The sequence below is a fragment of the Malurus melanocephalus genome, unplaced genomic scaffold (genome assembly GCF_030028575.1).
Source record: "Malurus melanocephalus ecotype Western Australia unplaced genomic scaffold, MMel_1.1 scaffold_48, whole genome shotgun sequence".
Taxonomy (NCBI): Eukaryota; Metazoa; Chordata; class Aves; order Passeriformes; family Maluridae; genus Malurus; species Malurus melanocephalus.
In genome coordinates this window covers 832,238-898,464 of record NW_026623280.1, presented here as the reverse complement: position 1 = coordinate 898,464, position 66,227 = coordinate 832,238, and the positions used below count along the sequence as shown (strand labels likewise).

Genomic DNA, 66,227 nt, shown 5'->3' with positions numbered 1-66,227 from the left:
AATCAACCAAAAGAAACTTTAAGACAGTAATAACTTTCTGTGATTGTTCCTTCCTAGCTGTGGGGATGTTTAAATTAACAGTGCTAAATGGGGATATTGCCTGCAGCTTTGATAGAGGTACCATAAGGGGTGCATGAGCCTGTAGTCCTGGCTGTAAAACAAAGAACCCACCTCCCCAGTGTTGAACTACGTGTTAGTGTTGCATTATGACAAAAGGCTTGAGTTTGCTGTGCTGTGCAGCACCTGCAACCTCCTTTTCTGAAGCATCTCCTATACCAAAATAGCTGAGAGAGAATCCCAGCTTTGAGGATAAGTGACAAAAAAGCTAAAACATTTTCTTGCCATGACTCTACTCTCTTTGAAGCAGGCTCCTCAAATTTGCCTGGCTCCCAGCTGGGCTAAATGCTTGAGGGTAGGTGACAGAACCCTTGGTTCACAAGGGTTCTGCTGTGCTCCCACTGAAGACAACTCTGATTTTAGCCATAACTGAATGTAATGTCACAYTCTTATCCTCTCTAAGAAGCTATCCTACCCTTTCTCCCCTGATAATCCTCTGCAACCAAGTGTTTTATTGAAATAATATTTGCACTACATTCAAGAATTTGCCTTTGGATCACTTGCACTTCCTTTTCCTCACAGACCTTTTCCAAACCAAAGGGGAAATCTCTGTGCTAGAGCAGTGCAACTTGGTTACCAATRCTAGTACTTTAATTCCATGCCCTGAGAAAATGTCTCTGAATGCCAATACTCTTGTGTAAATTTCTACACCCTGCATACATGCACTCTGCATGTACATGTGCATGCATGTTTATTAATGATACAGTAAGTCATACACTTGCACATTTTCCTACATTAAAAGGCAGTTTCTAAGGAAAAAAAATCACTTTTAGATTAGCAGCTGTATCAGCAAGTGTCAAAAATGTTAATCTTGGCCCCAATCAATTTAGGCATTATAGACTTTATTAGTAACACATAATGGTAAGGAATGATGCCATCCATGTAACACATACATACAATATTGCAATCAGAGAATATGCATTAAGAACTTTTAATTTTCTCTTGAAATAAAGAAYTGGACACTAACAAAACCAAAATATTATCACAAAACATATTTGTTATCTTCATAAGTAGAACAAAGACATGAGCAGTAAATAACATGGGTCTTACACAGAAATACATTTTTCTTAGGAAATTTTTTTGCTTAATTCATTCTAGTTCCTGCATTAACATCCATTCTCCCTCTTCATAGACTTCAGACCAAATGGTGGGGCTKGGGGCAATCACATGTTACTGTGTACAATGACAGCTTGAGCTCCATGAAACATTAGTAGCCTGTAACACTTGAGAAGGCGGTACATACACATTGAAAGACAACAACTGTAAAGGTCACACATTCCCATTCACATTGTGAGYTCACAAAATGGAATAGGAAAACAAATGTTTACAGCTTAACCCAATTACACCTGGTTGTAGATGCACAAGATAGCCCAAATATTTCTCAAAAGCCRTTTTTTCATCAGGCAACATGGTCTGGCAGCTCCAATTACACACTCCACTGATTGTCTCTGAAACAACCAGACTGCCTTGAGGTGACCAAGAGGCTGAAGTTAGAAAAGCTCTATTAATGTGGAATGATTCATATGTATTCTTCCTACTTCCTTCCTTGTTCTTTCTTCCTTGTGAAACATGGGCATTTAGCAAAAGAGAGAGTTGTTACTAAAGACAAGCACCCTTCTATAAAATACTTGTTCTGAGGGTTTATCTATGAGCAATTCCAGACTATGCCTTACAGGTCTGTTATTTTCAGACCCAGCCAGCAGAAATGAGGGATTTAAGGCCATGCTAAGAATCCTAAATAAAAATGGGTCAATGTTCTCCGAGTCTCTTCCACAGAAATTACCAAAAGTTTAACATGGCTTGGAAGAAATGAAAAATTAATTTTAAAGCAAGCCTTTGAATCTTGTAGCTGAAAGTTATCGATTGCACACCCTGCTGGGCTCCTGGGAACTTGGGGGCAGCCCCTATGTTAAGTTTCCCATTGCATGAGTTCTCTTGCATCCTCTAGAGTTCTCTTAAAACACTTAAAAAAAGAAGCAAATTGAAAAGCAAAAGTTGATTCATGGGATCGGGAAGCCTCCCCTCATTTGGTTTTCCACACCATCCTCTCCAAGATGATATGTAATTCCATTCATGATACGATTATCTCTTTAAACAGTTCAGATTTCTAGCCCCCAGTTCTATTCATTCTGGAGGGCTGGCCAGGATCTCAACACTAAGAGTTAGAAACCTTATTTCCAATTCCAAATGCATGTGGAATTTCTAGGCTGAGGAGATTGCATGGAGAACTCATAGTAACCTTCCAGTATCTGAAGAGACACCACAGGGAAGACAGGGATGCTTTGTCAAGAACTGTGGTGACAGAACAAGAGGGAAGTGGTATAAACTGGAAGAGGGGAAATTTAATTTAGATATTAGGAAGAATTTTTTTACTGTGAGGATGATACGACATTGAAACAGGTTGCCCAGGCAGGTTGTGGACACCCCAATCCTGGCAATGTTCATGGCTAGGCTGGATACAGTTTGAACAACCTGATCTAGTGGGAAATGTCCCTGGCAGGAACCATGGCTGGTGGGTTGTGACTAGATGATCTTTAAGGTTCCAGCTTCTTAACATTCTATGATTCTTTATTTGTGTTCGATTGAGTATATGTTGTCTGCTATACCCAAAAATTAAAATCACAAAGCCTCAACTACTCCAAATTTATTTCTGCCATGTGCTAGAACCTCAGTTTCTTGACAGGCAGATGGTAAGGTTATCACTTAGAACACTGATGTGCTCTTTATTTGCTCTTTATTCTGCTGCTGAGCCTTCCATTTAAATACTTTATCATTGCCTGAAAATAGCTCGCAGGTGTCCAGCTTTAAAGCTCCTTTTAGAAGCAGAATATTAAGTCCAGGATGTAATTAAGTCTTCATTATTAGGAATATTTTCTTTTCAGTGACCCAGCAGGATTTCCAGCATGCCAAAATCATGTTTGGACCTTTTCAGAAGGTAGCCAAGTAATTTGGCAGAAGACAAAAAAAACAAGGAGCCAGAAATAGAATATTTTTTCAATAATCAGCTGACCATAATTGAAGAAACTGGAAACTAGTAGTGAAGGAAAGAATTAAAAAGTAGATTTGAAGAAAGAAAAAAAGAACTTAATCTCTGAATTTGAACAATGTGTACTGAACAGGTCAGCAAACATTCTGGGTGCTGCCAAAGACTTTCTACTGGACATTTGAAAACAATTCCCCAAAACTGCAAAAATATTATCATGTTAAGATTTTGCAACACCAAAAATCAAAGCAAACACGGGCCATGAACATAAATATTTTCTGAATCTGTATCTTGCTGAAAAACATATATATATTTTGGCACATATTATTAGCATTTTTCCAAAGAGAAAAGCCACCCACATAAGAAACAAAGCAGAGTCTTCCACATTTATCACTCAGGCTGAAAACATGTATATCCCTTGATGGGGCAGCTTCTATCACAGCAAGTCATGAAATGTAAAGGACTGACACAATGAAAGCATGTCTACTTCAACTCCTACACCCTTGCTTGCTGTTTGAATATCCAAGAATACTTTTCCTATATTCAGCTACTTCAGCAGTGGAGCTCACCAGGCAGCAAGGTCTGTCCATTTTCTCTAGCACTAGACCTGGCAAAGAGACGTGAACCCTTTTTGGCAAGGCAAATATTCCAAGTGGGTTTAGTTTATTCTGATACCCTGTCTAAAACATTTATCATACAAAATATTTAAACCAAGATCATCACATTTAGAGGCTAAACTTAGAAATCAAGTTTTCAGGGCCCTTTTTATACCAAAAGATTCTCTAAGTCTATAGTGAAATAAGAAAAGCACTTAATGATATTTATTGTACTTAAGGACTACCTTGGAGTTTGCTGTTGTTTAACCACAGCCATCAACAAAGTCCCAAACAGCTGCTCACTCACTCCCTTCCCCACCAATGGGATTGGGAAGGGAATCAGAAGGGTAAAAGCTGGAAAACTCATGGGTTGAGATAAAGACAGTTTAATAGGGAAAGCAGAAGCCACACACAGAAGCAAAGCAAGACAAGGAATTAATTTACTGCTTCCCATGGGCAGACAGATGTTCAGCCATCCCCAGAAGAGCCCAGGGCCCCATCAAGTGCAATGGCTACTTGGGAAGAAAACACCATCACTACAAATATCTCTCTCTTCCTCCTTCTGCCTCCCACTGTAAATACTGAATATGATGTCATATGGTCTCAAATATCCTCTTGGTCAGTTTGGGTCACTTGTCCTGCCTGTGTCTCCTCCCAACCTCCCATGCACTCCCAACCTCCTTGCCTTTTCTGACGTATGAAAAGCAGAAAAGGCCTTGGCTCTGCATAAGCCCTGCTCAGCAACAACAAAAACATCTCTRTATTATCAACCCTGTGTTCAGCACAAATCCAAAAGACAGCCCCATACCAGCCACTGTGAAGAAAATGAACTCTAGCCCAGCTGAAACCAGCTCAGAGTTAAATAGTCCCCCACACCCAACTGTAACAATTGGTGGAAAACTTTGAGGAGAATTCACCTTCTGGATGGCACTGCATCTGAGGGAACTTGAAGACACAGCATCATTGATGACACTGAATTTTCAGACTCAGCTTACTGAGCTGAAAGTTAAATGTTGGCAAAAAGTCCAGGTCTGACTTTCCCAGCAATAGTATTATTGTGATGCTATCAGTTCTGTGGGTGTGTATACAGAGCACAAGGTGAAGGAGAACATTTTCAGAAGCATTGCAGTGAGAAATCCTCCTCCCAAATACACATAAATGAAGTAACAAAAACTGAAGGTTAATGAAGACTGGTCATTTTGCAGGTAAGATGGTATAAAAGCAAATATTTGATCAGAGAAAGTGAAAATATCACTATTTTCCTTTCAGTCATCCTTATAGCTTTTAACAAACTGCAAAAGACATGATTTAAGTTACAAAAGCACAAGAATTTCACAAGACAAGTGATACAATTCATAAAAAGGACAGAACACATTTTCTGATACTCCACAAATATTCAGAGAAGGTTTAACACACAAAATGGAATTTCTTCAGCAGCACTGATTAAACTCAAGATGAGGCAGGGATCTTCTTTACAAAGTAAAGGCACCGGCTCTTTGTAAACACGTACTCCTCTCTCTTTAACTGAGAAAGCACTCAAAATATTCCATGGAGGAAACTTGTATGGTAGTGTTCCGTTCCTTATAAATACTTCACAACAGAGATAGCAAAGGCCTTTCTCCTCCTTTTCACTGTATTTAATAAGAAATGTTTTTTCTCCAGTTTATCTAGTGAGAAACTTTTAAAATTTCCCCAGAAATGCTACAATGAAGCTATGGAACAGTGTTTTCTCTTATCTGCCTTCTGATACTATAAAGAAGTTTCAAGGCAAAAGAAGTATCAGATGCCAATATGAAACACACACATCATCTCTTGTTTTCAGTATTGTGCTATAACTTTCCCAGAAGGAATCATTGGTTTATATTAAAATACAGATACATTTAGAATAAAAAAGGAACTCATGAACATCTTCTTGCTGTGCACCTCCCTACTTTTTGATTTTCCAAATGCACCAGCAAGACTGAACAAGAAAAGAAGATTAGATATTTCTGATCATGACAACTGTAGTTCAGGATTCCTGATTTTTTTCAAGTATGCATCCTGAATACACCTCTCCCTGCTGTGGAGATTGTTCATACAGTTCCTTTACTAATGAAACTGCAAAACTTGCAAACTGTTAAAATAAATATTCCATATCAAGGTGAATTGTTCACATCTTGGGCAAAATGAACTGAGCATCTTCATAGCTTCCAACAGACAACTACCACCAATATCAACAAACACATTTTACTATTTGTACATACAAATCCAGTGATTACACTAATTCATATTGTTCCATATCTAACCAAACTTGTGTGTTCCTAAGCCACCTTTCTTCAGCTTTATAAAGTTGACTGAATCTTTAATGTAGTGCTTTCAGGTTCTACAGGACTGTCAACTGGTACCTGAAGAGAGAGATAAAAAAATAAAAGCACAACAGGAATTAAGCTGTAAAGCAACAGAACTATTCTCAAATTCAGTATTCTTAGGTAATTATTAGGTTAGACTCCAAAAGTACATGTAGTTAATTAGCCAGATTAAGCAGTTATAGAAAGCTCTATTTTCCCTTCTTTTTGTAATAAAAAAGAGAGCTCAAACATAGGATTTAGTTTCTTAGTATAACTCTAAAGTATATATTTACTGTATGTAAATATTTGTCACATGAAGATTAACTTCACWTTTTTTTCTCCATTACATTTAGCCACAGCAGAGTCTCGATGACCACTTCTGTATTAAAGTGATATTGAACATTATTAACATAGGTATGTCTCAATTATTTATGGCAATATCAGGACAAGGACTCCAGATTCTCTTACACCCTGGCCAAAATAAATGAAGCTGTGTGTCAGTCTAGGCTAATTAACGAGGTAATAATGGAAAGCAGACAAGTCATGTACAACCCCGAGACAGCCCCAACCCTGGCTGGGAAACCACAGTATGCCACACTGAGCACACACAGCTGCACAGGTTTCAGGCTCAAGTTAGCTCAGACAGCCCCAGCTTGGAAGTTTCTGAACATCATACAGACACAGTGTGCAGTTGGTAACAGATGATCAAAAGCTGCTGTGCATGCAAAACACCTACACAAAAAGAAGCATGGCAGAAGATCTTGCAATGTCTGACTCCAAAAACCCGTCTTGTATCTTGATCCAAAAAACCCACAACACTGAAAAAATTTTCCACTGAGAGTTTTATTTCTACTAGTAACAGTGGAAATTTGGAAAAGCTGCTGAAACATGGAACCCTATGATCATCAGAAAGTATTATGCTCACTCTTCATTTAAATTGAGAGGGTGCTTGGCAGAAGAGCAAACCCAGCTCTTTATGCAGCACAGTATAGAAACTCCAGTATGGCTTCTGTTTATGAGACACTGACTTCATTTGAAGGGACTGCAAGTATTTTCAATAAAATATGTAGTCTATAGGATGGCCTCATAACCCAATACACAAAAAGGTTTCATAATTTACAATGCTACCAGCTAATATGAAAAAGCAAGTGTCAAGCAATAAAATCATATTATTAGCCATTTAAAATACAAATATTAAAAAAAAAATTTTTTATTAAGTCTGAGAGCAGTTTTTTTTTTAGTTTTTACATGACAGTTAAGGAGAAAAGCAGATATCTGCCCAGAACGCAGCATCCCATGTGGCTCTGTTGTTCAAAAACAACATGGAAACAGTCATAAGATTTTGTCAGCTCTCTTTTGCAGTTAATACTGTTATGCCAGTAGAAGCCAAGCATTCAAGCAGACAATATAATCATGGTAAAAGAGTCACTACTTACAGGTTTAATGTCCAAGTTCATAATCCCTGAATTCACACTGTGTCTTCGCAAATCTGATTTTATTAAGGCTGAAATAAAAAAAGGAAAAAAGGGAAGCTGGTTCACAACTTTGCAGTGACATGTACTTCAAGGGAAATGTTTGCATGGTGCAAGCACACAGAAGCCGCTTTCAGYACGTTTTCAAAATACCCATATTTGCTCTTTGCAGTTTGAAATCACTGACAATGTGAAGTTGCTCCTTCCAAAGCACACAAAGCAGGAGATGACAATAAGATCTTTTAAACCACAAGGACTTAAAGCAAAGCTTGATATTCTCAACACTTTCAGCACATTTGTAAGTCAACATGTGTAAGGCACTGGTACAGTTGTGGAATGCATCAGCAGTTTCTTGCATTTGGAGAAGTGAAAGCTGCCTCCATTTATGCATTTGTTTCCATTTCCCACCTCACTCTGGAGATGGACATCAGTCTCAAATTCAAGACACATCTCAAGAAATGGGGGCACCATTACCCTAAAAACATACACTTTTTTATAATAAAGAGAAACCATTACTTGCATTTCTAATTACCTGTTAAAATACTGCCCACAAAAATCCAAGCACAAAGAAAGAGGTTTCCTGCACGAGGACTGTAGTCTGTTGTGAGCTTTCCTTGAACGAGTGTAAAGACAATTCCAAATATCTATAAATGAACAAGTAACTTCATCAGGATCACACAGAAGAGAGTCATAATTTTACCTTTAAAAGTTACAGGTCTCATCTTATAGAAACCAAATTTTTTAAAAAATATAGGACTATAGTAACACAACAGAGGCTTAGCTAAGTCTAAGAAAGCCTTCCTAGACTCGAGCACAGTGGCCTTCCTGAACATTACTTCGCTTGAAGAAATAAAATGATGTAACCTGTGCTGATGCATTAAGGAGACCCGAGGAAGTGCCTTCAGGCTCTGGATATGTAATTTCCACAGCAAATTCAAATCCAAGTGGAAGGTAGCCAGTCATGAAGAACCTGTTGAAGAGGAGAGTAAGAGAATGACAGGTGTGGCCTTTAGCTATTACTGCACCTTAGAAAACCTAACATACACACATCGTATTATGAATTAGTTGGTATGCTGAACTGTCATGTTTTCATGACTTAACATAATTCAATAACTCCTAATAATACTGATTGCTTCCTTCCCTCAAAATGATCCAAGAATTTTAGCTACACATTATCTCTTTAGGACAAAGCTGTTAAAAACTGTTTTCTCCTATTTCCCATAAACTCCTGCATTCCACTCCAGACACAWAAAACAACCTTTTCTAAAGAGTCCACAAGCCACTCCATTATTGAAGCCAAAGATATACACAAATATCATCATTTGATCAGCCCCAATATCCATGCTGGAGGACAAAAAGAGACTATGAGTAGGCAGTGAGGCTGTACACTGGAACAACCAGCATGTTGCTTGGGCTGCCAAAGTATAGATGAATCAAAATCCAGAGAAGCCAGTCTTCCTAGATTTGCTCAGCTAAACTGTAATCACCTACACACTGGTCAAAAGAAAGATTCAGCTTCACTGCAGACAGCTTTTTGAATTGGAACCAAACGAACTGACCACATAGAGACCTCTCTTAGGTCCATAAAAATGTCAATTGAAGTTTACTGAAAAGTGAGTTACTTCAGATTTATTCTGATGTAACAGAAGGTGAAATCCTAGTAAACACTACATGTACTGTGAGCTATAGGCACAGGATGAGATCATGGTGACAGAATACACAGCAGAATCATCTAGTTAAAACATTTAGRTATGTTTCCGAACAGAACTGTAGTAAGTCTTGTAGTGCTTTTTAATTGCTCACCCAAGTACTCCTCCAGTCACGAACACTACTATAAGGTATCCGAGGTCCAGGGTGAAGGTAAACACCAGCAACCCAATGAAAGAGAGAATGTAAACAATAAAAGTAGTTTCCCTGCAACCCAACAACAACAACAAATTAACATTGTTAGCAGAAGGCCATAGCACACTGCTGAAGCATGGAAGAATAACACGAACATTACATACTCTCTAACAACTGACATTCTAAAGGTGTAAAATTTGCCTCATRTAATTCTCACTCAAACAAAGCATGCAGTGAGAACACATCCTTCTCAAACTCTCAATTGTCTTGGTTATCTGGCTGCTTCACTCAAGACTAAGGACACTTACTCAGACCTGCAAAGAGTGGATAATCACAGCACACAGTGCTACCTTAAGACTATTTTAATTCCCCACTATGTTGTACCTCTTGGTCATTCTGCAGCGCTGCCCTTTACACAATAYGTCAACACAGGAGCAGCTGAGTCCAACACTATTAGTGATAAAAGTCAGCCTACCAAGAGGCAAGCCAAACAAACCTTATTACAGTGTTCTATTTACTTTGAATCTGGAATAAGGGATGTCTTCCAGATTCTTAAAGCATGTATTTATAAGCCAAAACACATGCAGAAACAAAGCCGATCTACAGCATTAACATCCATTAYGCTTGCAGAGGCCCATAATCTACTGAATCCCAGGGAAATCTACTCCATCACAGTGATCCAGGGCAGTGCTCACACCATGGATGATGCACCCAGGAGCTCCTACCTGCTGCTCCATGGTCATCCCCTGAATTAATACAAATGTTACACTTACTAATAGGATCAGGARTAGCGTAAAAACAGTGATAATCCATCAACTGGCCGTTTTACAAAATGCAGGGTAGGCTTTGAAACTTCATGCTTTCCTAGGAGAAGAAGCCCACTGGGCCACCTGGCCAATGTATGCAGGCCCTACAGTGCTTTCCTTGTTAGTCTTACACTCCTGAAGAGACAGGAGTAGATGGAAAAACCCTTTGCATCTTTGCATTCTGCTCCATCATTTCTTTTGCCCCATAACTAGTAAGAGTCTCAGGCTTTTGCTGTAGCCTCAGAMACTTGTCTCCATCAAGGCCATTAAAAGATCAGGAATGAACTGCATTTCATCAGCAGCTCATTTCAGCCCTTACATTGGAGTATTTTCCTAATGCAATGGCACCACTCTCCTACCCCTAGCCCACACATGCCTACCCACACTTACTTGTATGTTTTAGTGTAATCCAGCCACAAACCACAAATAATCGAACCCACCATTCCTGCCACCACCAGTGTCAAGCCAATTCTCCCAGCGTTCACTTCTTCTCCCTTTCAACAAATATTTATATGGTGCTCATTAATAACTTGCTTCCACTCAGAGTCAAGTTCAGACCACTTGGCAGTCACAAGTGCAAACAAATATTCCTATGACTCCCACAGCTGTGCGGTACAAGAAACTGTACAGAGGTATAGAAGACACCAAATGTCTGAGCATAGATAGCATCTACAAGATAAATATCACCTCTGCAAATGTACAGTGAAAAAGATAAAGATAAGATACAAGAAACTTACCTCATAATGAGTTACTATCATCTGGTTTAATAAAGTGGACACAGAATAAAATGCCCCAGTCATAATACCTGCAGTACCAAGAAAAAAGCTTCAGTCATTCCAAGTGCAGCCATGCAGATCTGCTACCCTAAAGAATTAATCTGATGTTCGAGACTCACAACACAAAACCTTTTATGTGCCTGGTAAAATCTCTTCACTGTAACTATAAGTGGTATTTAGTATTCTGACAAATTTGCTGGCACTGGCACCTGAGTAAATAGAAGTTGGATACTTCCTCCCCCATAAAAAAACCCCCACAATTTGAATTCTGTGTGCTTCTAGCCCACATTTGAACTGTCCCACCAGACAAGAGCACTACTTACCATAACTGATCAGCAAAAGTATAAATGGAATATTTTTTAACAAGTTAATAATGGACTGCTTGTAGGAGTAATCCTCAGGAGGTTTAGTTTGCAGGACTGCTTGAGAATGACTAGGAGGGTATTTGGGTTTTTCTTCAAACACTGCAGAAAAAGAAGGAACAATTTTTGATTCGTCTCTACCAAACTAATGTGCTTTTTTTTCTTTTGTTTTGGAACTGTTTCAGCTTGATGAATTTCAGAAGACCGATTTGTGGTTTTAACACCTCCACGAAAAAATATTCCAGATTTTCTTATGGAAGAATTATGTCACATCCACAAAGGATGTGTTATTTGGTCACATCTGATTGCTACCAAAATATGGTTAAAGACAGACTTCATCTGCAAAGTGTCGAGACCTTCGTATCTGAATTGTAATAYTAACAGAGTGAATTCACATTATGTCATAATGTCCTTGTAGCAAAGAAAAGAACTACATATTCTGATGAGATCACCCCATGTGAAGCACGACACAGTGTGAAATTGTTGTTTCTTAACCCTGGCACCACAGGCAAGTGAACACAAACTGGAACAATTGTAACCTCAACCACTCTGAGTAGTCAGCTTCTTTAAGTGAGATGTTGTAAACACTCCCAATAGTCAGCATGGAAATTCCAGTAATTTAAACACTTACCAACTCCTGTTAAGAAGAACAGAAGTGTGGACACTATTGCCGTTCCATAGAACATGATGCTGATGTTATGTGCCATAAGATCAATATCATTCGGGGTATTTGGAACCAAAACAGGTGGCAACAAAAAGCCAATTGCAGTACCAAGCTGTGAAGCAAGAAAAGAAATAAAAAATCATTTCCCTATGAACACAAAAATCATCAGAAGTGAAAAGTCTTACCAGGTGGAATTCAGAATTGTTATCATAATAAGCATTAATAAAACTATAGTTTTATTACACTTCAGTGCCATTTACTCTCGAGGGTACTTTACAATCAGATCTCCCATAACTCAGGTTTTAATATTTTCATTTCTCAATTAAACTACTACACTCAGTAGTATATRTAAATACTGCACTTAGTGTATATAGTTACACTACACCTAGTACTTACACAAGAACCTTTCACAGAAAGTGTCATGCATGAACATAAATTTGTCAGTCATCCTGCAACTGAAGGGCTAGAGATAACACAAGACTCCAGCWACTCTTGTAGAAATGCTCTTCTCCATTTTATGTCACACTCCTCCAACTACAGTAACAGAGTCTGACTGCAAGATTTATTGCAAAACAGAGCAGAGCAACGCAAGAGAAAATTAATAACCTCATAAAGAAACACAAAACCAAACCAAATAATTACTGCTAAGGAAATAAAGAAAAAAACAGAGAATGAAGTAGTAGCGGGTTTGTGTCTGGAGTAAATTCCAACATAACAACAGATTTTGTATTAAAGAGACAAAAAAAAAAAAAAAAAAAAAAAACAAGGACTGAAATTTTGGGTATGTATATATATAGCACTTTAAAACATGAAGGAGCAAGTCCTGGACTACTCCCCAATTACTCTCTTTTGCTGCTCGAAAAGTAATGGCATTTTAAAGTGTTAAAACGTTTATTTAAGGTAAAATTAAACGGAAAAGAGAGCAGCAAAGACTGTTAGAGTAGCGAGTCCCGCAGTCAGAAAGCACACACATTAGAGGTGTGGCACTGTACTTACAAACCATCCTTTGTGCATACCCTGATGAGGGGTTTGCTACTTTTTTTTCCCCACAGACCATCAGGTTTACACAGTATCCAGTGGTCACATGAAGAATTTGTCTCCTTTTGTCTTCACCCTTCAGTATATGAACCCTACAAACATGAACTGAGTACACAGTTACTTTTTCTTTAGGTATCGTTTTTTCCTCCCCCGGAGGAAATACAGTACCCACAATATTCCAACCAAGTCGAGTGATACCATTTTCCATCAGCCAGAACGAAGTGTTCCAATGAATCTGGGGCGCCTCATTTAACATGCTAAATACTTGTGGAGATCTGGCACTCCTAACGACCCTTGACAGGTACATCGCTGCATTCCCAGCGATTTGTGTTCCAACTGCAAATGACTGGCACCTCAAGAGGTGAGATGTAATTTTTGATAGCTGCTCTGTTCCTCCCCTGCCTGTAGTGCCGGCTCTGTTTGCTGTGGCTCTGAAGTTATACACAGTATCTGATAAGCAATCAGAYGGCCAATAGCCCAGTCGGTTAAAGGAACCTGTTCTGTTACATAGTTCACCTTGTGCAATTATCCTGTACAGTGAGACCCATCGGGAATGCGTGTGCACAAGGGAACTGCAATGCGAGGCACAGACAACATTACTTCTAACTTCCAAGTGCCTAACTGGCCATCTCACTACTCTTTCAATCTAGCCTTTGAGAGTTTTGGGGATCTTTTTAAGAAAGCGAAACCTGAGAATASAGAAATTCTGTTGTTCTGTTGGCAGAGGACCAGGAAGCACTTGRGCAGGCACACTGAGATCAGTCCTAGCTTCTGGAGGGGAGTACACTCCAGAAATAACTACGGCTTACTCTGGTCACATTCTGATCCTGTTTCCCTTGCCCATCTTTCTCGTGCTTCCTATCCACACAATCCCTGTTCTCCTGCTCCTGTCCTGTGCCACTTCAACCCCCACGTCTCAGCATCCAAGAGAAACATCAGTMTCAGGCTCCAGGCTGGATACTTGACACTCTATTGCAGAACTGAAAATCTAGTAACTCCTTGCTACTGGGAGGACTAGTGCACGTCAGGAAGAGTGGAAATTTATCTGATGAAGAAACTTTAACCTGATTCCAGGGTGCAGATCCAAAATTTTTGCCTAACTGCCAAATTTCYGAAGTCTTCAGTCCAAAAGGAACAGTTGACTCATCCCCTGGAAAACTTCAGTGCAAAAAAATTGTTTTGGAAAACCGACAAGCAGCGAGGTACCAACTAATGAGGAATCAGCTAGGTTACACCCTAACTGTAAATATATAACATGAATRTCTGTAGTAATCCAAAGTGCACATACATAAAATCATTAGACTCATGTGAGAAAAAACACATTCCCCGTTACCTTAACCAAACTCTACCTATGACCTCAGCCTGCACCGGTGATGCTGAATTGAATCATAGCAATTTCTTGCCACAGGAGAAAAACCCCCAAACCTAGGACAGTGGCAGGAAGTGAGAACAAGGCTGTAGGAGGAAAAACCCAAGTATCATATCTGCACCTGTGCTTTCAGGTGCACCTATTCCAACTGTCTGAAACTGGCCAGGACCAGGGAGCTTGAAGAAATCTGAGAATCAGTTATCACTCCCCACAGTGATGTGAACTATCACAGCATTACACAAAACTTCATGAGTCACCAGGATATTATTGACCACTAGCACCAGGCAATTAGAGGCCGTATTTTAAAAAGCAGAAACTAATATATGATGGCAGTGGGGCTCTTCATGAAAGTTCACGTACTTCGCACCCCTCCAACTRGGGGTGGATTCAGTCAAATGAATCCAAAAGCCAAAATGCAAGAAGAAGTGGAGCAGGACCACTTCTGAAAAAGGTCTCGGCTGATGCGCTGTCGGCAGCCGATGGAAGCTGTGTGRGCTGCCACACGCTGCCACATGGCCAGGCTCCTGCACAGCCAGGCTGGCCGGGCAGCGCGGGACGCAGCATCACCCTGCACTTGGCCCGCTTCCTTACCTGTCCACTGTCCCAAAACCATCTCCTGGAGAAAGCCATTTACCACTTAACCACCTTATTTTTAACTCGATGCCGAACTCCAAGGAAGCCCACTCCTCCAAAACCCCATTCGCTCCCCTCCAGCCCTACCTGGTTGCCCAGCACAGCCACGGCGCAGGCGGTGGAGACCTCTGTGGGGCCGAACCAGACGGAGGCGATGCGGGAGGGCAGCCCGAGGATGAAGACCTGGGCCACGGCGCACACGGCCTGGGCGGTGAGGGTCAGGGGGTACCGCTCGGGGGCCAGGCTGCCGCACTTGAGCCAGGCGCCCAGCGCGTTGAGCCCCGAGCCCAGCAGCGCCGTGAGSCGCAGACCGCGGGCGTCCAGCAGCCAGGTGGCCGGCAGGATGAGCGGCACGTAGGCCACCATGTACACCATGGAGAGCCAGTCGATTTCCGTGAAGGACACGCCGTAGAAGCCAGCGAACACGTTGCTAAGGATGCTGTACTGGATCCACTGGAAGGCGTTCACAAGCGAGTAGCAGCTGAAAACGGCCAGCACCGCCAGCCGCCGTCGCGACAGCCGCGTCTCAAGGCGCGTCTCCGACCGCTCGCAAGGTGCTGCCAGCATCGCCTSGGCCTCCGGGGCCGCCGGGGCCGGCTGTTCCCCGCCGCCCGCGGGGGCCGCCGCCTCCTTGCCGGGAAGGAAGCCATTGCAGCGCTGCAGCGGGGCCCCGGCCGCCGGCATCTCGCCGCTTTCCCCCTCTGCCTCCTCCTCGCCGCCGTCCTCCACCATCTCGGCGGTCTCTCCACCCAGCTTCCCCGCTAGCGGCAGCGGGAGCAGCCCGGCTCTGCCTTCCAAGGTCACCTGGCTGTGGCTCCGCTCGGCGCCGCCCCGCCCCGGAGCCGGGCCCTGCAGCAGCGCTTGGCGGGAGGCGGCCCTGAGGGCGGGCGGGTCCGGCCTCACGGGGCAGCGCGGGCATGGCGGGGTGGGCTCGGTCAGCGGGGTGCGGCCCGGGCTGCCCGCGGTGCTGCGAGGGTGTGGATGTACAGAGATGGAGAGCCCGGCCTCACGGGGCAGCGCGGGCATGGCGGGGTGGGCTCGGTGAGCGGGGTGCGGCCCGGGCTGCCCGCGGTGCTGCGAGGGTGTGCCTGTGAATGTACAGGGATAGAGATGGTTGTTTTGTTCACGCTTCTGCTCCTGTTTTCTTTGTCTTTCTCATGGTTCCTTACCTGCACTCTTGTGCCTGTCCTGCTCCGCTTCAATCCCCACATCTCAACATGTGAGTGATATATCTGTGCATACACGCACACACACACACACACACACACACACACACTCACTCACACACTTCTTTCAGTCTTTTAAACTGAACTTACAAAGGCTCTGTGACTTTGTCTGCATGAGAAACATATAGAGATGGTCATGATGTAAATAATGCCCATGACATCCCCAAGGAAGGGGCAACGTTGCCTCCTYACTGTAATTATTTTGGTGGCTGCTGTGCCTGGCCCAGGCAAGGCTGGATGGGCACGGAATGGTGCTTTGTGTCTCATCCCTCAACCCTCTTCCTGAGCACAGGGCAGGGCACCTTGGAACACAGGCCACACCACTCCCAGCACATTCTGGGGAAATCCCTGGCCTTCCCTTGCCATAGTAAGATTTGTCTCTTTGCAGTGGCGATGCAGAGAAATGTGCTGAAGTGATAAGAGGTGGATGGGCAGAGACAGAGGCCCATCTTACAGAAGAGGGTGGCCAGTATGGTGCATTATCAGGGTGTGTRCATCCACCCCTGTCCTTCATTGCCTCCAGAGCCGCAGGCAAAACATTCTTTGTTTCCACTCAACCTCTGAAATTTGATTTGACACATATCCCAGAAAACTGGCTGTCTGGCTCATGTGCACAGKCGGGTAGATATCACTTCAGTAAGCAATCTTCCCTTAAACCCTGCTCAGTGCATGTTGGCTCAGGAGCAGTGTCTGGCAGGCCTTGTCACAGTTTAKAATTCTGCTGCTGCAAACAGTGTCCCCCAATAAAAAGACAGATTGTTCTCCAAAGCATAAATATGTAAGTTTGTTAATGATGTTAATAGTATTTTACTGGTTTCTGTGGGAAATTGTTTGGAATGTGTTTGGCAAATAACACACTGTACATTGTTCATGGATATGTCGGAGCCTAATCAGATCTGTCTGGGTGGTAGATACACTTAGCCACTAGTCTTAAGTACCCTCACTAATTAGGAGTTGGTATTTTAYTCAAGACCAGTTGACTKATGTAAGCCACAGCTCCTGATCTTATTYACAGTATGGATAATAATATGGACAYGTGCTTCAGACCCTTAATTTGGCTGTTTGGTTTCCCTGAGCGCTTAACTGAGCAATGATAGCAATGATTGCAGGCATTGTGGAATTTTAGACTGCAGGAAGTAGTCCTGAATTTGCAGATAGCAGGTGTTTACAAGAAATCTGCTCTTTAATAATAAATTTACCTATGTCAGAATTCAGSCTCTTCTTGCCTCTATCACTCATGCAAAGAAAAGCCTGATTTATTTTTACTTTTCATCTGTAGGATCAGATGCTTGGTAAATTTCTCCCAGTTTCTCTGCCTGACTTAAAGTTCTACACACTGTAGCAACAGAGCTTTTTAAAAATAGGACTTCCAGAGGAAGRAGTGCAGCGGAAACTGTAACAAACATTATCAAAGCAACAGCAGAGCTGGCTTTGACTTTAGGAATGCATGTCCATACTATATGTTGTATGCTGAAAATACACCTGAGATTCTCTGTGCCAGTGCTTGCAGCAGTGGCCCTTCATGATCACTGGCACAGGCTGTGGGGTGGCCTTGGTGTCAGGGAAGGGGTTGTGACACTTTGTCTGGCTGCAATAGGTGTAGTATYAGCATCCTAAGTGTCTTTTGGAAGAAGGTATAAACATTGATCTACACCTGATTTCATTTAACATTTGTCCCCCTCAAATTTTGGATTACCTCAAAGGCCATCCAAAGATAMCAGTTATTCCTTAAAAACAGAGGCTTTGTTCTCCCCTTCTTCCTTTCCCTACTGTTGCACCCTAGGCTGCATACAGCAGGCAGAGCTGCTGCCAGCAAATAACCTCAGGAAAAGGTTTGAGTTCATCCTGTGCTGAGAAATGCTGGCTCATCATGGGTTTCACTGCTGCTGTGCCCACAGAGCGTCATCCAATGGCTCTGCACACACAGCATTGTGTGCTTCCTGCACGGAAGTAGTAACTAGACACCAAGGAACTGCAGAGAAAAGGAGGGGAAGCCTGGCARTGGAAAGAAGATCTGGATGAAAGCMWRYTCCCATAARGAGAGGAAGCTTTTTCCAGAAAGATGCAAGTTTATTCCAACAGATCAAAACAAAGGCAAATCCTCCTTTGCTACAGCTGCACTGGTCTCAGTGAAATCAAACCAGTTTGATTCTGATACAACCAATTCCTTTGCATCCTGGGGACATTTATCTCCAGAAGTACCTTCCTAAAAAAAGAAAGGGAAAAGCATACCAAACTGACAGTATGAAGGCAAAGCTTTGATATTTATCTCCTGCTGTATTTCATAGGCTTCATGCGTGTTACTTCTGATTTATAGCCATTTGTGTGAAAAGCARGGCCAAGGACAAAGCTGCCCAGCAAGAGAATGTTACACCAGGAGAAACATCTGTTGCAGGAGTTCACTTAAGATGTGAGTCCCTGGCTTTCCACATTTCATGGACAACATATAAAGATAAAAACAGAACACTGGTATCAAGGTTTACAGTGTAGCTTAGCTTAAGATTGATGCTATCCCTTTAAAATTTACCCTCTAAATTGAAAATTTAGGGTCTCCTGAATGTTCCTATTAGTGATAGAGCCAGAAACTTCTTATTTATACCTAAGCATTAACAAAGCTGTTTTCCTGAATGCTGTGAAAAGGCCAAAATACTCTTATAAATCAGTCACTGGGAAGAAGGTGATACTAATTCACTCCACAAAAATTTTTTTTTGTATCCAAATTCCAGAAGCAAGGCAGGGATCTAATACTTAAATTTTCAGGCTGGAGAAGGTTAAAAAGCAATTAGAAATGCAGTATCCTTACTTGCAGTGGTGTTATTGTTTCTTCTGACGCATAAGTTCCATTGAAAGAATAGTGTGTTTTCACAACTGTTTCAAAAGTTAAAATTCATCTTGCAGGTACTACATCTTTGTACAAAAAAAATGGCTCAGAAGGAGCCTTTTTGTTTCAGTCCAGGGCATTTCACCAAATACAGGAAACTCAGCTGTAGAGTGTTATTTTCAGGGTGTTATTAGCTTTTGGACACTCCTAGCTGCATTATCTCCGTGATACCAATTCCTAGTTATGTCCCTCTTCCAAACCTCATAATGGGACCTAAGCCCCCCCTTTAAAACCCCACAAGTCAATCCATCTTTGGAAAACCTGAGGCCAAGGTCWAGAGTCTGAAATGGAGAATGTGGAATCTTGCCAAAATTTCAGCAATTCCAAAACAATCCTAGAATTTTCAGGTACATCAGACACAGAGTTAAGACTTCCAGATCTCCCAATTTTAATGTTTCAAACCTTGTACATCAGTCTGTAAAGGAAAAAATAATAAATTTCATTTTATAATGAAACATTTAAYTCTTGGTTGTGATTTTTAATGCAAAAGTTGACCTCTCCATGAAGAGAAAACCTATAAGACAGTAGTGCACCAGGTCTTTTTCTCCTAGGGATGTATAAAAAAGAAAACCACAGCAGCTTAARAAAGGGATTTCAGAACAAAAGACCTGAAGTTCCATCTGAGCTAGAAGTGAACTATTTTAGATGGATATTAAACAAAYSTCAATRAGCTGGACTTGAAAGAAAGTAGTTCAAGAGTCACATGCCTAAATATCTTGATGGAGCGCTGTGAGAGAACACAAGGGAAAATGTAAACATCCTCTTCCTCCTATGCAGTCCTCATTCAAGCTACATTTGCCCAGTCTCCCCACAAGATAAAGCCAGCTGAAGGAAAAGCATTTGCAACACGAGGCACTTGCCCAAAATTTGTTTGCAGCTCCAGGGGTTTACCTGGCCACCCCCATTTGGGAATATGACTGCCCACAGTAGGCATGTTTGTAAATGACCTGGGTTCAATTTTTTGATGTACTGAGAGGAATATGTAAGCGCTCATAAGTATCAGAAAAAAAGTTCCGAATTTTAAAATACAGGTAATGAACTTCTCTACTGTGAACAATAGAAATTTATGTTCCTGGGTGTCTCAACCCATACAAAAGATGAAGAAATGTACATCTGGTACTTCTTCTTAGCTGCCATCTGCTTTTCTTTTTGCAGCTAGCTATCGATTTCATATATGTAAAGAAATTTACCCCYGAGTTTCCTACCAAAGCAAGCAATAGAAAAATTACAGGCACAAAATAAATTAATATAAAAACCAATAATAATGTCAGCAAATACAGTAGGCAAAATTTATTGRGCTTTTATTCTCCATGATTAACAGGCTCTTCATAAGGGTTGTCTTAGATGAACATTCTCATTTTTGATCAGCAGTCATTCACTGGAAGTTTATTAAATTTGAGGAAAGGCTTGGAGGCATATTCCTTGTTACATCACAGATTCCTTCCACCGATACACCAGCACAGCAGTGTGCTGTCAGGCAATCCTGATTTCTKGGGTTCATTTCTTACTAAAAGATAACCAACAAAGCTCTTTAATGAGAAAGATTAAGTGACATCAACCTGGACCATCAGAGGGCTATGGAACAGAGGGATTGGAGAAGCTTGCAGATGCAGCCAGATGCATTTGTGTGCGTCCCCCACAGCCCAAGGAACTGCAGCTCATCCCATCCCAARTAGCACATCTGGGAGATATTGCAGGATTCCACTAATACCCTCCAGTTAGCAACTCAGCTTATAAGAATTCGGTTATGTGGCAATTTTCTCTGSTAGCAATACCACAAGTGACTAAGTCAGAGTTAGCTTTCTGTGGATGCAGAATGTCCACTGAGAGCTCCTGCTCCCTGCCCATCTGCATAGGAATGAYGAAGCAATCAGATGGTGAAACCATTTTCAGAGCAACAACAATAAAATCTTCACTTCTAGGATGTCTCAAAGTTATAACAAAAGCACTCCACTCTTGAAGAAACACCACAGTGTAGCCCTCTTTCACCATCTGATTCATTACACCTCACTTGCCTGGTCCATGCACATGGATCCTTTGAAGATTAAGTGGAAGGGACATGTGATTTTGGAGCCACTGAGAGCCTAGTGCGGAAATGTGCTCTAGACACAGATTACTCACCCAAGCTTGAAAAATGTGGCTACTTTTACTATTGAGGAAAACCAAATATTTAGTAACAGCTTGAAGTTCCCAATTTCTCTCTGAAGAGGTTATCAGCAGGAAGAGAGCCTTTAAAGGTCTACATGCATTTGATGGGGTAGATGCTGGCTGACCTCAATTTAACTAAAAAYCAACAGGAACTTTTTTGTTTAGACTGAATAACAATAAAAGATGCCTGCCCAGGACCCTGGCTGCGAGAGTACATTATGGAAAATGCATTGACATTCCAGTAGCATTAATCATTTTAACAGGAAGTCAGTCAGACAGACAGACACCAGGGACTCTCCTTGTTGGAGCTCCTGCATTGGGAAAGCACTCCAAGTGTTCTCCAAAGACCCTTTTGAAGTTATCTTTGGCATCACAGCTACATGATAGAAACTATTTCAGATCAGCTGCAATCCCAGAATCTCTCACAGAAAATTCCCTCTCTTTTATTGTCAGGGGAGACAAACTTAGTGCCCCATCAACCTCCAGACAGTGGGGACCTCCTCTGCCAGGACAAGACCAGAGCATGTAGAACTTTTTGCATGTGAGTGACAACATCTGCTTCATCCAGATGTTTAGAAAGCAGGGGAGAGCCCRGCCTCCTGCTCCCACCTCCAGCCTGCACACTGACCAGCTCAGCATCACATCCAGCTTCTGATGGCACCACAGGGAATGGAGGGCACCTCCAACACTCACCCAGCCCCTGACTTCCCTGAGCTGTCCACAAATACATTCCTCATTCTCCAGTGTGTTATACTGGAGMAGCAGACATATGATATCAGCCCAACAGCTGTCGTGTTGACTTAAAAATCTCATCTCTGTCGTGTGAGTACCCTGTGGCTCTTAAGTATAGGATGATAGAATTTATTTTGGAAAAAACCTTTAAGATCATCAAGTCCAASKGTTAACCCAGCACTGCCAAGTACACCAATAAACCATGTTCCTTAGTGCCACATTTTAAACACTTCCAGAGAYGGTGACTCCACCATTTCTCTAAGCTGCCTGTTCCAACCCTCAAAWATCCTTTCAGTGAAGAATTTTTTCCTAATATCCAATCTAAAYCTCCCCTGGYGCARCTTGAGGCCATTTATTCTTATCTGCACCAGTGCAGCCAGGAAAATACACATGAGAGAATGGCCCATGAGAATCAGTCCATACAGCAACACACAAAATACATACCAGCTCTGTCAGAATGGAATTCAGACTGTTTAAGCCTTTGAAGATAATCCTATATTTCCAACGAACTGCAAAMGCAGGCTGAACAGGGTATTTGTGTCCCTTAAGACCTCAGACAGTACCAACAGTTCATAGCTTTTAGAAACCTTAGGAGGGGAATGAAGTGGAAATAACTTGGGCCCTGGGAATAACTCTGCTTTGAGTGCTAACTCCTGTCTGCTGGCTGTACAACAACCTCGGGAGCTGTGCACAGGACAAAGGTGATGTTGGATSCCAGAAGGCAGACTCACAAAGCTGCTGAAAGACACAGGGCAGTTTCACATGCTGGTGAAAGACCATCACAGCCATGACCTGGCTGGCAGCTTCAGAGCACCGTGCTCAGAAACATCCCTGCACCCCTCCTCCCCACCTAAGTGAAGGGATAGGGAGAGCTCAGTATTGCCTCCTTTTACCTAGGCATTTTGGGCAGTCTTGGTGACTCTCCTGTCAGCTCAGCTACTACCAGCATAAATGCCAGTGCTGGAAGCAAAAGGCCTTGTTCKCCTTCCTCAGACCAGAAGGAGATGATGGAGCTGCCAGAGCCTGGGGCAAGAACAGAGCTGGGTGATGTTGGGAWGGATGGTGGGGAAAGTGAAGCTCCCACTGCTCCCTGACAAGGGGTTGGCTTGGGGGAGGTGGCATTTTTTGAGGAAATTAAGGTATTCACACATTTGGGAAATTTTCTTTTATTTACAAACACCAAACCATTTCACTGAACATGTCATACTGAGCTTTCCCTTAAGAAGTGTGGAAACGTTTGTTTTTGTCTGGGGAATACTGAAAAGTGAATGTGCCTCTAGTTTCAAAATGGGCAGTGTTGTTTCAAAACAACAGTCTATAGAAGGCTTAGCTTCAAACTGCTGTATGACTTGTCTTTCTCATGGTTTCTTTCCAAAATCAAAAAAATCCCAGTGTCTCATTATCACTCCAAAGGAAAACATGGGCATGTGATATGTTTCATGGCAGCCACAGCTGATTCCTCATCCCTGCTAGTATCCCTTTTCCTTCTACATTGATTCAGACACTGGAAAATGATAGTTGGAAGAGAGGGCAAAAGGCCAAGGCTCATGCAATCCAATTATAACCCTGCTGAAATGACTTCCAGGAACTCTGCAAGGACTAAACTGGTCAAGCCTTGCAATGGCAAGGGGGAAAAAMACAACAGCCAGAGGAAAAGCAAAATAGTAACCAGCTTGTACCTTTTCCATCACAGGATGACAGACTGTGTCCCAGCAAAGCTACAGAGCAGTATGTCCTGGACAACTACCATGTACATATGCAAACCAGAGAGATGGGTCAGGCTGCAGAGTTGAGCAACCCAATCCCTGTGTATCAAATTTCCTTACAGCAGGATGAGAAGGCTCCAAGATTTTAAGCAGTACTACAGTCATTGCAAAATGCAGAGTCTGGGTTTGTTAACCATGCCTCCATTAACCATTGGTGAAATGGCTGCTGAGATTCCCTCAGCCCACTGGCAGGTAGGCAAGGACTACCAGATTATTTTACCAGCTACCAAAGGACTGATAATGGGCACATTTTCCTCTTAGCACCTTCCTGGTCCACAGTGGGACATGCAAATATGGGAAAAGGCTTTGTTGCAATTGCTCTGCTGCCTCTTTACCACATCCATGGCACTTTTTCCTGTCCTATTGTCTTCTGTCATCTATCATGTTTTATTTTAAGGTTGTTTTTTTTTAATGAGTGGAAATAATGTGGTTTTCCCCATTAGATGAGTAAAATTTGGAATGCATATATCTGCTTAAAATAGTCCACAGGGAGAAAAAATGCCTCATAAAATCATACTTTCTTACCCTAATTAAAAATAATCCCACTGTGCTGGGGAGATTACTGGTCAATGTAAGTGCAGTTGCCCCACTACCTTCACCAGTCCTCCCTCAAAGTTACCGTGCTTTCCTTGGTCTCTTGTTTCACTAATTTTCCATCTGCCACACTCGTTCAGGTCAGGTGTACTTGGGGATTCCTGATGTTGCTAGGGCTGTACTAACTAGCACCCCTGAGTCTCTGAGATGAAGAGCCATGAAGTCTCCTTTGGGAGCATCTTAGGAAAAGGCTAGGAAGTGTCCCTTATCCTCATCAGAAGCACAGCTGGAAAGGAACAGTTTTCTGKTTTGCTTTTGACAAAGACACCATGCTCCTAGATGTAAGTGCTCACAAGTATTGTTATTTTTTCATCTTAAACCACTGAACACTTAGATAAGCTTAAAAACAATCACTAGAGCTCTTTAGGGGATTCCTGTGGAGCTGTGATGCAGGAAACAGGTGTTGAGCCTAGTTAAAATCCTATGTATGAAGGAGACACTCAAAGTTTCTGACTCACACAGGCAAATCCAGGTATTTTGCTGTCCCAGCTGCTGTACCAGGGCTCTCTGCTGCTCCCCATATTGCTGAGGCGTGGACACAATCCACGGAGTGGAGTCCAGCCCAATCCACACAAAAAGTCATCTAAGGCTTCATGAAATGTGATGAACTTCAAACTGTGGGGATCTAATGTATTCCCTGGCTTAAATTTCTCAGGAGACTGGMAGAAGCTCTTATCAGTGAAGAAACAGAAGACAGCACCCTTCAAAAGACAGCAAACCTGGAAACAGAGTAAGATATGAACAACAACAACAAAAAAAAAGTGATAACAGCTACAAAAATACTCCTGGCAAAGATTAAAGTAGCTTCACTAGCTTCCCTACAATGTCTTCACTGCAGGAAACCAGCATTTCAGACAYCTATCAATATGCTCCCCTTGTGGGATTTTGCAATTTTCATTTTACTCCTGCATGGGTGTTTACCCAGGAAAATAAAATTTTTGGGTTGAATCTCAACCCATTTCATATCTATCCATGCAGAGGAATGTAAGCATTTGGAGGTTACAATGAGTTACATGAAGCTTCAGTTTCCACACAGCCAAATCAAGCACACTCTGGTTCTGCAGAAATCAGAACAGATCACCTCGTCAGTGGCCACCAGCTTATCTTTGTGTTTCCTGAAAAACAGGACAGGTTCCATGGCCTGTTAGAAACCAGCTGAGACATGGCAAAGGAAGCCACAACACAAAACTTGAAAAGCAGACCATGAAAATGACAATCCAGGACAATCCAGGTGCCAGTCTCCTGTGCTACTGACAGCTCCTGAATAACCAAACTGCTCAGCCCTTCAAGAGCAAAATCAWAGGAGAGATTCAAAGGGGCTTGGAGGGATGTTAGTCCAGGTAGCTCTCCTAGAGAGCAGAGGAAGAAAGGCCCCATTCTTCAACATTTGGCTGAACTGAGCCCCATCTTCTAAGAGCTGGGAAACCTCTGAGAAACCTTTTAATAGGTCACTGGCAGCCTGGTCCTGAGTGGTGTCCTTTCCAGAGGAAAGGCAGCTGTCAGTGCCAGGGAACAGGTTATTGTTGAACCTTCCAGACAAGTCCCACAAATCACTGCCTTTTCAGCCCAGCCCTTCATCACTTTGGGCTCTTGTGCTGGTTTTAGCTGGGTAGAGTAAACTTTCTTCACAGTGGCTGCTACAGGACTGTGTTTTGGATTTGCTTTCTGCACAGAACTGTAAATAAATCGAATACCTCGACTCTGCGTGTGGAGTGGCCTCTTGCACACCGGCTGAGAGAAAGTGAAAGAACCTATTTTGGGACAACAACAGCAGCCTCCATATGCTGCTCAAGAAATGTCATCTTTGAATAAATGTCACATATGTGGATTGTCAATGGATGTGCTGCACTCACCAGGAGCACAGGAGGGACTATTTTGGACAGTGTTGACGTCTGCTTGTGCACATTTTATACCCTATTGCTTCAACTCAGCATGGAGGCCCTGTGTAGTACAGAGCTGGGTTTATCACCCTGATTTTTCCAGGCAGGAATAATGACCCCTAGAGAAAAGGGAAGTTATCCAGTGATGTTGAGATTGGAACTCCTCACATGGTGCTCCATTCAACTCGTTCCCACAGCACTCCATGTGTYTGCTTCCTCACCCTTTGTTGTGTGTCCAGAAATGATCTGAGCACAAAAATGCTTGCTATATGTTTATAACAACAAGCCAGTGCCAATCTGCACTTCAAAGCTGCCCWCTCCAGGCAGTGCACTTCACAGAGACAGACCTTCCTGCTAGATAAGCCCAGGCCCATTTCACAGGTTCACCWGTGGTCATATACAGAGCAAACCTARGAGGCTCCAAAGAAGYRGGTCCAATTCCACCCAGGAGATGCAGCATCCAGTGTACACACATTTCCATGGAATTCCCTTAACATGGTCGTGCTGTTCCTTAGTCCACATCCAYAACTCTGAGTTTTTGACAGTGGTCATCAAAATTCGACAGAGGCACAGACCTCTTGGAGATACAAAGTCCCTAGAAAGTTTGTGGGACATGCAGATGACACTGACTGTCTCCATTTCCTCTCAAAGTCATCAAGAGGAGTCACACACCCAGCTGCTGAGTCCCAATATTGCCAGCAGCAATCCAAATATGACCCACCCAGAGTAGCTTAAATGACAATCCAACAAGCTTGGGAAGAGAGATGGGGAATTACAGGGAAGTCACAGGGACAGAGAGGAAAGCCAWGGTACTGTGACAAGCAGAGCCCAGAAGGTACACGGAGGAGCTGGTGGTACCATGACAGAGAACAGGGAAACACACAAGGAGCTGGAAATGCAGCACTGGGTGTGCTGGGCTCTAATGGGAGTATCATAGGACATGGGTAGAAGATTGGAATTGCTGTGGTGAGATCATAAATCCCTAGGACAAAAAAGCATCATTGGTTGTGCTGCTTGTGAAACAACAACTATCAGTGTGAGATCATGTCCTTCATCTGAGGTGCAATTGGGCAACGACAAGGAACCAAGCATCCATTTGCACTCTGGTGACAAAGAACAACAGCCCTGGCACAGCCAAGAGAGTGGATGCAAAGTCCATATGGGAATGCTGAACAAGTTCAACCCTGTGTCCACACTGTCACAGAAATACAAAACACACGTGGGCAATCTCACCTGGGCTGTGGCACTGCACTGCCTATCTGCTCTGTTCCCAATRGGATGAACCCCACAACACACAGTGAAGGAGTCAGGATACCTTTGGGGGGGCTGAGGAGGCAGGGACATGTCAGCTGCTATTCCCTGGCAGCCAGGGAGGCTCAGATGCAGGACGTGCAAGCAGCCACGGAGACCTTGCAGCAGATGGAGAGGACAGCGGCCACAGGGAGGGCTCTGCTGCTCCTGAGCAYGATGGGCTTGGTCGGGAGGGACTGAGCAGGATGGGGAGCACAAACAGCTCTCCCTGCACTGCAGGCAGGCTCTAACAGCCAGCCTGGGCACAGCCTGTGTGCTGACCCAGCCCGCCTGCAGGTGACACTTCTGGGGCAGCAGGGACTTAGTCACACTGCTGACACTGCCACTTCTCTGTGTCATGGCCCCTGCATTACCAAAACAGGGGGATGTGGCTCTGTTTCCCCACATGTCAATGCTGCTTCATGGACATTCAGGCAGCTCTGCTTGCCCTCGTACCTGGCAGCTGAAGGTTTGCTCAGCCACAGCACAGCCCGTGCTCTGCCCTGGCAGGCCGGGCTCATCAGCATGCATCACAGCCTCCCCACTGCCCTTGGAGATAGGGCACAGGGTGTATTACCTCACCCAGACACTGCAGACAAAATTAATTTCGATTCTGCCACTTCAGTAGGACATCAGATATGCTCCTGCAGACTCCTTGTCCTCAGAGGCACTCCAGTGCCTCACCATTTCTACCCCCTCCGGCGCATCACACTCCTGTTTCCATCAGCAGACCTGACCACAGCACTGATCTCCAAGCATTTGGGGAGATGGTATCAGCTCCTGCCCCAGGCATGGGTTCATCAGGGCCATGATCCTCACTATGGTTTCTTGTTGTTTTGACATTCACAGKAGCTCAAAAGGGCTGAAAAACTCAGCAGCCCCTGGAGGAGTGACTTGGCACTCACTGCATGGTGGGGCCCCACTTAGTGCACTCAGGGTTATGTCCATGCCCCAAGAGATTCACACTGATAGAAAAGCCAACCCCAGCAGGGAAAATGAACAGATGGATAACCACCTGCTGAAGAGGAAAATGGTGAGACAACTGGRTGCTATGGCAATTCACATCCTTCCTTTGATCTCAGTGGCACTTTGTACTGCATATAGAAAGCAAAGAGAACAATAAAGCTTTATGCTAAGCCAGTGACTTTCTGAAATTCACTTTCCTGCTTTATAATGGGAACAGAGGATCGAACCCCAGCCTGTGTTAATGAAAAAACAAACAAAAGCAGAACTTCCTAAGTGATGGAAGTTGCATTTCCAGGCAGTTATTTATTTGCTTTTGCTTCTAAAGAGCCTATCTATGCATTGCATAGGAGTCTGTTGGAAGCACTTCCAGTAAAAGTCTTTAGTTCATTTGTTTAAACTCTTGTCATGATAAACAGCAGGAATAAACAGCATTTCATCCACTTGGCTTCATCACCATCTCCTCTCTTGTTCCCATGTCAAAGTCTGGAAAAACTCAGAGCACTTTGTCCCAGAGTCCAGGAGATTCAGGCTCTTTTAATCCATGGCTAAAAACAATTTTCAGAGGGAAGGCCCTGCAAGGGTGATTGAGCTGCAGCCCTCCAAAGACTATTTAAGTGAGCACAGATAGAACCCTTTCTTGTTTTTTTTTGTCACTCCATGCACATCCTGCAAGGTAAAGTGACATGGGGAATCAAAGTACGACCAGATCTGCTGTTTGTAGCATCCCAAGCAAAGCTGATGGCTGAAGGTATCAGATGGAGCCTGGGACATACCACTTTCCACACTGCTGCACACAATCTGGGCCATTCCCCTCTCTGAGGTGGAAGCCACCTGGGCTGCTTGGGATCCCCAAAATTGATGGCATGGCTAAAAAAGAAAACCTGGGTTGCACTAACTTTTCCTAAGTTAGATTTGCACTGTATCCTTCCTCCAACACATCCTTGACCACTTCAGTCCTGTGCTACATGGGGGAAGGCATGGTTTGGGGAACCCAGGGGAACCAAGGTTTATCCAGATACCCTGAGAGGCTGCAACAGGGTTCAGCACACACACACTGATCCTGCTAAGGCCAACCTTTGTGAGGATGGGAGGCTTCAGTGTGCAGCCAGACAGCTCCCCCAAGGCCAGCCTGCCTTCCCCAGCCACTCCAGGCCAGGTGTTAGCCTGGGACAGAAGGTAGAAATCCAAGCTTTCTGTTAAATTCCCCTTTTGAGGTAAAGTTACAGAATGACTGCTGAGGATAAACGATGTTTTCCAGCTCAGAAACCACAATTCCTCCTCACTGCACAATAGTACCACCAGTCCCAAGTGAGCACCTTAAAAGCTTGAGTTTCTTGTGYAGAGCAACAACTTTATTTCCAGTGCCCGCTGCCCATCCCCAGCCCAGACTGCAGGGCCTGCAGCACAGCTCACACAGCCAAACCAGCAGCACTGGGAAAACAGTGCTGCTTCTGACCTGTGTTATGTGTGAGGGATGCCAAGGCAGTGTGGGAATGACACTGCAGTTTCCTTTTCTGGAACTCAGGTCACCTACTTCATGAGTTAGCTCTGGCGCCRCAGGTCTAAGGAGAGGACAAAGCCAGTTTGTTTTGCCGCTGGTCCCCTGCCAGGCTCGCCCTGCCCAGGGCTGCTGCAATGCCAGTTCACTCTGGCCCAAGCAAACTCCGTGCCTCTTTTGCCAGCCCAAACCACACCCCTGCACCACCAAAAGCAACTCCAGGCCTGCTGCTGCAGAGCCCATAGACACTGCTATCCCCGAGCCCCCACAGCCCATGAGGGGCTGCTCACCCTCAGCAGTGCCCTGCCCACACAGGAGCTGCAGGCTGTGACTGGGTCTAGAGGTTTCTGCAGCAGCAAAAGGGATTCAAACACTCATGTATCACCCTGCTGCAAGGCCAAGGCTGAACCAGAGCAAYGCMACTCCCCTGCAGAGATAYGGATTTTGAGAAGATTACTTCATAWTTCCCCTTTTTGCAAAACCAGTGTTTTSATCCAATGCTAAGAATTCCACAGAGAAAAATAATTGAGTCAAAATTTTGCAAACATTTGGATGCTGACTGACTTCTTACCTAGAGCATCTCTACACATAACTGCATTTCAAAACAATACTGGGAGCCTCTCCAACACGTAGGCAGMAGGAAGCACGTGTAAGGCTGCCTCATATCATATGTTTAGCATTKCCAATGACAAGAAAGTTAGTCATTAAGTGAATCACACCAGTGTTCTGAAGACTGTTGCATACCTGTTCCCTAGCACCATCTGCAGGCAAACTTCGTAATTTGCTCTATTTAGCAGAAACTATGCATAGATATCCAGGATAAGCAGGGGCTCAAACTACTCTGGATCAAACGCTCAGCAAAGATCCAAGTGTTTGCTGCTCTAAATACATGTTGTAATAGAGAAAAATTATACAAGTTTGGTTGTTTGGCTCCATGCCAAAAACCGTTAAGGAACATATGTTAAAATTTAATAAACTACCTCTAGTAAAAAGCAGAACAAGCTGTTCTGATAAAGGCAGAAAAAAACCCCTCCTGACAATGGGGTTTTAAGAAACTGAGGCAGACAATRTAGAGGAAAACAAAACTTTGAGCATCACTTGCGTCACTTACATTGCCCCTTCACCACCCGAAGGTTGTCATGAACTAAGTTAATATTTGTGTATTTTCTTCACTGACCTGGTAAAACTCCCCATAGAGGGTGAGAACCTGCACATGACAGTTGGGAGTCATGTAAAACCCACTTCATTCAATTGCTGGTTTATAATCAATAAATTTTTGATCAGTATTTAACAGGCCCAGATTCACAAGTGTCATGAGGCAGCATAAGATTCAATTTTCAGAATCCATAGCAGAATCCACAGACCACCTCCAAGATACCACAAAATCGAGTTTGTCTCCCTTTCACATCCCTTGTCTTCTGATACTGAGCAGTCAGAAGAGTGAGTCCTTGAACTAAGACCAAACACAGGCTTTTTCCTTTGAACACAATTCAAAAATTAAAATATTTTTWAAAATCAAAWAAAATCCTTCTCAAAATAGCGAAGATCTTAGCAACTGTTATTTTATACATGGGAAAAGGAGAGAAGGGCTGTAATTCTTTCCTTCCAACAGTATTTTGAAGAGATGTTGCTTCTGCACTACTCAAGAGTCCAGTCAGCACAAAATAGTTGTGAGAATGTCCATCCATCTGGGTTCTTTTAATGGCTCAGAAAGGGATGTGTAGTCTGCAAGTTGTACCAGGAGCTTTCTTATCATAACTGGATTCACAACTTGTGACTTCCAGTCAGCAGAAATAAGGAACATGTTCCCTTCAGGAACATTCAGGAGATTAATATAATGCACACCAAAGGCCTCTGAGAAATTCCTTATTTTCATACTATCCAGCTATATAACACTGCTTGCTTCTTGGATTTTCCAAAAGCAAAACTCCACTTTAACACAAGATGCATGCTGGTTTTATTAATTACACCACAAAAAATACKTTCTGCAATATCATATATTTCAGTTTCTGAATCTATATCCGAAGGAAGTTCTGAAGTTTGGGGAATACTTTCAGTGCATTCTGTGTAGTCACTTCTATAACTTCTGCAACTGGAATTCCTTTAATTTTAGCGATGTATTCAGCAGCAATGTAAATATTTTTGGGTTCATTCCTCACCTGCAAAACAAACAAACCAAGTTACAGATCCCTAGAGATCACAAGTGTTTGAGATCCAGTACTTCCKGACACAACTTCAGCAACATTGTGGCAGGTGTGACATAAAAATTACATGTATCCATTCTTCGAGGATTACGTTCCCTTTGTAGCCTCTTTCCTTCCTTGTATCCCCTGCGACAGTAACTGACCTCCATAAGGGGTGGGTTTGGATACAAATACAAAGAAGTCCCTCCCTCCCGTCATTTACCTGTTTTTCAGGCCCCAGAGCAGGAGAGTCGGTTTCCAAGCACATGTTTTCCAGAGGCAGCTGTTTCACAAGCTTCTGCTTCTTGAAGAAAATAAGACAGTTATTAAAATGCTTTATGCATTTCAGCCTGTGGGAATAAATCATGAAAGGAGGATATCCTCCACATTTAAATGCAACATCAAAAGACTTTGGTGACACTCTCTACATTTTATCAACAATTTCTTGTGTGAATGGAAACAAGAATACTAGCTGCTGCTCAAGAACTCCCCCCAAATTAGGATTCTCCTGTTTTCTAAATAGCCAAAGTACTATTATCTCAATACTGAATTCATTGTTATTAAATCATGCAATTATATTGCACAAAACATCCAACGTTTGGAGCTGCCAATGCAATTTTGATTAGCTGTTCTCTGTGCACATAATATTTGTGCATCTTTTCCTCATCTCTGCTTTTACCCCTCAAACCCAGTTTGCTTTCCTTCCTCCAGAGTCCTTAACCTTATCCCTCTTTATATCCTTACCTCATGCTCCCTTCACTTGAATCAAGCCTTTTCCTCTCTTACATTTGCTGAGCTCATCACAGAAATCAGTCCTATCACAGGAACCCATCTCTACACATCATGTCCCACTCTAAAACAGTATAGTGACAGAAGCTTCCGAAGAACAGTTCACCGGAAACCACAATAAAATGAGAAAAAAAAACCCCTTGTTTCTCAGGAACAGCTGAGCTGTTTTAGCAAAAATTCACCCCCACCAAAGTCCAGCTAAGCCCCAGGCAGAAATTTAGCCAMAGTAAAAATGTGCAATGCACACAGAGGGAGCAGACCCGAGGTAGAATTAGAACAAAATGTTACCTGTTCACTCCTTATAATGGAAGGAGGAATGGAGAAATAATATCCAGCTTTCACCCCTTCCATCGCTACAGAYGGCTTCCCATCAAATGCATGGAGCAACACCTTGGTAGCACCTTGAAGAAATGAAGCAAACCAAATCATTAGCATAGAACAGTAGAGCTGTGATGACACCTTCCAATGGGGCCTTGGTCCCATACTGAATGAGCACAGAATCTCTGCTCTATTGCTCCTGAGTTAAAGATAACAAACTGATGTGAGGACATGGCACAGCTGAAGGAATCCTGTTGGCAAAAGCTATGGCAGAGGAAATGCCGTAAAAGCATACCTTGTTCCTTCAAGAGATTAATGGTTGGTCTTCCAGCTGAGCGGGAATGAACATTTCTGCACAGCAAGGAGAGGCCCAGCATTAGAAAATTTAGCCTAATATTTTTTTTTTGGCAAACACAAATGAACTAACAGCATTTTGGGATGAAGATAATTAATCTGTATTACACCTTTTACCAAGAAAGAAACCCTAGAGATGTACATATGAATTATGTCAGCTACAGTGAAGATACAGCAGTAACACAGCAAAGACACATAAGATGACTGTACAAAAGTGCAAACATAGGAAAAATTCTATAATTAAATCTGAAACTGGAGACTGACAGGAYACTAATGTCAGTTTAATCCATCTAAGAAAAGTTGTGTGGGCACTTAGTAACCATATATCCAGGGAAGTATTTCCACATGTTACTGAGATTTGGCTAATTCTTCTTCTAGTACAAACAAAACTTACAAAGGCAAATCCAGTCTTCTTGCCAACTCAATCTGCTTGATCAAAACCTGTCTTTGTGCTTCCTTCTGTTCATCGGTACTGGCAAATCTGGGAGTGAAATCTARTCCAACCTACAGTACAAGAAGAGAAGGGAATAAGTTTTACAGACCTAACAATAAGTTTTACAGACTTAACAAAACCATAGTTAGATCCACAAAAGCATAAAATGCTTCAAAAATTGCAAAGCATTTCAAAATATGTATATACTGGAGACTGCAATTAAAATGAGCTCAACTGTAGCTTAACTCAAAAAAAGAATCCATTCTCAGCCATAAGCTTTTCAACTATGAAAGCACTTGTGGGCAGACAGCTACTAACAAGGGTATTTAACATTTTAATCTGTAACTGGTTTTCTGGRGTTTATATTCTATTGAATATTATGTCAGATTAAGTCTCAAATCTGCATTTCCAATACAAGTAAAATCTCTGACCTGAATCTACACCTTTAGTCCAATCTCTAGCAAAAATTACCCTTTATTTWTTTTTTTTAATTTAAACATATTTAGGCAAAATTTAAAGTTTGTCAAAGCAGCCCCATTCACAGTTACACCCACCAAAGTCCTTCACCTATAGTATGACAGGGCAAATTTAGCTACAAAGTTCTGCCAAAACCTGCTTTTTCTGCAGCCAGCGCAGAATCAGACATAAGTCCCTCTGGTACCAACACACAAATAGAGGCAGACTCCATCCTAAAGCCTCAATTCATTTATAAACAAATGTAAAACAGGAGACAACAGATGGATACAGACAGATGAAGGATTAAAAAAAAGAACTGTACAAGTCAGCATTGTGTACTGAAATCACAGCTTAGCCTAACTTTGTCAGAATAGAAGGMAAGAAGGATCTGCCTTTGGGTATAACATGAGACAGCATAAGTATGTAATCTTCCTACKACTCCACCAGCATAAATTCCATCTATTTTTGAATAATGACAACAAAGCAAAAGAGGGAATCAGTCAAATCTAGAAAGGAAAGCACATTAAGAGAACTACCAATCAGACTTAGTGCTTGCTCAGGCTGACAGCAATTCTTACCACATACAGAAAAACAAGCATTCACTCAGTTCTTGTAATTCCAGTGACAACTGCTGCTGGAGAGATTTAAACAAGTTATGGAATTCTACTCACTTCTCCGATCCCCACCAATTTGTCTTTGAAAATTTCTATAAGAGGCAATGCAGCATCCAGATCCTGAAAGAAACAAAAGATGCAACTCTCACTGCCCATACAAGAGCAAAGGGACATGAGCCCAACATTTTGATTAAACTGGAGTTTCCTTCACTGTCCTGAAATTCTGTGCTTTAGAACTTGCTATTAATGGGAGTTGTACATCAGATTTTAGAAACCTGAAGGATTTACCTTCTTTACTTAATTACCCTTTCACTACATATGTATGTATGTATATAAATCTTATTCTAAAYACTCCTGCTTCTAAACTAACTTTTCACAGCAGCAGAAGAGGTAATTAAAACAAGTCCTATAAAACAGCTCCCTTAGATTTTCGGGATAAGGCCATGAACAGTTGTCTTCCAGTTCCCCTGTAAACAAAGGGACATCTGCACACGCTGTTAGCTGTAAGCAAAGCACGCCTGGGATTTTTAAACCATTTCACTGCAGTAACACAGCCAGATGACTCCRTGAACAATTCTGCTTTAAGGACTAACATGGACAAATGGATGTGCTGAGAGAGCCTGGGATTTGATCCGCTGGGTCTCCTGCATTACAGAGCGCATAAAAACCACTGGGCAGACCTGAAGGTAAATCAGGCAGACCGGAGCATCCTGTCGTCTGCCCTGAAAAGCCCCAGCGATATTTTGGAGTCCTTTGGTGCTTTACCTTCAAAGTAACACTGCGCTGCTCCTCCGGAGAAACCTCTTGAACGGGGTGAACTCCCAGGCATGGCAGGACAAACCCTGGAAATCTAGGCACGGAACGGATAGAGAGAGTGTGAAAGACCACAGAGAACCCAAGTTTAACGCCAAGCAGCCACAGAGGACTCAAGTTTAAAGACAAGAAGGGCCGGCCTGACGGAGGAGGGCAGCGCATCCCCTGTCAATCCGCAAAGCGCCGCCAAGGGACACGGCGTGGAGGGGGTCGCCGGGATCTCCGCCGGCCTCGCACCTCTCCGACAGCTCCACGACGCTCCGGAACTCGCCCGCCTGCTCCGACACCACCACCAGCGCYGACACGGCCGCCTGCGGCACACAGAGACCCGCGACCCGCTGAGAGCGGCGGAACGGCGGGGGCGCGGGGAGAGGGTCCCCTCAGGCCGGCCCCGCCTCACCTGCTCCGCCGCTCGCACCACGGCCGCCACGTCCTGCAAGAGACACGCACCGCCTCAGCGCCGGGGCCGCGCCTCGCCGCTGTCCCCCCTGCCCAACGCGCCTCACCGGCTGGAAGCAGGGCGCGGCCAGGTGGCAGTGACAGTCCACCGGCCCCGCCATGCCGCGCTCGGCGGGAAGGCACCGCGCACCCGCGGGTTCCGCTTCCGGGCCGGCATTTTCCCCGCGTCCCAGGCGGGAAATGGCGGCGGCGCCACCGCCGGGGCCGGGGCCGGGGCCGGGGATAGAGCCAGAGCCAGAGCCGGGCCCGGGCTCGGAGGGCACGGCTCGAAGGGACCCGCGGGTGCGCTGCTGCTCGCGGCGCGGGGTGGGCGCGGTGCTGGAGCTGTGCGCGCCCTTCGTGCGGGCCCTGRCGCAGGGACAGCCCGGCGGGGCCGCGGCCGAGGCGGACGCGCTCTGGGTGAGTGGGGAGCGGGAAGGTCCTGTGCCGGCGCTCGGCCCCCGGGCTCAGGGGGCGGCTTGGACCCGGGGGAGCTCCCTGGCAGGGGCCGGTGAGGCGGGAGGGGCCCTTTCCGCGGGATGGATGGATTGATGGAGGGATGGATGGAGGGATGAATTCATGGATGAATGGGCGGATTCTCAGCCTGTCCCGTGTCTTGCAGAACTTCGAGACAGCGGTGCGGGAGAATGTTACCATTAACGGGCAGCCCTGGGAGGAGGCCTCGGATGACTCCGAGCTGCAGAGCGGTAGGCGGTGGATTCCATTCGTTTCCTGCTGGGCGGGTTTGTTTTGGTTTGGTTTGGTTTGGTTTTGCCTAGAGCTGAAAGGGGGCCGATTGACAGGGGAGGTTTTGACTTGATGTAAGGAAATAAAAACTCACTTTAGGATAATAAAGCATTGGAAAAGGCTCCCCAGATAGCTTGTGTCCAACGGCGGAGGCTTCCAAAAGTGTTTTCATCAACCTGGTTTGAAATGGGCRTTGACCCTGCTGTGAGCAGGAGGCTCTGGAGGGCCCTTGCTGTCTGAGTATTGAGGGCCATGACCAAGATTTCTTCCTATCAAGCGACCCTAGGACACTGTTGCTGCTATTTAATGTACTAATTAAGTGTTAAAAGTTATTGCTATATTARTATATGTAATAGAAACAATGTGCTTACAATTACTGTCCTTTGAATAATAGTGGAGACTCTTGGCAGTCTGGTGTGCAAAGCAAATTTCAGTGCTGTTCATTCGCTCATCTGTGTTGACATTAGGTGCTCTTTGCCTGCAGCTTGATGCTTATTACAGTTACATAAAGCTGAAAATACAGATGCATCGAGCTAACTATGAAGATGTTGAAAACATTGAAYAGTTCTTTGGTCAGGAAGCTGTGAGCCAATGTGGGTTTTGAGCAATATGAACTAGTTGAAGATATACCTGCTCATTGTAGGGAGCTTGGATGAGATCACTTTTAAAGGCCCCTTGCAACCCAGACTATTCTCTGATCCTGTGAAGTTTCTACAGTTGTAGTTCTTGAATGATAAAATTCCAGCTACTTTGATTACAACATCAAAAATGCATCGATCTTGGGATGCCGAATGTGAAACWGAGACATTGTCATCTGTCCACAGCTGGCATAAAGCAGATGTAAAGGCTCTATTGTGCTTTTTAATTTGATATAGATTTACTCATGTGTCTGTCTCCAATTCAGTGTGAATCTCCAAGAGAGCTGGTGTTTTGTGCCTTCCRTGTTTATGTTGACCAGTGGCTTGAGTCTTTTCCTGACTATACTTGCATGTCATAATGATCCTAAAACAAACAACCGAAACAAACCCACAGATTCTTAAACCCTTGATTTTGCCTTTCTGAGTTTTGCAGTCACTTGATTATGCATGGAGTGACACAGAGCGGGTGCTCAAAATTCGTTCTTTACCACTAGATGGAAAACATTGCATGGCTTGCAAGTTGTACACAGCACAGTAATAGGAACAGTGAATGTTCAACTGTTAATTTGTGCTCTGTGTGATATAAAATCAGTTAGGCTTCAAATTAATGTTTTTACAGTTGGAGTTTGTTTAATGCTTGTAAATCACAGATAAAATTTTTTCTTGCATTGCTTTGCTTCAACTGAAAAACATGTTACCTCAAAAGACAGCCATTGCTTTGTAAGGCTTTATTCATAGATTCAGAGTTCATAGGAAAATACATTTTTTTGTTTTTTTCTGGATGGTTCTCTCCCTCCCTCCCCCCCACATCATTTACTTCAAGATAACTGGCCAGCATCAAGTTATGCTCCAGTTTGTATACTGCCTTAGCAAGGAGATTCAAGRCATACATTTATCTTTATGTTGATCATCATACATGATTTTTTGAGATCTAAAGCTTCTTTTTCCTGATAACTGTGTCTCAAAAAAATTATGTGAGATTTCCCCAATAACTTTGTGTGTTTGATACATTCAGGTTCCAACATTAAAATTCTTGAGGATCAGTTTGATGAACTAATAGTAGAGACAGCATCTAGGCGTCAAATGTGGCCTAAAAAGATCCTGGTGCATGTTGTCCAAACACTGAAAGCAGAGCAAGAGATGTTGGTGAGTAACCTAAGGCTTTCAGAAAACCTTTGCATGTAGCAGCTGCTGACTATGTATAACTTGAAGAAATTAATCATATCCAGTGCTGACTTTAAGCTCYTTCCCATGGTTGCTTTTGATTCTTTATCATAAAATGAATTTTCTTTTTTCATTAATTGGTTCTGCAGTAAACTGAGGGTTGCTGCAAAGTGTTGTGCCTGTGTCTGAATTGGGTTTGTGGCACAGAGAAACTTAAGCAGATTACTTCAATGTGGTGATTCATGATTTACAAACCAGTAGGTGCCTCTTTATCTTGTCACATCCCAGTTCCTGAAGTCCTTGGCCAAAGGCTGGTTGAGGTAGGAATTATTACACTRCATATGGATAGATAGTATCATGTGCAGTCTGTGACTGTTAAAAGAARTGTCAGTGGCTTCCTAAGCACTTTTTTTGAGTTTGCATCTACATTGAGTAAGTACTTTCAGTAAAGAATGAAAAAACAAGGCAGTGTGGATTAATGAATCAGTGCAGTAAATTCTATGGGATTTTTGACACAGTGTAAAGTAGTTACTGGCATGAAACAATCCAGTCATGTCCTTGGCTGCTAGATTTCTTCCCTGCATTACATTAGGCCTGCCTTTTACTTACCTCCTGATTAGCTGGGATTCCTTGGGCAAAAAACAAGCATGAGAGGCAGAGTCAAACGCTGGCACAGATTGCTTAATGAAACCGGAGTCTTCATCCTGAGAGAGATTCATGGAGATATTCAAAAGTTGACTGGATGAGGCTCTGAGCAATTTGCCCTAGCTGGCCCTTCTTTCAGGAGGGTGTTTAGAGGCCCTTTCCCAACTTCAGCTGTTCTATACTAAAGAAGACAGGGATCTTTTTAAAAAGTTGAAGAGCCTACATTGCATTTCTGAGGGCTAAAATTGACAAATGTTAACTGTCTAGGTTAGCCAGGCAGAGCTGATGTACAGTAAGGAAAAGTGTATGGGCACATCTCTGTCTTACACCTGAGATATTTTCTAACATACTGCCTTTGTTATCTCTCTGCTTTGTCAGTGTATCAAATATGTAAAACAAACAAAATCAACTAAAATGAAATATGCTGTTGCATAACACCAAGATTTAATAAGACCTTTTAATCTTTCTGCTGCCCAAGTCCCACAGTGAATTAGTTATTTAGAATGCCTCTCATGATGCTTTTTTTCTCTTACTGATCTTTTCAAAGTTTACAGCACCACAACTAGATGATTATTTTCATTAAAATTGTCAGCAAAAGTTTAGTTTACCCCTGTAAGAATATCTAGAAATATAAGTAAGAAATATGGAAAGCTTAGTTTATCTCTGTAAGTGGTCTTCTTTTTTCGTCTCTCATCTACTTCTGCAAAGGTACCACTGRTTTCTTTGCTTTTGGTTGCTGATTTCTTGTGTTCTTTCATGACCATAGCTAGTCCTGTGATGCTTTGTGAGGCATAAAGAGCAGCCATGAAGACATGATTTATCTCGTTGTGGTAATCTCTGTAATTGCCAAAGCAAGAGATCATCCTGTGTGTTTTCAGTCAATATGTTCTGAAGAGTTTGAGGCTCATGCAAACAGTGTTTCTTCTTCTGCTTGGAGCTGTTACTGCAAACTTGCTAAGAACATATGTGAACTGTAAAAAATTTCTTCTGGTAAAACTACAGGGAGGAATAATTAACTTTCCCCTGCATTTGCTWGAAGGGTTGAGGGACAGCTCCTGAAGTGGGGAACACTAACTTGCAGATGATACAACTTCTGTTCCCCTGTCCTTGCTCGGTTTCCTTCTTCCCTGTTTGTTACTTCTAATTCCACCTTTAATATAACTAAATATTGGTTGTATTAATTTATTGTTCATTTACTTCATGTCTCAGTTAACTGATGTCAGGTCATAAGACTCACAGTTTGTGAAGCAGAGTGCTTGTACTTCTGCATAAGTAATTGCCGAGCCAGTCTTTTTCTTAGCTTTTTGTCTTAGCATACCATTTGTTGGAGTTTGTGGCTCTCTGAAAGCATGCTGGTTCTGTGAATGGCTCCTGAGAAGCTGGAGTAGCTATTTTTCCTCAGTCGTGCAGCAGGTGGCAATGCTTCTTCCARAATGCCTGGATGTCAGTTCTCATGCTTTAATAATTAGAATTCTGCAAACTAAAGCAGATTCTGGAGATGTGGTTACAGTGAATTTAACTGCATTAACCAGAATACTATTTTCAGTAATTATGTATCTATAAACTGTACCTCTAATACATTCTTGATCTAAATAATTCCATCACCATCTCCATTGTTTTGACTGCTATCTGTATATTACATATCTATTAAACTAACAGAGTATTTAACAATTTTTTTTTTTTTTCCTGAACATGCAGAAGCTCTACCAGCCTGTGGTAAAACCAGCAGAGAGAAAATCTCCACCTTCTCAAGGTAAGGATTTTGTGGGGATGGCAGCTGTACTGAGGAAACACTGCCTCACCAACTGGCTAGCTGTAAACATTTAAGAAATTTTCTTTCTTTAAACTTTTTCAAAATTATAGGCTGTTTAAATAATTAGCTAAAAAAGCTAAAAGTTTGTCATAAGTGAATGTATTGGTGCCTGAGTTTTACTTTGTTCATTTTTCTTGTTCTGAGTGCTGCTTGCAGTTAGGTGCTCTACTTAAAGGCAAAAACCTGGCCACTCTTATGTGTATATTGGAGAAAAATTGTCACAGAGCTACCCTTAGAAAGTTTATTTACTTCTTTTATTCACGACTGTTGGAAGCCAGATGGGGAACTGGATGGATCACTGACATTGTACTTTGTCTGTTCTTGTGTTCCTTTTGTATGAGTACTGGAAATGCTTCAGCCTCTCTTCCAATCAGTTCCTTCAGGGAATTGAAAACTGTCATGTAGGGCTCAGTGATGRCAGTGTTGGCTCTCCTAACTTGCARAGTAGGACACAGATTTTATGATGTAAAGCTGGTGTAACAAGCAGTGGTGCTGCAAGTTTGAGAAGCTGAGCTGAATCTTCCAGTTCTCACCCTGCTGATCTGACTTCATTCTGAGCATCATTTACCTTTTTGTAAACAGGGAACATTGCTTCCAGCAGTGCCAGCCTGAGCAGTAAAGCAGCTAGTAGGAGCAGTRCAGTGTCACTTCATATCTGGGTTCCTTTTGGTTTCTTGTGTCCAAATCCAGTCTTTTCTGACGGGAGTCAACTACTTGCAAGTTAGTAGCAAGTAGGGTATTATCTTTTTAGTATTGSTAACGGCAAAGTCGTGGCAAAGATGGCATGGAGTTTGTGCAGAATTTTTGTATTATGTAGTCTTTGGGAAGTTTATGTATCCCAGTTTAGCAAGTGCAGTGGTCAGAAACCAAAAATGTTTAGATTACTCAATACTTTTCATTTCCTTGTTTCATTTCCCTATGTTTTGGAAAGCCTTGAACACTGAGGAATATAATGCCATCTATGTCAAGCTGAACTCCTGCAGGCAAATTTGATTTAACTATGTGCCAGTCTTTCTACTTTCCCAAGTAGTTATTCCTGCTTTTACTTAATTCCTTCCTTGCCATTTTCATAAGGTCACCAGTCTTCTCATGCCAATACTCTGTTGTTAGAATGCTTCATTATGGACATATCCTCCTTTTAGAGAATGCCCATCCGTGGGGCTCTGTGATGTGTTTAAAGAGGCTGCTATTGGACTGTTTATTCTTCCAAACTAAATGATGGTGCATTTTCATGACATGGTGTCCATGTTCATGAAGGGATCGTGTGTTCCTAAGGCAAGTCTGACCAGCACACGGGACACAAGGACAGTTTAACAAACACCATCTTTTGGTGTCTTCCACGTTTTAACAGGGAACTGTAACCCTGTGCTAGAATGCARTGACTGACTTACTTAAATTACCTTCAGCAGCACTAATAAGATTGACTTCAAAACAGAGTGCTGTGTTTAACCCTGACAGGGTTTAGGGGTTTGTGCACCCCCCACACTGTGTCCTACTGCATGCACTGGTGAAACCCTACAGAAAACTAACAATAGTGCAGGTGAGCCTCCTTACTTCCAGAAGCATGCTAGTCTGCTCATTTTAAGTTTTGTGGATGGTGGAGAACATGCAAAATAGTTTCCTAATAGCATAGAGTTTAACTTTCAGACGTAAAGTATTGATGATCTTGTATTGCTGCTGCAGTCRAATATATGCTATATTCCCCCAGGTGTTCTATACCTGCTGCCTACTTCAGTGTTTCTGAAAGCTGCTTCTTCTTTCTTTCTTAATAGGACAGCAGAATTAATGCAGTTCATGTTGCTTATGCTTGGTTCTTTTTGGTGTTAATGCTTGGAAAATTAAGCCAGAAGAAAAATAAGTTGTCTTTAATTTAGTTGTCTTGTAAAAGCCAACTTGTTGGAGACATAGGATGATTTATTTCCTCTCCTTAAAATGGGTTTACTTCATCTCATGCTCTTCACAGTTCTGTTTATTCTCCATGAACGTGTGATTTTTATCAAATGTGTTATGAGCTTAAAAGTTTTGAAAACAAGTATTTTGTGTTATTGTTTCTTTACAACTGTTCTTTTTATCAAATACTGGCTCTGTGATTTCTAGGTAAGAACTTTAGGACTTTCAATAGTTGAGACTTCTAGATTCCATTGCTAGACTCTAGTGCAGACTCCACTGCTAGACTCTACTGCAATTTGAGTGATAAATACTAGTAAGATAAACCATGCCAGCTCTCATCCTCAGTGTTACAGTGAAAGGGGGTGTGCTGTAGGCTTATGTTTTATACAGAGATTKTACCAGTTTCTGTCTGATTTCTGATTAAAAGGGGTTATGTTTCAGAARGTGATTTGGGCTCTGTGTTTGTCTGTAGATGCTTCTATTGCGGATCTGAAGCAGGCGACAGAAGTGGCATCCAAACAGATCAGCGAAGCAATGCAGGTGAGACCTCTGGGTGCGCCAGGAGAAAATGCTTTTGTCTTCTTGATCTGGTAATATGTTCCAAAACAGGAGTTCTATCTCATCTTCATTGAAGTTTTGTACAAAAAAAAAATGGTGTGTGTACTTTTGAAGCAGGTGAAGCATTGTGTTAGTAAAGCATTCYCCCTTACGCAGAGGTAAGGAAGATTATCTCGTGGCTATAGGAAATACTGTTACAGAGATTTTGGAAATTTTGCAGCATTGGAAAAATAGAACATCTTTTGAAGGCGTATACGACCTCATCTAGAGTTTGACATTTATTACTTCAGTACCTGCTTAGGCATCAGTGTGGTTTCCATGATACTTCTTCATCTTAGAGATGTTGTGAGGGAACACTTCAGCTTGGCATACTCTGCRTGGCTTCTGAGTGCACACACGTTCACTGCTGGCTTGGTAGCTCTGCGTCCCCAACCCTCATCCCCGCTATCCTGAGCATCATCTTGGCAGACACTGAAGCTTTTAGATGCTTGTCAGAATCTAATTAGCATATTGCATTCTTTGTAACCATTATTTTTCCCACAAGTAACTTGAGATACTTGGGTTTGTTTTGCAGTCTATTCCAGCACTCATAGAAAAAGCAGAAGGTTTTTCCCAAGCGTTAACTTGGCAACCAACCTTGGAACTCTGCAAGCTGCGGCAAGAAGTCTTTTCYGGTTGCAAGGCGAAGGAGGAAAACAATGCTCAAGATTCAGTAGCACCAGGAGAAGTCACACCAACAGAAACTGTTACCAGTAAAAATCCTTATGTTTTACTAAAAAAAAGAAAAGTTGCGGCTTCCCCCAAAAGAAAGCACTACCCAATACGACGGAGGAAGATTACTCTCAGCACGTGAATTTCTCAATTTCGCTTTTCAGATTGGAATCTCAGTTATACTTTTGTTCTGTGTGTTCCATCTTTTTCCTCAGAACTCATCTCCCCTCAGTGCTGTACATGGGAGCTTCCTTAATTAGTGTTTGATCCTTTTAAATATTTCTGTTTTTACTGTCATGCTGATGGTATATGAAATCCTATACATACCAGTAGCATCCAATATCCAGCAAGTATATTTGCCRTTTAACTCATTTTTTGCTCTTATGTTGCAGTTTTTAGCTTGAGTCCTTGTGCTTCTCAGAGTTTGTGGGCATGCTTTATGTGTGTGGGCAGTCTTTTAGGAAACCACTAACTGCTCATTTACCTTCAGCATATCTCTAAAGAGGTTAGAGAGTGTCTAGTTTCCTAATKCAACTTCATTAATTACTCAGGCAGGTGGCTTTTATTTTAATAAGTAAATTKGCACTGCAGCATATTGAAAACACCGGATTTGATGCGATGTTAAAGTTTCAGGAAAATCCATGCACAAATGTGACATTGGTCCCTGCAATTCTACCTTTCCTGAATGCAGGTCAGGCAYGATTATTTATAGGCATGATTGTTGAAACTTGGATTTTTAGTAATTGTATGTATTTACTTGCAGTGTGCTCTTCTGAACAGGAATTCAACCATCAGCATCTTAGGGTCTGATATTTCATTTCATGTAATCCAATTATGCASCTCAGGGGTTTCCTGGACAGTATTTCCACACATGACAGGATCTTGATTTCGTCTGTGTTTGCATTTGTGTCGTTTGACTAAACTTTAAAGATCAGTACAGGCTACCAGTAAATGGTATTCACTTGAGTTAGCTTAACTTCTGTTTTCTTTACTCATTAGTACCTGGAGGATTTCACAGTACTACTAAATTGAGCATTGTGCCTTAACCATTTATAACTTTTTCTAGTTTATGGTTGCATGTGCCTGCAGTAAATACTTATGTCTAGTATGTAATGTATTTCTTACACAGTAAATGGAAGGGGGGTTTTAGAAGCTTTATTAATGACTTATTTGGTGCTAAGAACACAGGTCCAACCTAATGTCTAGGAGACTGAAGATTCTMAAGAAAATAGATTTTAGCATCATTTATTTTGTAAAAGTGAGCATCTGTACCRAGACTTTGTATATGTAATCATATGTAAATATTTTTCCTGTCCTTGTATATACAAATGTGTGTTTTTATATGAAGTAAATTAAATCGATTAAGGAAGATGAAAGCTTCAGATAATATTGTGAGTTCTAATCCTGGACTGGATGGAGGCTGAGCAGTGAGCATAATTCAGAAGACATCTGTGTTAAATTCTAGCTGGAGTAACTGAAGTAGTTCCATTTACTGCCTTTGAACTTGCAACTGTTATTAATCTCGGAGCTACAAAGCTCGTGTAAGAGAGGACAGGATGTGAGAGGGACTGGAGCTGCAGAGCTGTGGAACGTGTGGCTGAGGCAGCTTCTCACACAGCCACTTGCTATTTTGAGTGCCTGTGCTCTGTGCGGTGTTGAAAATCCTCACTACGGCTTTCTTCATAGATCTTGAGTGTTGCTAGGCTAAGGTGAGCCCTGCAAGATTCTGCATGGCTACTATCACAGTATTTGGACATTTTCTCTGTTAGTAGGAAGATTCTATTAGGAGGAATATTCTCTGCAAATGATAGGCAAGTACAGAAAATAGCTAGGAATAGGTGAATCTCTGAAGAAGTGTTATCAGTAATGGCTGGGGTAGGACAAATGCCAAAAGAAATAAGAAGGGAAAACACTGATTTAATAAATAAATTAATAGAATCACACTACAGTRCTTGTTTCTATTTAGAGACTGAGGGATAGCTGACCTGCACASGGTTTGTAGTAAGTGGGAATGGATGCCCTGAGCCAGAACAGTTGGTCTTTGTTCCATGGCTCTTGTTTCAACTGCAACTGGGTGGCAAAAGACAAATGCATCTGGAAATGCTGGCCAARTGGATTGTGTAAAGAAGATAAAGCAATGAGGATTCCAAGTGCGGCATATAAACTAGGAATTAAAAAAATCTCTGATGGTTACTTTTGGCCATCAGCACTGGAAGGTCAGAGGACATCCCTTTAAATGCAAGTTCTATGATAAGCTAAACAACACTTAAGTGTTCAGCAGTTTTTCAAATACTTAWTAAAAATTACTACAGCTAGTGATACCTGCAATATACTAGTTGTTCTTCCTATTGGTAGAAATATATAAAACACTTCATTTTCCCCCATTCCAGTAGCCTTCTGTCCTTCAGTTAACTTTTCATAGGAATTGGCAGTGTTGTGCAAGACATGTCTAATCAGGCTTCTACTGAAATGTCACAACAGCCAAACTTCTTATTTTTAACTTGGGGCGAATTGGTATTGCATCAAGAAATGTCTGGTAGTTTTTCTTTATATAGCCTTTGAATTTTGTAAGCTCAACAGTGATGGATGCTTGGGTTCATTTGCAAACAGTTTGAATTTCTTGGCTTTAGGGGCGAGATGGAACATCTCGCTGTTACTGTGTACTGTCTGCAAAGTGCTTATTGCTCCTGAGGTTGGGCCGTCCCCGGCCGAGAAAAACTTGCAAATTGGAGCAACATCCATGCAGGCTTTTGCTGTGTGTACTTTCTGAACAAAGGGGATTGCAAACTGTAATGGAGAGCACCTCTTCTGGAAATCTGCCCATGGACTCTGACATCTGTTTGGAAGCCGGGGTGCTCTTGAGACCCAGTTCTGACATGTGCCATTCTCTAGAAGAGCTGTGCTGTGCTAAGTTGTGATCGGAGACTCCAGTCTGCATGTGTGTAGGCTGCTTCAGGACAGACAAACATCACTGATAAACTGCCATTATAAAATGTAAGCACAGCTGACTTACAGAAAGAAATTTATTTCTGGGCTGGTCTTGTCTCCTGCACAGAAATGCTCTGCCTTCACTTCTGCACTACCTGGAATTACTGTGTGGGCATTTCTACAGATGTACCAGAGATAGCTTTAATACTAAGTAGAAACTTGTTCCCACAAGCAAATTTTGACTTGTCATTTCCTTTGTCATTTGTTCTGAACAAGAACACTATTCAGGCTCAARGGGACTGTCCCCTGGCTTGTCCCATGCTTATGTTATCCTGGAAACCTTATTCTGCAGCTGCCAGGAATCATTCAGTGACGTAGATATTTGTTCAGGACTAATAAATTCTTGGTGAGCTGCTCATGATTTGATGCTGTCAGGTTGCTTGTGCAGGTGCCATTCACAGCAGCATTGCTCCTGGAGCATGGAGTTCGAAGTCCCTTTGTGGAAGGGGCCTTTCTTTCCCACAGATCACTCTGGCRGGSTATTGAGRTGTTTTATSCACWTGGTTCATAGGGTTTRTTGCAAGAGAGCATACCTGTTCCCYGAGCTTATGAAAATACTGKCTTCGAGCCCTGTTTATTTYAGCTGGGCTTAAGCTACAAAGGCAGCAAGAGCCCAGTGCTCTTCGTGAGCAGCTGTCCCAACTMAGTCCCTGCTCGTGCCCACACATCCACTGCTTTCCTTTAACTGTGTGAGGTCTAACTAATGCAAGATGAGGCTGTTTCAGMGGAGCAGTTCAGAGCAATTCACCCKTTAATAACTGCCTGGTGGTCAGGGCTGCTTTCCAGGAGATGCTGGTTTGGATCCCCTCAGCTGGAGAATGGCACTGAACCCACACATTCTGCTGCCTCCATGAGCAGCCCTTGGTGAACATTAGATGTCCTGCTCTTGGCAGGTTAGATGACAGAGGAAGAAAGAGGCAAGACTTCTAAAGAAATCAAGGAATGCCCTCTAAGGTGCTTGGGACACTGACCCAGCACAGTCTGGGGATGAAGGTGAGGTCAGGGTATGCTGAAGGGTATGGTGAAGGTGCGCATCCAAGTTGTGGTCCCCATGGCTTTTAGGTTGGGAACACTCACAGGGTCAGAGGAGCTCTGATAAAGTGCAAAAACAAATGCATGGATAGCCTGGAAGGTGAAGATGCAAGCTGTCTTGAAATGGAACAACTGGGAAGAAGTGCCTCAAACCAAAGAAATCATGCTCAGATMTTTCAGCCATGGTCCCAGAGCCTACCAGGAAACCTTGGGTTTGACTTTTGGACTCCCGGGGAACATGGTTCCCTCACCTTTAGCATGAACTGTTAGCCAGATCTTCCTGGAAGGATAGCCTGTATTTACTCAGCTTGCCAGCTCTTTAACTTCATCTAAGCTGGATGACTCAARCTGCTGAGGAAACCAGAAATATAGGGAAGTATCCGATTTATTGAGATACTTGGAGTTTTATGACTCACTGCACTGCAGTTTGGGGGCACGTACCCTCCTGGCATGGTCATGTGTTCGCTTCTGTGWGTTGAGCACAGCCAGGAGGGTACACGAGTTACAAATCCTGCCGTAGAGSAAGAATGTTGAAGTAGCTGTCAGTGCAAACACCCCTTTTCAGAGCATACGGSCAAGGTAACTGTGCAATTAAAATGCAAGGAAGGTGTTCCGTGGGGTAAAAGAAACAGTGGTCAGTCTGTTAAAATACTCTCGACAGAATAGTAGAACAGAAAGATTTTTGTCTGCAGCAAYTCTGTTTTCAGCAGTCCTCGTCTGGGTTTGCCTTTACAAGAAGTCTGTCGCATTTCCTTATTATTTAAAGGAACAGGGCGAGTAGCGAAAGTGAAAATCGTTGTATCCCAGCACGGATGCTATGTCCTCATACCCATGACCCCGGGCTGAGCTGGCTGTCCCCTACGTGAAGCTGCCGCCGCTTCAAAGAGCCGATGTCGCAGGAGCGCGGCGGGCAGGAGCGGCCGGAGGTGAGCGGAGAGACACACACGGGGGTACGGCCGGCTCCCGGGGGCTGCTGGGGAGGAGAGAAACTGCGGGGAGTTTATTTCTGCAGGCGAAAGAGCGAGTCGCGCCTCCCGGAGGGGCGTCCAGCCCAGGCGGCCCCCGGCTCCGGGGCTCTCCGGGGGGATTTTCAGGCAGCTCCTGCCCGGCAGCGCAGTGCCCCGGGCTTTCCCCCGGCTCCCGGCGGCTGACGAGAGCCGGCGGTCCCGGGGGGCGGGCACGGCGGGGAAGCAGCGCGGACGGGGCGGCCGGGTGGTCGCGGTGCCGGAGGGCGCCATGTGACGGCCATGTGGGCGGCAGCTCCGCCCCGGGCCGTCCCGGCACCTGGCGGCGGCACCCCCGGCCCGGGGCGGAGCGTCCCCTGCCCCGGCCCGCCCCGGCCCGCCCTGTCCTTGTGCCGCCTTCCCTGAGCTCCCTCGCACTCGCACCCCCCGCGGGCCGGGGGAGCCCTGCGGGCGGCTCTGCAGAGCTGGGATGTCGTGCGCCGTCCCGGCGGGGATCAGCGCGCTGCCCCGGGGCGCGGCGGCCGAGGGCGGCCAGCAGGTACGGAGCGGGCGGGGGCCGGCGCTGCGGGCGGCCGGGCGGGCACATGCGGCTGGGACACGCCGGGCAGCGCCGTGCCGCGGGTGCCCGCTGCCCCCGGGCATCGGCTCTTCTTTTCCCGGGAAGCGGCCGCAGTGCCGGCTCTTCCAGCTGGGAAAGCGGGTGAGCTGCCGGCGGTCGCGGAGAGCTGCCRGGGCACGGCGCGGTCAGCGGCGTCTCCCCAGCTGCAGGCAGCCGGGAAGGGAGCGGGGCTTTCCTCCGCGCTGCTCGCRCCTCCGGCCCGCCGGCCGCGCTGAGGCGAGGCAGGTGTGAAGAGCTGCCCGCCGGGCGGAGCGGGAGCGCCGGTCCCCGCCGCGGGTATCCAGCTTCCCCCATCAGCGGTAGCGTCAGTGCCCGCGGGGCTCTGCGGCATCCCCCGGGCAGCCTGCCGGCATCCATCCTCCGCCTCGGGTCCTCCTCTGCGAGGGGGATGCGTTGCCCTTAGCAGGGACCATGAGGTCTCTGGGAGGCCAGGGGGTCAGCGCTGTGAAGTTGGAMATGTTCGTTCTCAGAAAGTTACACGCCCGACTTCGGGCATCTCTGTGCACCTTGCAAACTAGCGAAGTGTTTCTGGCTGATGTCTTCCAGAGTCAGGAAGAGGATGACAGGAAAGTAAGGAGGAGAGAGAAAAATCGAGTTGCTGCCCAGAGGAGCCGGAAGAAGCAAACTCAGAARGCAGATAAACTCCACGAGGTGAATGGGTATTTGGTGTTTTGCAGGCACGGCTTGGGTACCAAGGGCGGGACTTTACAATYAACAGGAATTCTTGAGCAGGCGTGGGCCTGTCTTCACACTGATCCCTCTCAGAGAGCTGTGAGTGTGAGGCTCAGGAAAGYGCGCTGTGGGATGCCTGGTCAGGAACTCCAGACACTGATGCTGCTGTTGGACAGTGCAGCGCTGCCTTCAGGGACACTGCCGGGRAGAGAGAGACACAGCCCTGCCCTTGCCTCATCCTCACTCTTTTGCTTTTCCTGTGACCATCCAAAGAATGGGATCACAGGGCTTCTTTGGGCTAAACCAAAACCATTTTCTTCTGTATTAATGTTAGACTTGTCACATTTGCAGTGGCGGTGGATGAATTCTTACAGTCTTACAAAGGTACAAGGCGATGGAGGAGGAGGGGACCATGCARTGGCAATGATGCCTTAAATCAGTTCTAAAACTGTGGTGTCAGCACTGCCACCCAGCAGCGAGGTCCCCAGAAATACCCAGATGAAAAGGCTTCCTAGGAAGTTGAGAACCTGCAAGCGTGAGAGCTCGGCTTGGCTAGCTGTTACACTYGCACACTTTGATAATTAACTGTGGGTGTTTAAAAACAAATAAAATGAAAGTAGCTGTTGCTTCCAGAAGCTCTTCACATCACAATGTGGTGTAGTTTTCTTGTGTCCCCAGTGCAAACACTGGAGGACAGGGRTCCCTTTTCTCTGGTTTTGGATGTTACTGCACACAACAATGCTCTTTTTGCAGCCAGGTAGGTGACAGTTTTTGGGGTAAACGTCAGTTTTGCTGCTGCCATTGTGGCTGAGTCAGTTGCTCAGCTCTGAAGGTTCATCACAGGCCTTTTCTTTCTCGCTGTGGAAGGATGTGCCAGCAGTTAGCAGAGACTAAGAGGGACAATGTGGRGAGTTTTGGGCTTGGTTTTTCCCAGATCTCCTCTGAGTCAGCGCCTGAGAAAGCCAGGTGCAGGCTACTTCTGAGAAGGGGTAATCCCTGGCTTTTGTGGAATCATTTCTGGGCCTTGTGCCATCCTGCATCCTCTCTGGTGTTCCTTCTGAACTCGAGGATCTTCCTTGTGCCGGGAATCATCAGTCTGAGTCACAGGTTTTGCCAGGTGTATGCAGATCTGGTTGAACAAACATTTGTTCCAGCAAGAACAATTTGATAGTCTCACCCCTGAAAGCGGGACAGAGCAATGGGAGAGTAACACTTATTCCAAAACCCAAGACTGTGAGGTTTGGGGCAACAAGAGATGAGCAGAATGAGAATCAGGGTTGCACAACTTGGCTGTAGTTTGGCTACAATGCTAGAGAGGAGTTAGGAGGACTCTGCCTGTTTTATTCAGCCAGTGACAGATGGTGGAAGGGTGTGAGGGAGGGCAAGGAGTCCAAAGTTCTGCAGCAAAGGGGTGCCCAGAAGGACATTGCATGAGAARCAAGCCTTTTAAGGCACGTGTAGGCTTTGACGTTTGCTCTGAAGCTTTCCCAGGGAGGTGAGATTGAGTGGGTGGATGCCTTGGGCCAGCAGTGAGACATCTGCAGATTYTCAGTGGGCTGGCTCTGAACTCTAGCTCTTTTCTCTCTGGGATGAGAAAGTTTAGAAGCAGGAACACTTGAGACACACAGTTATCAAAAAGTGTGACCCAGGAGTCTTGCATCCGTCACAGATACATGCTGCAGAGCACCTCAGAACTCCCTGCAGTTAACAGCAGTTTGTTTATGGCCAGAGGAGCCTTTGCTCAAAAGCAGCCAGGTCAGGGAGAACCAAGGCAATGGTCTGGCCTTTGGGTGACAAAATGAATCTGGCAACACCTGGCATGATACTTCCTTCCCTCTGGGAACGGGCTTCTGAGCAGGTGGCTACAAGCTCTGGTGAGCCTGGAGGAGAGCACTGGACACTTTGTGCCTGCCTGGATCAAGGGCTTTTCACTGCAGTGCCCTAGGGCAGGGGCTGCCCTTCTCTCCCAGCAGTGCCAGGCACTGGGTTTTCCCAGCACCTCTCGGCACTCAGTGCTTTCATTTTCTCTGAGCTCAGAGTGCAGAGTCCATTTTGGCCCTTTCCAGCATAGGCAGCCCAGGGTGGAAGCGGCCACCATGGGGACACAGCCATCCATGCCTGCATCCCTGGGCTCCTGGGGAACTCCCAAGGGCCAGCAGCACCTCTTGGTCTTCGGGGCCATGAAAGGAATCGCAGTGTGCTCGGGGCATGGGTCGTAAAGCACTTGCCCTGTTCCAGCACCCAGGCTGTGTCTGCCTTTCCTCAGAACTTTGCAAGCTGCACTAAGAAACCACACTCCTTTTCTACAGCTGTGTGAATGTACTCAAGGTGGAAGCACGGAAAGGAATGTTTTGACTAAAAGTTGGTTTTTCTTTTTTCTTCACCTCCTTCCAGGAATATGAGTCCCTTGAGCAAGAAAATACCTCCCTRAAAAGAGAAATTGGAAAGCTAACAGATGAAATGAAACACTTGAGCGARGTGTTGAAGGATCATGAAAAGATCTGTCCACTATTGCACTGCACCATGAACTTTGTGACCATACCAAGGCCTGATGCACTCGCCAGCTGCCTACCAAGATGAGTGTTCCCCTCAAGAACCTCTAAATGTGTGAAAGTGCCATTAACAGGAGGTTTGAAGAACTGCCTGCTTCTGGTGCAGGTCTTCCATTGAAGTGGGCTGGACTTGACCACACAGCTCTTCCCCGCATTGGTGTTTTAGTCTTCCGAATCTCAGGAAAGCTCCACTATGGAAAAAGAGACAATTTGAACAGCAGCTTCTTACTTGGTAGACTCTCCAAGCCATGGTTTTGCCTTTGAAAATGTCAGAGTGCTGTGCAGCCCACTATCGAGCAATGGAATGTAGACAGGGAAAAGTACCAACCTCGGACTGGAATGCCTTTCTCCCACATGTCCTCTGCCAGTAACCCTTTGTCACTTRTCACCCATACATGTCATGATCTGGCTGCTGGGTTTTGTCTCTAAACAGGTTTGGTTAATAAAAGTGATGTCTCATCTTTATTATGCTCTCCACCTTCTTCAATTATCAATGTCTTTACAGCACCTCTGCTTTTTATTTGCTGGTCAAAGCCAAAGTCTAATGCTGATCTTCCTGTCAGTTGTTCTGTTATTTACTTATCACCTCTTCASTGGTTCTTCTTTTGAAGTGTGTGTAATAAAAGGGCTTTTTTAGTCTTTAATATTTCAAATCATCAGCCCTGCTGGAWTTTTTCACTGGAGTGTTTTATACCTTAAAATATGGCTTAACCAGTTTCTGGTGATGTCTGCTCTGTGTGGAAGAAAAGCAAACAGATGGATGGTTTTACACATGGTTTTAAAAAGCAGATTTTAAAATTCACTCTTTTAATGCACCCACTGGAAATGAACAAATATCTTTATCCTTCCTTCATCCTGCTTATTGCCTCTGGAAAATTGTGTCTGTGGATAGAACAAATAGAGTTTTGCTAAGCATTTTGTTCTATGTTCACACTGAAGGTGTTTGATAACGCTTGAAAGAAAAGCATTCTGTTTTTTTTTTAGTTACAAAACTTTTTCTTTTTRATTACAAAAAGGAAGTATGACTGCAATGTTACTGAGAAATACACAGAGAAATGTGTTTACTTTCTCTGAAGATTCCTAGTAGTGTCAACCTCTAGAAATAGGGATGCTGTAGCTTGGGATCCAGCAAAAGGTCTTTTTTTTTACAGTATTTCCCATTCAAAGAGCACCTTTGGATAATAAAAATTCCCACTCATTTGCCAACTCTCACTTTAGCATCTGGCTTTGTTTCAGTTAAACTCGTGGGATTGATTTCTCCCCTCACCAGGATTACAGTTTATCAGCAGAATATGATCTGAAATGTCTGAATTTTTTAAAAAACTTTTTTTAGTTTTTTTAGCTGTTTTAGTTGAATGGTGCATTGGTGATCACTGCCAAGACAGAACTGAGGGAGTTGTGTAGTCAACTCTGCCTTCTAAAGGGCCATTTCATGTCAYTGTCTTAGGCTAGAAACTCTGGATGACATGAGCTGTTGGCTTCTTTAGATTGTTCCCAAGAGAATTTCCAGAATTTTCATCTGCCTAAATGCTGTCTTCAGAGTTCCTTACGGTCCTGTAAGAACTGAGTCATCCCACTGAGGAAATCTGCTGCAGTGCCTGCCTGGGAAACAGAAGTTTTGGATATTTTGGATAATGTCCTTGATACTGTTCTCTGTGTCATCCTTAAGAAAGGAAGTTATCTTCCATATATCCATCCATACACCTGCATTCCTTCAGGCCCCGGATGGCACTGTCTGATTTGAGCCGACTAGAGATGGAATGGAGAAGGGGTAGCATGGTGAAAATGAACAACWTTCATTCTGGGAAAATTTATTATGGCTTAGGGTGAAGGGAGAGAGAATGTTTCATGTCTCATAAGTAGGTGTGTGCGACTGACCTGAGACTGGAAAGTATTTAACTGAGGTCAGGACTGGTGCAAAAGCACACTCTTGTATGGAGCCCTGCAGACCCTCAAAAATGGGAGGAGAAATTCGCCATCTAGGCCAAGACAGTCCATCCCAGCAGAATCCTTCAGAAGATTTGTGTTCCACAAAGGCTTTCTTCTAGAAGCATAGATACAGATCCTTGTGTAAAATCCTCCTCCTTGCACATTTAATCTTCTGAACATCAGTCTAGAAACTGACTCCAGCTTATTACTAGGTGTCATATCCAAGTTCTGTGGTGCACTCCCCATCAGTAAGAGCYGTTCTTGTTCTGCAGGAAACGTTTTGGTCCATATTTTTTTAATTGGAATTTATTGGTTTGTTAATTGTATAAYGTCTGTGCAGGATGTACGGGGGAAGACAGCTCAATTCTCAGCAATGTTGTGTGATGGAAACAACAGCTTAAGTCTATGGATACGTTGCTATTCCTTGGAAGGGCTTGGAGCCCTGTGGGAGCCCTGACAGTCCCCAATTTCCTCCCACAACCACAGAGTGTAGCTCCAGCTTGTGCATCATATCCATTAGCAACAGTAGCMCTTGGGTTGGGTTGCTACTTCCTCCATCTCTTGCATCACTTTTTTTTCCCAGGAATATTTCCAAAGGGCCTTTTGCATCATCCTTCAGGTTGATGGGTTRACTGAGGCATCTCACCARTCCATTTATTGTGTAACTRATGTTCAAAGRCAGCTGGGAGCCTCAGCTAAMACAAGTGAGCCAAATGAGTATCCCRAGCCAAATAAGCCCAACATTTTGATGTATTTATASAATTAATGTCACAGCTGAATCATGGGTTGACAAGGGCAGTGAACTCTCAAAGCTCAGGCTTATGTGTTCCTACACATGTAGCAATTACACTTTTTGCAGGAGCTGTTCATAAGGATATTGGTTTACAGGAACTTTCAAAACAGAAATTATGTCCTGGAGCCTGGGATAATTTTTACATGAATAGGGAACCAGAAAGGAGAACAGAAAGGAAAAGGCCCATTTCTTAAGGAAGTTCTTCTTCAGATCCAAACCTTTCCTTTTGCAGCAGTGTTACACCATCACAAAAAAGGTTTCACGTCTATATATGGCTAAAATCCCACTTGATGTACTCTAATTTCAGAAAGCTTCCAGTTGGTGTGACTCGTTCCCCACAAAAATGTGGTCTGTGTTACATTCACATGATTTTCAGATGCAGGTATATAGGGAAGATCTTTCATATATTTGGATTATGGTTCATGGGAAGGCACACTGCGAATTTCCATCTTGTTTGTGGATGTGTCATGTAGATGAGGGTTGCTAAGRAAGCTGGATTTTGCCTCTTAGGTTCACAGTGAAGATTACAGTTTTTCTTGACTCAGTTAGTGTGGATTTMTTTTCTTTCTTTTTCTTTGAAGAACAGAGTGCTTATGGCAAGCTTACAGAAAAAGATATTCATTCCAGGAGCAGACTGGGTCCGATTCAGCTATTTATCTATTAACTTCTTTAGGGTTTTGTAGGGTCAGATTTAAAATTACTATRTTTTAAAAAGCTAGTTTTAGTCTCCAAAGCTAAAAAAATGAACAGAAAGGCAAARTCAAATTTCYCAAAACTGCTTGTGTAACAGAGATYAATTGTTATACCTCAAGAGAACTTATTAGAAAGTCTTGCTCCTTCCCACTGATGTTTTACACTCGTATCTGTGAACATTTATAAGTATCTTCATGTACTCCTCCAGAGTCTTGCTGAAAGTACCTCTTTTTAAAAAAAAACATACTTAAACCAGCCTATTCTAYAGACTTTCTGTTCTTTGCCCTGGTTCCAGTTACTGTAATTTTAATGCTCCTTCARTAATGCCTCTYGATCTCATCTGCMTTTGGTACYTGCAGTAGCYTTTGTATTCTCATTATTTCWAATGCCACTTTTYTTTTTTKCCTTCTTCCTGTTTCCTTCTGTTCCTACATATCTTGGTGACAATGTCACTTAATGGAATCAGTTAGAGGATCAAGGCCAATCTGTAGGGCCATATAGAAACTGCACTTCCCTGGCCTTTTATGGTTCAAGGTTTTTATGTGTGCCTTGTTTTTTCTCTTGAGTATTAAGGAAGGTGTCTGTACAGTCTTTTAAAATGTACTTAAAAGGGGCATAACCTTTACATTAGCCTATCAAACCCGTGTTGTTTCCTGTCCATAGATGAATGCTTTGCTGCATGGCATTTGGGGTTTCCATCTGTGAATCAGTCTAGAATTTCTGTCTCAGTGAAAGTGAAGATAAAACAACCATTTTTAAAAAATCCCTTTTCTTCCCATCAGTGCAGTGATACAATTCCTGTTACAGGAAGGAAGCACATCTGATAAGCAGGAGAAGTGGTGGGTTTATTTACTGTCACAGAGACTAAATGTTATTCTCTTTATAGAAGGGTAGGAATTTTCTGTTTGTAAACCCTGGGTTACTGTCAAGTGGTCACTGGAGAAACATCTTACATGGACATACAGCATGTGGTGTGGGCACACATCCATAAGGGAGTGAAAGAGTTTGGATTCATTCGTTGCAGAAATGTGGGATTTACATTGATTTCACTGGAAACAGAAGCAGTCCTACAGCTGTCTCAGAGGACATGCAGCATTTTGCTTACTCACTTGGGTAATATTTAACTCAAGAACAGTTACAAGCTCAGTGGAAGTGGGTAATTCTTAATAAAGAAACCATAGTAACAATCATCCCTGGGATTGCATGCTCCATTTCTGGCATTCATTCAGGTGTTTTTTTTTTTCCTACACAGCTCCTATGCAAAAAAAAACCATAATGATAGAGTAAGAATTTTTTCTCACTGTAGAATTTTGAAACCATGTCATCAAAGGTATTGTGAAAATAGCTGGCATAGCTTTTGCAAATAACCTGTTTTCTGCTAGTCGTGGGTTTGGTCAGCTGCAAAGGAATCATTGCTGTTCCATTTAGAARTGGGAAAGCTCAGCCACAAAGGTCTTGGTGAAGGATGAAAACATTCATTCATGGAGTTACAACTGAATGGCTTCAGTGTCACGCTTATCTCATCCTGGAGGAGCTTCTTCATGTAGACAAAGAGAAAATGATGTCTGTAAAAGGTGTGTTTGCTTTTAGGCTGCAGTAGGATTGTATTTATTGTATGTGTTCAGTGAGTCCTGCAGGCTGCTGGCGGAGCTTGTTACACCCATCTGAGTGCTGTCCAATAAAGGCTACCCCAGAGCATTCCCCTCAGAACACAATGTGGATAGAAGTCTCCAATTAGGGGAAAAAACTTTCTCCCTTAATTGTCTCATTGTTAAATCAAGCTTATTGTCATGTTTTCATTATCCTAAATTATTAAAATAGCAAAACTCTTAAAAATCTAAGTGAGGGTTATAAGTAGTCTCTCTTGGAATAAGCAGACTACTAAAATTTGTCTTTCCATTATAAACTGAACCTTGAGAGCATTAATTTATTATCTGCCTTAGATAAATAATTGACAGTTAAGAGTAAGCAACAAGACTCTGCTTAAATATTTGATACAATGCCATGTAAGATACAATTGCTTCAGCTGGAGAAGTTGTGCAAGAATTGGAAAAAAAAGAACTGGCTACTGAAACAGTAGAATTAGCTGAAGGAAAATGGCAAAAGTTGTTTTGAAAAGGAAGCTATCAGGCTAAACAATGTTTATAAGTGGAGGTTCTCGAGGACTGATCACAGCACTCTCTTGTTCARCATCTTTGGTAAAGACTTTGGATACMAAGGGRCTATTGCTACTGGAAAGGATTGAARTATCATGCAGAAGAGAATAGRAATKMCATTATTCATAGAATCRTAGAGTCAGGAGCAGCCCAGGAGGGAACATCTGTGGGCAAGGGAGCCTAGGTGAGATTATCTAAAGTCCTGGAATGATGCAAAGTGTACAGTCACAAACTTGGAGAACTATTCACAAGACTTTCTGTCACAAGGCGGAGACTCGCCTGTTGCAAATGCCAATGGAATGAACAAGGAAAGCATGTTAGCAACTGGTGCTGAGGCACCAAGTGGAGCAAAAGGAAGAAAAGCAGGAACTCAGATGCGTAGTGGCAGGGTTATTTCTTTATTCGTGTATCTACRTTCTTAAAGAGAGAAGTATCAATGTAAATGTGCAGGAGCATGGCCAAACCTCATCTGAAATACTGCATGCATTTCTGCTCAACCATGGTAAAGAAAGATGAACCAAAACTAGTACAGGTACGTAGAAGGGCTACTGGGAAGGTCAGGAGAATAAAGAACCTATTTTTTGTTGAGACTTCAGAGTCAAAGTCTGAGAAGTCACTGACTGTGTAGTAACATCAGAGTAAAGATCATGTCAGGGAAAGAGCTGTCATAGTGAAGCAGTAGTGCTCGTATAAGTAGGTATAATTTGTACTTGTTTTTGAGCTATATGTGTGAGGAACTTTCTACCTGTCAGAAGGGAGATGTCTTCCAGCAGAAATTATATATATGAGTAGTTTTGTAGGTTGGCATGCGTGTGTGCAACCCGCTTAATTTTGGGATGAAGGTCTGTATTTCACATGAGATKAATTGAGTACACTGGTGATCCAAAATATGTCCTCCTGTCCCAATGTCCTTATTCTCTTTGGAGAAGGCTTGCAACTGAACTTTAAAAGAAAGCAGCTCTTAAAACAAAGTAATCCCCTGAGAACTCATTATCCAAAAACTCATTTTGACAAGGAGGTCTAACACTGATGTAAGGTTTTGTCAGAGGCAGTCTCTTATCGAATTGAATTATTTTATTAGATCCATGTAAGAAAAGAGCAGACAAGAAAGGGAATTTTCTTTTCTAAATGCCTGCCATTGAACCATAGTATGTTCCCAGAACAAAAATYGGAACACTGTTCACAGAGAAACAGAAACAAAATGTAATAGGAATTTTGGGAATTTCCCAAGCTGTTTAGCTGTTTACTTTAAAAGCTGAGTTTCTCCAGCTTTGCAAATATGCATTTGACAGAAGATTTCAGGCCATTTTTGTTTGTCTTACACCCAGTTCATTGATTAAATATATAAACAGGATGTCTTTAAGAGCAGAAAGTTTTAAAACAGGATTTGATACTAAGCAAGAGCTCTTTTAGTTCCCTTTTAGCTATTTGAGTTTCATCTTTGCTTATCAGAGCTGTTTTAGGATACAGTAATTTCCAAGTGCACCATTGGGTTGTGAGGTAAATAATCTCTAGAGATGAACTCTTTTTTCTTTCTTTTTTTTTTTTTTTTTTTTTTTTTTTTTTTTTTTTTTTTTTTTTTTTTTTTTTTTTTTTTTTTTTTTTTTTTTTTTTTTTTTTTTTACTGTAAATGACAATAGTACATGAGCTAGAAATTTCCCTTGTAAATTCTGGTCATCCCATTTGTTTGCTAAGTTCCAGTAGGGACTCAGGACCTGTTCTGTCAGWGCACTGAGAGGTGCACCCTTGCTGATGCCTTTTTAGGTTCAGGTGATTTGTCAGCTCTGTTAAAGGAGTTGGTTAATAGCCAAGAACAATCAAATTTGAAAGACTCTTTTTGACCATCCAGGCGAGCAAATTACTGACCACAGCTTAGGTATTGTTTATATAAGAATGGAAGTCCAGCTTTCCAGGTGAATAAATGCTGAGGGAGCCTTCCTGTGTTTGAACCTTTGTCCTGCTGGAACTTCCACACTTCTTCTGTCTGGAGTTTCAGATCAAAGAGTCAGCGAAGTCAGCCCACGCAGGGCAGCTTGMAGCAAGGACAGGATCTTCCTGTGGACACAATTCCAGTAGAAGAGCATAAATGGGAATGTGGGTGATTGAGGGTTGCAAGATGAAGTTACATAACCRGTCAGGCTTTTTATGAGAAATGCTGAATGACATTCACACGTGAGTCACTCGTTTGTGTTTTTACCATCGTGTCAAGAGACTGTGTAATCAAAACATTTTCCCCCATAAATTATTAGACTATCAGCTTTTTATATATTGAATTGATATTTTGCAAAACTCCAAATATTCCACTTAATTCACATGAAAAACAATTTCCACAGTTTTCACTRATTGGTTTTCCATCTTTTTTTTCTGTATACATGTCCAGCTACACATTCATGAAACAACATACATTCGTAGAGAATTGCTTTGATAYAAACTTTATACACTTTATAATGTTTGAAAAAAATAAATTATTTTGCCTTTTAAGTACCAGCTATATAYATTTAAAAGAAAAACCAGATGATGTGTCTTCAATTTCACTTTTGTCTCAATATCTGACATTAGCTGTCATTTTYCTGTTTTACTGTCAGAAACTTGAAGAATATACTATTGCAGATGCTAATACAAGGATATCAAACTGCTGCATAAATAAATTAATATTTATTATTTATAAATAATGTTTCTTAATAAAAATCTCATTGCAYATCTGCTGCTTGTTTTATACAGAAATGGTGTTTTTTATGAAACAGTAAMATTTCAAGAGCAGTGACTCAGTTACCTAATGTAAATTAAAAATAGTGAGAGTGAGAAAGCAAAAATCTATCCTAAGTCAATTTGCAGTGTCTCTATTTTTTGTGCTTAAGAGCATTCCAGTTTTCTCAACAATACTAACTTTTTTCTTTTTCTTTCATGCTATCCATTTTTGACTCCTGTTTAATGAACAAATGCTCTTCATTTAAGTCCATCATGCTTTGCAAGGTACATTTCTGTATGTCATTTATCAGGTTAAAAGCATCTCTTCCCAGCACCATCTGCCCATTTTACCTAYTAATATAAGTTCTTCAAGGCAGGGGATTTGTTGCACTGAGTAGAAATTCAGGGAAATGCTCCAGTACTTTCCTGGTCTTTCCATGCCCYGATATACCTGAACAAAACTCCTCTGCTGTTACTCATGTTTTTTCATGCAATAATGATGGCTGTGGCTGTATCCTGTAACCTGGAATGGTTGGTTCTGTGTTTCATGGTTTGGAACTTCCTAATAATTGAGCGATGCTTTCCAAAGCCTTGTATCTTTTTATCAGCCACATGCCCTGCCTGTGACACCCRATCCTCTCTGTGAGTGTGCTTTGATTTATTTTTTTTCTTACCATCCCATATGAATACGTAGTGTCTGTTCATGTTTGGCTCAGGTTGGGATATTTCAACTGCAATCATTCACTGGGATTTTGTTTTCATTGCGCTGAAATATTTTCTCCGCTACAACAGAATTGTGTCCACRTTACGCACAGATAGTGCACATTTCCTCAGATTATCTCTGCTCCTGCTTGGAGACCCTTCACCACTGGGTTCAGCAAGGCTCTCACCAGCCACGTGGCACCCAAAAGACAGGCCATGGAATGTGGAATCTCATTTATAGAAATTACTAGGTGTTAAAAAGTGTGTCGGGTCCTGCAGCTGATTCAAGAAGCTCGGCACATCCATGAGGTGACAGATACTGGCAGAACTTTCTGCTCCACCACAGGAACACAGCCTGGAGGGTTAGGCCTTAATGTGAGAAACAAAAAAACATCATTTTCTGCCTTGGGCTTCTTTTTGTTGTTTAGTGGCTGGATTCCTGCATTATATCTGTTCACTCTGAAATGGTTTTATAGCACGCAATGTTTGCCAGCACAACACTAAACGGTCCCCAGACACCGTTTAAACCCGCTCGTCGTGTTTTCTACGCTGTACCTCACTTGGTAATTACTGCCTCCCACTGCCAATAATTCATGCCCTCCAGAAGGCCCTGTTTGGGTCTGAGTAATAAAATACTGAGAGATTCATATTCAGTTGATGACAGATCATTTAATGCAGCTCTTGACAAAACTCTCCAGCGTCTAGGAAATTGGCAGAGCACKGCTGATGGCTGCTTTCTGATGTCATTCAATTAGCAACCCAGGGTTAGGTCTCTGAGGTTATTCTCTGACATTTAATGGAGCAGACTTCTTCTCAGTCTTCAGTCCACTCAGAGAACTGGATGAGGTGWGTTTAATTTGTGTGTATTTGGCATGAAAGTGGCCCTGCTTAGATTGCAAAAAAAAGGTTCACATCACTCTTTCAGCACTGCAGTTAGCAAACTTAAATATTTTAATTTAATTGTGTGCTGATGCTCCCAGTGAGAGCAAAAGAGTTTTGCATGCACAGACCCATATTCAGGCTGTGAAGCTGCACAYTGCAGTCTAGATTTTCTCCAGATCTTTGGGATAATTGCAAACAGCTGCCTATGTTGTTAAGTGCTTGGATGATTTGCCTCACTGTTTTCAAAATCATGGTCATACCAACTTAAMTAATAAAATAAAACATCGCACCTGCTTCTTTCCCTGTGCCCCACCTTTCTGCCACCTTGGAAGTACAAAGTAATTTTAAAATGGGCGTGGATGACAGCTAGTTTACAAATTTATTTCAGTATGGTGTTTATGTGGGTACATTCCAGCTGAGTAAGAGCACTGATAAATTGCTTCTGGTAAATGTAGAAGCCTCAGTTTTGGCTGCATGGATGTCACTCTGCTCCTCTGCCCATTGATTACCAGAACTGACAGAAAGGGACATACCTCTGCATAACCCACTTCAGTTCTCACTCACATGTCTTGGTTCCTTTGAAAGGCCACTGAGGCTTTAAGGTAAGAYATCACAGTGTACTTACTTGTGGTTTATTACTGCTGGAATGAGAGAGCAAGAAGTTTTGGTTTTAATCTTGTGAGAAGCACCAGGGTGAAACCTGCTGCTCTCCACCCCTCAGGTCAGTGGTATTTGTCATCAGGGAATGCCTTTCTGCCAGGGTTTCAACCAAGGTGCTCAGCTCCTACTMAGAGTGGGGAGAGAGAAAGGGAAGGGGCACAGACTTCAGCCATCAGAGGAATAAATGAGCTTTAGTTGTGTCTGAAAACTGCCTAGGCTAGTATTTCAATCCTCTGCAAGAGAGAGTAGGTGCACATGCAATATTCTAGGTGGCAGTACCATCTAAAGCAGGTTTTATATTGCTGCATATTGCCGCTCTCCYTCTGTTGGCACCACAATGTTTATAGGTTGTGTAATAAACCTGGTCATTGAACTGTAGATGGCTGAACAGAAATCTTGTGTGAAAAAAGAAGTTGCCTGATCCTGTTTGGAATGACTTGACAAACAAGAGAAGTGGCACAGCTGATGGAGGGGACATTGCTATGGCAGAGAGACAGAAGTAAAGGCAAGGGAATGCCTTGAATGAGGAGGTCGTGCTTGCTACTGAACACATTGTGTTATGAACCCCTTCACCCTCATTTGGCATCCAGCATTTGTGTACATGAACTGGACGRATCATCTGTCATTTGATAGCTGCAGGAATGTCTCAGCTGCCTTGTTAACGTGCTTTAGTAATGGCTGAGCTCTCGGGCGCTAATGGGCGCTTGTGCTGCTGTCACTGATCTCCTGAGCTGKCCATCTTCACACACATCACAGAATCACACAAGATCTTGAGCTGGATCATCTGGATCATTRAGCCTAAACCCTGGCCCTAMACAGGACACCCCAAKARTCAYTCCATGTGCCTGAGAGCRTTGTCCAAATGCCTCTTGAACTGTCAGGCTGGTGCTGTGACCACTGCCCTGGGGAGCTGTTCCTGTGCCCAGYGACCCTCWGGGGAAAGAGCCTTGTCCTGATATCCAACCTGAACCTTCCCTGACATATTTTCTTGACCCCTGTCACTGGTCAGGAGAGTGAAGACATYGATGCCTGCCCCTCCACTTTCCCTCATGAGGATGTTGAAGACCACAATGAGTTCTMCCCTCAGTTTCCTCCAGACTGAACTAGCTGGTTACTCAGAGCTTTGTTCTTAATGGTCCRTGTTCCTCTGGAACTTCTTTGATTCAGATGCAATAACCAGAAAAAATTCCTTTCCTTCTCCGCTTTCCTTTGGGAATAAGCAAGGTGGAGAAATCCTTGGAAGAATTAATGAATGATTAGAATGATGACTTCTTTATTTCGTATATGGAGATATTTTTTATGGTTGTATCTTCTTGAGTATTCTGTGAACCTCTGGATATCACACAGAGCTTTATTTTCAGAGAAAYTTGTGTCTTCAAGAGAAGGCATTAAGTCATAAACCCTTTTTCCCGCCTCAATACYTACTAAAGCAGTACATCGTAACACTCCATAAGAGATTACCGATTACCCTTCATAATTGTTCTCAGCATTTCAAAGCCCTAAACCAGTAGTAGTGATCACAATGTGTCCACTGCATTTGAATCCCATGAATCAGGCAGGAGAGGCAGTCCATCCATGTGCCACCCTGCTGAAAGGTTTGCCAGCACCCATAAAATGGAATAAGCTCATTTGGAACTGAGTGCTTCTTGCAGTTTCCTCATGCACGTTTCATTGCAGAAGTTGCATAATGTACAGTGGAAAAATCATGTCTTATACAGCACCTGATGTACAGAGCAGTGCACCCAAGCAATGAGTCAGGTGAGGCATGAGTCTCTGACATACAGGAATATGTTCCACGTTATTCCCTTGGAGCTGCAAAACATTAACAGTTTTCTCAGGTGACGTTTAGCTCCCAAAAAGACACTCAGAGTACTAAGTGTTTTTACAGAGTCATTTGTACTTTCCCCTACATACCCCATATTTCAGCTCTCTGATCTTTTCAGTGATAATCATGTACAAAATAAAACCAATTGACTAGTATAAGTTACTTTGAGACTTGCCCTCTATAAGGGTCTGAAATAATCACATGAAAAGCAATGCCTAGGGAATCCTTCCAGAGTTTACACCCAACTTGCTGCCCTGGGGGACAGTGCTTTAGCCCCTGAGTGTGTGTCATTCTTGCTGAGTAGGCCTAATCAGTGCAGTCCGGGATTTGTTGTCTCTCTGAGGGAACTTCAAACATTGACTGAAAAGCAGTGAACAAAATGTTGGCTGCGGATTGTACAAGGAAAATATTAAAAGCATTAAGATAAAACTGTTCAAAAGAGAAAATGCGCTTGATAATAAATACATTCTGCTTCCAAATGAGACAGAATGATTTAGGGTAATGTTTTTCCATTTAACCRTTGTGTTAGTGAGTTTACATG

The 66,227-nt window shown here is 43.1% G+C and overlaps 4 protein-coding genes across 6 annotated transcripts; 2 read left to right on the top strand and 2 right to left on the bottom strand.

Annotated features, from left to right (window-relative positions):
* Window positions 1–921: 921 nt before the first annotated feature.
* Window positions 922–15,821, bottom strand: FLVCR1 (FLVCR heme transporter 1). Its single transcript, XM_057365112.1, has 10 exons — window positions 15,073–15,821; window positions 11,913–12,057; window positions 11,243–11,383; window positions 10,881–10,948; window positions 10,534–10,637; window positions 9,299–9,409; window positions 8,360–8,465; window positions 8,028–8,139; window positions 7,460–7,527; window positions 922–6,080 (listed from the first exon to the last, which is right to left on the bottom strand). Exons 1-10 carry the CDS (start codon window positions 15,715–15,717, stop codon window positions 6,018–6,020), a joined length of 1,563 nt encoding a protein of 520 aa, XP_057221095.1. The 5' UTR covers window positions 15,718–15,821; the 3' UTR covers window positions 922–6,017.
* Window positions 15,822–30,565: 14,744 nt separating this feature from the next.
* On the bottom strand, window positions 30,566–36,490 carry TATDN3 (TatD DNase domain containing 3). Of its 2 annotated transcripts, none has more exons than XM_057365110.1 (10): window positions 36,433–36,490; window positions 36,327–36,359; window positions 36,164–36,237; window positions 35,879–35,963; window positions 35,171–35,233; window positions 34,005–34,114; window positions 33,552–33,607; window positions 33,227–33,339; window positions 32,373–32,453; window positions 30,566–32,125 (listed from the first exon to the last, which is right to left on the bottom strand). In XM_057365110.1, exons 1-10 carry the CDS (start codon window positions 36,484–36,486, stop codon window positions 31,982–31,984), a joined length of 813 nt encoding a protein of 270 aa, XP_057221093.1. In that variant the 5' UTR covers window positions 36,487–36,490; the 3' UTR covers window positions 30,566–31,981. The 2 variants fall into 2 exon arrangements, with proteins under 2 accessions (XP_057221093.1, XP_057221094.1); XM_057365111.1 differs by having other exon boundaries at window positions 32,373–32,450.
* On the top strand, window positions 36,485–47,853 carry NSL1 (NSL1 component of MIS12 kinetochore complex). Its single transcript, XM_057365108.1, has 6 exons — window positions 36,485–36,784; window positions 36,987–37,071; window positions 38,765–38,895; window positions 41,257–41,311; window positions 43,734–43,801; window positions 44,394–47,853. The coding sequence occupies exons 1-6, from the start codon at window positions 36,485–36,487 to the stop codon at window positions 44,670–44,672; spliced, it is 918 nt and encodes a 305-aa protein (XP_057221091.1). The 3' UTR covers window positions 44,673–47,853.
* A 1,531-nt stretch (window positions 47,854–49,384) lies between these two features.
* On the top strand, window positions 49,385–53,936 carry BATF3 (basic leucine zipper ATF-like transcription factor 3). Of its 2 annotated transcripts, none has more exons than XM_057365076.1 (3): window positions 49,385–49,476; window positions 50,681–50,785; window positions 53,201–53,936. In XM_057365076.1, the coding sequence occupies exons 1-3, from the start codon at window positions 49,441–49,443 to the stop codon at window positions 53,384–53,386; spliced, it is 327 nt and encodes a 108-aa protein (XP_057221059.1). In that variant the 5' UTR covers window positions 49,385–49,440; the 3' UTR covers window positions 53,387–53,936. The 2 variants fall into 2 exon arrangements, with proteins under 2 accessions (XP_057221059.1, XP_057221058.1); XM_057365075.1 differs by lacking the exon at window positions 49,385–49,476 and adding an exon at window positions 49,918–50,053.
* The last annotated feature ends 12,291 nt before the right edge of the window (window positions 53,937–66,227 follow it).